Below are 72,089 nucleotides of genomic sequence, written 5' to 3' on the forward strand. Positions count from 1 at the left end.
ATCAGTCGGTGATGAGGGTTTGGTTTTAGCCGGTTGTAGCCACTCGCAGAGACGAGAAACGAGAGAGAGAGAGAAAAAGAAAGACGATGGGTTTCAGCCGGTGGCAATCGCTCGTAGAGACGAGAGAAACGATGGATTTCAACCGGTGGCAGTCACTCCCAGAGACAATAGAGACGATGGGTTTCAGCCGGCGGCAGTCGCTCGTAAAGACGAGAAAGACGATGGGTTTCAGTCGGTGGCAGTCGCTCGTAGAGACGAGAGAGACGATGGGTAAAGCCGGCGACAGCCACAGGCAACTGGTCGCAAAGACCCAGACAAGAAAGAGTAGAGGGAAAGGGAACATCTGAAGAGGAGAAATCGAAAAATCGAGGGTTACGTTTATAAAAAACTTAAAAATCTATTATATATTTTATATTTTATTTTAAATAAATATTTATTCGGTTTCGGGTTGATTCGGGTTTTTATATTGTTTGAACCGAGAACCGAACCGAATTCATCGGTTCTTCATTTTTTAGACCCGAAACCGAACCAAAATAAATCTAAATCGAACCAAACCAATCCAAATTCTGCTGTTTGGTTCGGTTCTCGGTTTGAACCGAATTAAGTTGCACCCCTAATTCTATCTAGGTCATGAACACAAAATAACTCTACCGATAATATTAAGGTTCACCAAATCAATTCAATCAATGGTCAGTTAATTAAATCGCATTAAACATAGGATAAAATAAACCATCACATGTGGAAGTAATCAAAGAAGAAAGATAAAAAATTAATCAAGTATTATGAATGGGTTCCATTATAACCCTAGAATATAAATTAGTTCATCATTGAAAAGAAAACAAAATCACAAAAGTATTCAGCCATTCTTAGATAATACAAAGATCAAGAGAAGAGATAAAGTTCAGGAAAATAAAACTCAAAAGTCGAATCTCCAGCTCTCGTCCTCCTTTTCGATCTTGTGCCTCCAAGAAAAATCCAGAACTTCTGTTTTTCTAAAATAAGGCTTAATCATTCTTATTTATAGGTATGGAGTCATTAGGGTTTAAGAGTCCCAAAATCCGTATTTAATTCGGCCCAAAAAATTAACGTGTAATGTTGGAAACGTAAGCAGGCCATAGCCTAAAAACATGTTATGCCGCAGCTTGTATTTTTATATTTCTATTATTCAATTCTTGAATTCCCACTACAGTCTCGTTTTCTATCAAGGTACAGTTTGAAGACTTTTTAGCTTGTATGCTTAGCTTCCATCTTCCGAGAGTGAACCAATTTGAAGTCAGAATTTCTCCTAAATGTTGGCAAATATCCCAATGTTCCATACTGTTTCTAAATTGTAAAATAAGCATAAAACCCAAATAAAAACATAGAATCACATAAAAAGTATAAAACAAACTAAATTTAAATAAAAACAACTAAAAGACTTTAAAATTAATAAAATATTATATTTAAAAGTGGTTAATTCGCAGGTATAAAACCTACTCATCAGGACTCCTTATAATAGCATCAAAATTTGGGATGGTGTGATAGAGAGACTGGAGAAAATGTTAAGTACGTGGAAGGCCAATTATCTGTCGAAAGGAGAAAAAATAACTTTGATCAAAAACATCCTAACGAGCATCTCAATTTATTTTTTTTCATTGTTTACGCTTCTAAGATCTGTTGAAATGAGATTAGAGAGGCTCATCAGGAACTTCTTGTGGAATGATAAAAGTAGAAAGATGAAGTATTATTTGGTTAGATGGAAGGTGATTTGCATACCTAAGAAGGAAGGGGTTTGGACATTAGGGGGCTGATATTAGCTAATAGGGCGCTTATAAGAAAATGGCTTTGGAGGTTGGGCGAGGAAAGGGAAAATTTGTGAAGGATGATTATTATGGCTAAGTATGGGGAGAGAAGGCTATGTTGCTATAGCGGAGAGTCTACTTATTCGAATGGGTGTAGTGTTTGGAAATGGATTCTTAAAGTGAGCGAGGATTTTGAGAGTGAGATTAGGTTCAAAACAGGTATGAGAAACAGAATCAGATTTTTGGAAAGATAGATGGTGCCGCACTTGCCTCTGACTACTCAATTTTCGTCTTTATACGCATGTTCCGTAAAGAAGAACTGCTCAATCTAGCAGTATTTGATTCGCAGCAAGGCCAGTACTACCTGGAGTTTGGGGTTCAGGAGAAACTTTAATGATTGAGAGCTAATTGAGGTGACATCTTTCCTTGATCTCTTATATACATTCTATCTCAAAGATAGTGAACGGGATAAATGAGAATGGATAAGGGCTAAGGATAAGAGATTCTCTGTCAGGTCTTTTCATAAGTAGCTCACTCTTTTCACTGAATGATCACCATTGAGTTTCATAATTTGGTTCAAGTTTGTTCCCTCTAAAATCTCATTTTTTTTGTTTGGTTGGCTTCTGGAAAGATTCTTACGTTGGACAATTTGATTGTTCGGGGTTAGATCACTCACAATTGTTGTTCCCTATGTTTGAGGGAAGGGGAATCAGTTGATCATATTTTAATTCATTATTCCTTTTCTTATAATATTTGGTCTAATTTCCTTGATCTTTTCCGTATTAATTGGGTCTTTCCTCGTTGTTAGTAGAGTAGAACAATAATGCTTTTAACACCAGAAAACGGTTCCTGTGAATTATGTTTCCATTAACAATTGCTTGGGGGGTGTGGAATGAGAGAAATAACAGAGTGTTCAATAATAAAACTGATAGCTCTTATGCAGGTTTCTTGGAGATCTTAGGCCTTTTATACCTTTGGTCCAATCAGAACATGGATTTTGTGGGGATTACTTTTGACGATTTTGTTTATAGATGCAACACTTTATGTAATCATTGATGTTGTAACTTTCATTTTCATTGTTACTCTTTGTGAGGCTTTCTCAACCTCCTTGTATATTGTTTTCCACTGTTTTCAATATATTATATTTATCAACAAAAAAAAAAAATTTATGAAGATGTGGGTAAATTTGTTTTACCAAAAAGATTGAAGATGACTAGTTTTTAAGAGGACAATCGATGACTAATTTTTTATAGAAAATTTTAGGATTTTTTTTATACTAGAAGTTGAAAATTATAGCATTTGAATAATTTTACATTAGTATATTAAATAAAATTAAGCTAAATAAGGCATGTCATCACTTCGAAAACATAGAATTATCTCAAATATTTATAATAAAAAAATGGAAGTATTATCTTTAATATTTTGAATTAATGTGGAATTTTCCTTTGATTTGAAAAGCGAAATTATTGAGAAGGTGGAGCATAACTATATAACTCATTGTATTTTTCATTCAACTCAATTCATTTCACTCCAATAGAGTTTTGGTTCAAATCTCATCTCATGGGGTACTCACAAACAACCTATTGTCTTTCGCTCAAATGCCGAAGCATGAACTATCATAGAAGAAAGAGTTTGGTTAGCGTGACTCAATTAGTCACGCTCTCAACCAATGTTACTTAGTTCATTGGTTTGCTTAGTTTGAATTTGGATAGTGAATTGGATTTACAGTTCACCACACTATAACAAATCCAATGCATAGAGATAGTTTTGTAGTTGACATTTAGTTCATTTATGTCAAGGGGCATGTCATCAATTTGAAAACACAAAGTTATCTCTAATATTGGCCAAACTTAAAAATAGGGGTAATTATAATATTAACCGAAACATTACATGAAGTATCTCTAATATTGATAAATTTGGACTCAAAACCAATTGGTAATGAGTGGAGAGGCCCAGTTGCTTATAAGGAGAGAGACAAGGCTATGAGTGTCCAATGTGGGATTAAACTCAACACGCCCTCGCACATGTGGGCCGGATTGAGTCAAAGCACGTGAAGATATAAATTGGGTGACTTGGAGATGAGAAAGGCCTCGCTTTAATACCATGATAAATTTAGGGGTCCCAAACCAATTGGCAATGAGTGGAGAGGCCCAAGAACTTATAAGAAGAGAGACAAGGCATTGTGTCAAATGTGAGACTAAACTCAACAAATATTAACAAAGGTAGCTTTTCCATCGTGATTTTTTAGAGACCTGCTATTGGCACTCCAAATTTTATTTGTCACACGCCTATTTCTTAAATTATTTATCACACCCCAATTAAAGATTAAAACATACTTTTCAAAGTTCAAACAATACAAAGGTTTGGCTGAAATTATAATCTCAACATTACAATACATTATAACACTTATTCAAATAATTTCAATAGTTATTTACAATTTGATTAGGCTCTTATAGAATCCTAAACCCAAAAAAAAAAAACTTAGAAAGGAAAAAAAAAAGAAAAAAACTTCTATTGGCACCCCAACCTCAATCATTAACTTATTTTCTTTAATTTTAATGATAAATTCTCAAATAATTACTAAAGTTTTCAAAAATGTTGAAAGTGTTACATGTATTGATACAATTATCAGATAATGTTGAAAAAATATTATCAAATTATCAACATTACGTGATAATTATAATAACATTAGTAACACTTTGGAAATACCAAAATTTTTTGTAATTATTTGAAAATTTGCCTAAATTTTAATTGGATTGTAATAAGTAAAAGTTAGGATGCCATTAGCAGCTCTTTTTATTTTTTTTAACATAATTGGTTGAATCACTTCAAATTTCAATGGTCAAAATTCAAAACTTACGACTTTCGTGGCTAATTGACTAACTCAGGAAATAGTTTTTACGAGAATAAATTAGATTGATCAATTTAAATGTAAAAAAGTCAATATAAGTGTTGATAGAGGTATCTCCATTAACACAATCCTCCAATGGCCATGAAGAGAAACCATACCCTTGGTGCTTCACTTCTACTTCTCTTCATTTTCCTTTACTTACCATCCCATGCAACAGCAGCAAACTCATCCTTTACACGAGGTGGCGGACTAACGGATTCGCAGACCTTAGTTTCTCCAAATTCCATCTTCACACTAGGCTTCCTCACCCTCGGAGAATTCAATAACCGTTACTTAGGGATATGGTTCGATGTGGGAATTGATCTTCCGTACACATATGTATGGATCGCCAATCGTGACACCCCAATAGGTGATTCCACTGGTTTTCTTACCATTGATGATGCTGATGGAAAATTAAAAATCACGCACAGTGGAGTCAATGGTGTTGGAATTATTATTATTATTATTATTATTATTATTATTTTCGTAATTAAAATTATTTTGTGGCCTTTTCACATATACAAATTTTATATAAATACTGGATTGTAATTTGTTCAAAACATTAAGGATAAAATTGGAAACCATGTTAGTAGTCTGGCATTGGTTACCAGTATCAAATATGATGGGTTAGTGAACATCTTATCAAAACTTAAGTGGTATTCACCTAATACTAGAATTCTACGATGGGTAGAAAATCTAGTATCCTCTATTATAAATAGGTGGCCGTCCCCCCCTCTCTACACACAGATTATTCTATCATTGAGATAGAAGGTTCCCATCACCAAAGTGTAGGCAGAGTTGGGATAGTGCACCTATTCTTCGCAGATCAAGATCAAAGTGTTCTTTGCGGATTATCGGAAAAGCGAATCCAGGTATTTTACAATTATTGCTTTTCGATTTCGATTATTCTATTGTTTGTTCAAGATCAAATCCTAGATCCATGAATATCATGTTTATTGTATTTTTCAACAATTGGTATCAGAGCCTGTTTGGATTTGTTCTTGTGCAAAAACTTTGATTAAATCTCAGTTAAAATAGATTTATCTCGATTAAATCTGATGTGAATCCGGATTTATTTTGGAATAAATGTTTATTTATTTATTTATTTAAAGTCGATTTATCCGAAAATAAAATTTGCGTTTTTTGTTTTCCAAATCAAGAACACAATCGACTTCTGTTAATCCATTAAAATTGAAAACAACATTGTAATCTCGTTCGATCAAATCCAGTTCGATTGAATCAAAATCGAAATCGTTTTCTTGTGATGTTAGTAATCATTAGAAATCGAAGCCATCACAAACCGAAGTCGAAGAGATTATGAAATAGAATAAATAAACTAAACAAAGAGATTGAAAGAATCTGAAATTGAAGAGATTTCAGATCTGTTACCCCAAATTATTTATTTATTTATTTATTTATTTTTTCTCATAAACTCTGAAATCTAGATCTGTTAAGATCGAATAAGAATAAAAATAAAATAAAGGTTTTCGTTTTTCGAATTTCAGTCGATCAGATCTGCCGATCTGAGTCGCGAGGTTTTAATCGGACGCTACCGGACAGTTTTCGGTGGCCGTTTGTATCGTCTGACACCGTCGATCAGACCTGCCGGTCGACGAATGGACGGCTGCGATCGGGTGGCGGCGCGGCTAGGGTTTTACAGGGTTCGGTCTTCTTGACGAAGAAGACGAACTGTTTTAGTTTTTTGGGCCTCGAGTTTTTTTTTTATTGGGCCAAGCTCGATTGTTATTTGGGCTTTGTAATTTAATTGGGCTTTAATACTCGGCTTTGGGTCAAGCCCAATATTTCTTATGTTGGGCTATTATTTTCGTTTGGGCTAAAGACCGATTGATTCTCAGTTGGGCCAAGCCCATATTAATAGCTCGTTTGGGCTTATCTATTGAGATTGGGCTAAGCCCGTTTCATAGTATAACTTATGATTTAATTAAGTCTGTTGGGTTAAACCCGTTTCAGACTCGAACCGACTCACTTAACCGAACCGTTTGGGTCAACATTTGACTCGATTCGAGCCGAACCGGTCCAGCCGAACCGGTTCAGTGGTTCAAACATGAATCAGACCATAGAAAATCGGGTTTTTCTTTTAAAAACTTTGAAAAATCATAATTAAATCGTTTTAACTCCGATTTAGACAAAACAAGAGTCCATTTTGAATATTTTTTCGAGATCTATTCAATAAAAATGTTAAAATAATTCTTTGACAGCAACATATATCAGTAAAGTTCAGATTAAGTTGTACCATTTTGGAGAATATATCTATAATTGCTTTCTTTTATATTGAATAATTTATTTTGTTATTTTAATGTACCCACATGCAAAAATTACAATAATTAGAAAGCAAATTTAGATATATTAGGGTATAGGTCTTGTCTATAGGGGTTTAGGAAGACACTTTGAGTGATCGTTCAAGGAACGTGATGGAAATAGGATAGTAGTCTGCCTAAAGGTGACCGTTCTATGGAAGTTACGGGTTTTTGAATTCTGAGACTTAATGTCTCACTAAGATCACTTTGTGGCACTCTTTTGCATGAAATCACTAACTTCTGCCTAAAGGTGATTTAGGGATGTTTGTGTAGATTGAGTGAATAGAATAGTCACAAGTGTGAAGGGGAGAGAAGGATAACCCTCTTGCCTAAAGGTGTGGATAGTGTCTGGATTGAACTGAAACATGAGTGGCTAAGTCTATGTGCAAACTCCAACGCAATTTTAGGGAACATATAGCATATTGAGATCTCAGCCCAAAGGCGAGTCTTGATGATGCGACTTGTTTGTACCTGCAGAGTGAAAAGTTTTACCCTTAATAAAACACTCTGATACGATTCGACCAAAACCCCTGGTACGAATTGAAAGAATTGAATCCCACAGTGTATATATATATATATATATATTAATGATTGACCACATCTTATTGCAGCTATAGATGGGTCATTGATTCAAAAGAGTCTGGCAGGGATTGAACCTCTTAATGGCTCTAATTATTCATCTTGGAGGATGAATATTGATATTTTGTTGGGATGCATGGATTTTGATTTTATTCTTTTTGAGGACATCCCACCAGCTCCACTTCCAGATTCTACGGAGTTGGTAAGAACCCATTTTGCTAAATGGGAAAAGGCTAATAGATTGTCCATGATGATCATTCGAACATCTATTAGTGAGACTTTTCGAGGTGGTATTCAGACCATAGATACAGCTAAGGAACTGTTGCAAGTTATCAAGAAACAGTTTGTGGGAACAAAGAGATCAGTTCAGTATGAGTATTTGGGTCAGCTAATGAATCTGAAGTATGATGGTAACGAAAATGTGCGAGAACATATTCTGAAGATGTCAAAGCTCGTCATTGGTCTCCGTGAACAAGGGATTATTTTTGAAGATGATCTTTTGGTTCATATGGCAGTTTTATCTCTGCTTAAATCTTTTGATACTTTTAAAGTCAATTACAGTGCACAAGAAACTAAATGGGACTTGAATCAGTTGATTTCTCTTTGTGTTACTGAGGAAGAAAGATTGAAGGGATCGAAGGTTGAGTCAGCTCACTTGGCAGTTCACCCAAATAGCAAGAAAGATTTCAAGAAAGGCGGCAACAAGAATTTCAAACAAGGAAAAGAGTTTAAGGATTTCAAGAATCAGAAAATAATCAAGGAAAAGACAGAGATTGGGAAAATAGATAATGAAGATTGCTGGTTCTGAAAGAAAAAGGGACACATGAAGAAAGATTGTTTTGCGTATAAGAACTGGTTGCAAAAGAATCTAGGAGGCGTTCGACAACAAGAGAAACCTCAAACCAGAGGATAGACTTCTCTTAGGAATGCAGAGGCATTGTAGGTTGAGGTTGTTGGAGCTTATCGTCCCATTCTCGATATAGGACATTCTTTGATTTTAGAGGAGATTTTCTACATCTCGTCTTTTAGAAGAAACATTCTTTCCATTTATAGATTGGACATTGTTGGACATGTTTTATTTATTTATTTATTAGATGATATTTATCAGTTATCTTTGGATAATTTGTTTGTTTCTTCTCTGTTATGTTTATCTATTGATTAGTATGTTCAGGGGTCTAAGCGTTCTAGTTCGTTAGAAAACTCTTCTGCATTATGATTTTTTGAAATTAGATCACATTTCTAATAAAGACTAGAATCCTTAATTTTAGGAAAGAATTCTAGGTCCTCTAGATTTTCAGATTTTTGATGTTTGTATGAATTGTCTTAAAGATAAGATGATTAAGCAACGGAAGTTTGAAGTTATTAGGGTTACCGATTTGCTAGGTTTCTTGAATATGATCAAAATAGTGGGAGTGAAAAGTGAAGGAAAGTTATATTTGAAGAGAAACATAGTGATCTACCAATATATATTATTCTGCAACCTTTACCTCATTTGGTGGCATCACCTATCCGTACTGTTATTATAAAAGATGCAGCAATCCAACCAGAACCCAATCCTCAAGTAGTGGTGGTTCTAGTTCCACAACCAATCATTCCCATTAGGAGATCTACTCGAGAACGCAGACCCGCTATTACAGATGATTATGAGGTATACTTTCAGGAAGGAGATGCTATAAAAGGTGATGTAGATGATCCTTCAACATTCAAAGAGGCAATGGACTCAAATGAATATCAATTCTGGCAGGAAGCAATGAAAGAAGAATTGAGATTTATGGAAAAGAATGAAGTATAGGAACTAACGATGTTTCCAGAAAGTTGTAAGATAATAGAATGTAAAATAAGGTTTGTAGCAAAGGGTTTCATGAAAAAGTCAAGTATTGATTTCTATAAGACTTATTCTCAAGTTATCTGCAAGCTGAAAATATTAATAGGTTGAAACAATCATCAAGACAGTGGTACTTGAAATTTGATCAAGTGGTGACTAGATACGGATTTAAAGAAAATGTCGTCATATATCGCAAGATGAGTGGGAGTCGATTCATCATTCTTGTGATTTATATTGATGATATATTGCTAGTAAGCAATGATGCTCATCCCTTATGTGATAATTAGGTTGTTACTGATTTTGCAAAGAATGAAAGAGTAACCAGAGGAAACAAGCACATCGAAATAAAATACCTTTTAGTATGTGAAAAGGTTCGTAAATGATTGATCGAGATTGCCAAGATAGATTCTAGCAATATGATAGCTGACCCTCTCACAAAAGGATTCCCGCTAAAGATTTTCAAGGAACATGTAACTCGTATGGGAGTTATCATGTCATTTGTTCATGTTATTTAAGTATTAAGTTTATTTTATGCTTGTTTTGATTTATTTATACTCTTGATAGACTATTTATTACTGCTTAAAGAAATTAATTATGACTAATCATTATTTATGCATTATTGTGTACACATGTTAAGTTTGCCTGTGAGTAGATGTACTCGTAAAGTATTAAAGAAATGCTTGGACTAGACGTGACTTGGCATCACGTTGATGAAGTCTTCATTCTGGATAGAAAGGTGATGGAATATCACATAGCTGGTTGCTAGTAAGATATCAGAATGACATACGATGAGTATGAAGCTGGACACCTAGGGAATGTACATACAGACTACATTGAAGGCTGTACATTGCCCTAATACCACAAAGAAAGTTCACGTAAAGGTAAACTCCTGAATTTATTGATGGTACTAGTTTTGAGACCATGGAACTGTCTTAGGGCCGACAAATGAGCACTTTGTTACATCCATGATCCATTATTAGTGGTATCTTTGAATAAAGGTGACAGTTAAAGATTATCTGAATTGTTTTGAACAATTATTTTTCAAAAGAGTGCACTCGATTATTCAAAAGGTAACAGTCCAGAGAGTCGTTTTAAACAAAAGGTATATGTGAAGGCCAAGTGGGAGATTGTTGGAATTATTATTATTATTTTCGTAATTAAAATTATTTTGTGGCCTTTTCACATATACAAATTTTATATAAATACTGGATTGTAATTTGTTCAAAACATTAAGGATAAAATTGGAAACCATGTTAGTAGTCTGGCATTGGTTACCAGCATCAAATATGATGGGTTAGTGAACATCTTATCAAAACTTAAGTTGTATTCACCTAATACTAGAATTCTACGATGGGTAGAAAATCTAGTATCCTCTATTATAAATAGGTGGCCGTCCCCCCCTCTCTACACACAGATTATTCTATCATTGAGATAGAAGGTTCCCATCACCAAAGTGTAGGCAGAGTTGGGGTAGTGCACCTATTCTTCGCAGATTAAGATCAAAGTGTTCTTTGCGGATTATCGGAAAAGCGAATCCAGGTATTTTACAATTATTGCTTTTCGATTTCGATTATTCTATTATTTGTTCAAGATCAAATCCTAGATCCATGAATATCATGTTTATTGTATTTTTCAACAAATGGACCTGGGCCTTTCCCGTTAAGTTCCGAACGAGCAGCAAATGGAAGTGTCGTGACAGCTAGTCTGCTAAATTCGGGTAATTTTGTGTTGAATGAAACATATTCTAATGGAATCGGGTATCGGATACTATGGCAGAGCTTCGATTATCCTACCGACATACTTCTACCTGGGATGAAGCTAGGCGTGAATTCAAAGACGGGGAAGAATTGGTCACTTATTTCATGGATAAGCAACCAAGTCCCTTATGCAGGGGCGTTTACTCTTGAGGTTGACCGCAATGGTACAAACCAATTGGTCATCTCACGACGAGAAGAGGTTTATTGGAGGAGTGGTGTTTGGAACGGAACTAATTTTGAAAACTTACCTGAATTAATACCAATTGAGGAATACTCAAACATTACTAACCAATACAATTACAGCTTCGTTTCGAGTAAGGATGAGAGGTACTTCACTTACTCTGCTAAGCCGGGTTCTTATTATTCTTCTGCCATCTTAGTTTGGAGGATGAGATTGATGGGGCAACTCGAGAAGATTGAGGTTGTTGCCCCCCCTGTGGGTATTCTGGGATGGGGAACATTGATTGATTGTAGAAACAAAACGAAAGGTTGTGAGGGTAACAAGCCATCAGCTTGCAGGAGCGGTGAAGAGGTGTTCAAGCAAAGAAATGGTGGTATGTCAGGTAGACCTTATACAGATGGGCCTAATATGAGTCTCAGCGATTGTGAAATCAAGTGCAGGAGCTATTGCTCTTGTATTGCTTATGCTTCCTTAGACAAAGATGAGACAAGATGTAACATTTGGGTTAAGGGATCAAAGTTTAGTGGGAGCGGCGATGCCCAAATTTATCTTCTAACCTCAAAACAAGGTAAGTCACAAAAGAATTGATATATATATATATATATATATATATACAGTACATCACATGGATTTATTCACAAAATTCTCTAATAAAGTAAAATTTTTATCCCAATCCTCTTCAACATTTAAATCTAACTAACAAGATTAGGATTTTAGGAACAGCAAATCTGCAGAAGAAATTTATGTACTTCCTTCCTAAAAACAAGGTAATTCACATAATGATGTGCATACAACATGGATTAGGTCTGAGCACTGTCACACAATTCTCCAAAAACTTCTCCGAATAGGATCCTCAATGTTTTATCTGCTTCAACTTGAAATCCCAAGAACACGATAGAGATTTTAGAGAGATTGAAAATGATGGGTGTTTTAGGGAATTTTCCAAACAATCTGAAAAAATTCATTGAATAAGGGACCAACCAATTAATTTTTCACAAACAACAAAAATTTTATCCTTCAACCTCAACATTTTATCTTATTCAAGCCCAAAATAACATGATAAGATTTTAGGGAGGTTGAAGATAATGGGTTATTTGGGAAGAAACCCAAAAACATCATTAGTGTAAACCCAATTTTCTATCGAAACCTTATTGGATTTATCAAAATTAACCTAGCTGAGTGGCGCGAATGAATTGTCAAATCCAAACTTGTTACCATAGGTCGGAATAAACTTAGATGGGGCACAATCACCTGGTAGTGCAGCCACGCTGGTGGTGAGGTGTTTTTTCCTCCCTATCGGTCTTGCCTAAGCAGAGTTATCTTTTCTTTGGAACATCCTGTAGTGTTCTAATTGTATTTAATTTCATTATTTTTGCACAGAATATGAAAATGAAATGTTACTATCAAATTTCAATTCCTAGGAAATTTTATTTATTTTTTATTACGAGTTGTATACATCATAAATAAATGAATTGTTAGTAAATAAGACATTTATTAGTGAACCTATGTTGATATACATGAAATGATTTAGAGAGAGAATTCAACAAGCAAATAGTTTTGTTCTTCAATGCAGGAAAAAAATGGTGGATATGGCTCAGTATTGCAATGGCAATTGCTTTGATAATGTCTCTTTTGGCCTCTCTAAGCTACTTGTAGTGGAAAAAGATCAAAGGTAAACTCCCATAATAAAGTAAATGACTTTATAGAGTGACATTTGGACTATAATATTTGTTCCCCTAATTGTTGAACCCAAACAGAAGCAGAGACAAATGATGAGAAGGTATTACTTGAATTAGGATCTCTTCCTTCTAACAAATTTGGTGATGCCAACATGCTTGAAAGACATGGAAAGAAGGGTCATGAGTTTATACTATTCAAGTTTGATAGCATAGCGGCTGCCACAGATAACTTCTCATCAACAAATAAGCTCGGAGAGGGTGGATTCGGACCTGTTTATAAGGTAACATTTTTAGATAGTTAAGTTGGTTGCATCCCCGAACTAACTACTAGTAAGGGGCTGCGCCTGCTGTTTTGTTTTTCTTTGGAAAATTGTCTGACATAGGTGAAAAATGGAGAGTTGAAAACATGCTTTCTTTCCATCATTCAAAAATTAAAAAAATTTGGTAGAAGAAGCACACGAAATCACTGTGATCCATGATTTCCAGTCATTGATTTGAGCATCTAGAAAAAAATGTCTAAATCCAATTGCTAGAAATACTTATGGAAAGTGCTCAAATTTATTGGCTAAAAAATCCCTAACCATGATGGTTTTTGGTATCCTGAGCCATTGAAATGGTGGGTTAAACTTTCATCTGGTCAGTAACCTGACCAAGTATTCCTCATGAAGTACTTTGTAATGTTGATGCTAAAATACTGTTATAGACTCATCATCGAAGTCAGACTTAGATGCTGATCTACTGCTAGTATCTACAATTTCTTTAATCAAACTCGGTTAACATGATTATGATTTATTACTTCAAGCATCTTTCTTTCTTATGCGTAACAAGTAACTTTTTCCTTGATATTATTATTTCAGGGAACATTACTTGAGGGACAGGAAATAGCAGTGAAAAGACTTTCCAGAAGTTCGGGACAAGGGTTAAAGGAGTTCAAAAATGAGATGTACTAATTGCCAAACTTCAACATAGGAATCTTGTAAGACTTTTGAGTTGCTGCATTAAAGGAGAAGAAAAGATGCTAATCTATGAATACATGCCCAACAAAAGCTTGGACTTCTTCCTCTTTGGTTTGTGATCCTTTCAAATATTATTTATTTGATTTTTAAGTTTCTAATTCATGTTTTAAACATGCTCATTTCCTTTTATATTGCCAGGTAAGATGTTCCATGTCTTGATTAAAGATGTGATCATGGTGAAGTTAAATGGAAAATAGGGTGATCAGCCCTATTGACTAGGATAATTTGTATATTGTGATGAAAATGAGATTAAATGCATTGCATGGAAATGTTGTGATTTCAATAGTTGAGTTGTCTTGAATGATTAATTCTTAATATACTAGATAATATAAAAAACATCGTGGCAAAGACACTTCTCCTCACGCATTTGTTTGGTTTTATTTATCTTTGACATTCATAAAGCATACACAAAAGATAACGTATGATCTATACAAATTTTTATTTGTAGCAGATCCCATGGGAAGAGAGCTACTAGATTGGAAGAAACGTATCAATGTCATCGAAGGGATTGCACAAGGGCTTCTTTATCTACATACATATTCTAGACTAAGGGTGATTCATAGAGATTTAAAAGCTAGTAACATTTTACTGGATGATGAGATGAACCCAAAGATATCGGATTTCGGCCTGGCAAGAATTTTTGGATTGAGAGAATCTGAAGCAAATACAAATAGGATCGTTGGGACATAGTAAGTTAATCACAAATACACATCTACGTGAAAACATCTAATACTTTTCAATGCATAATTATCTCTACCAGCACATTTTTGTATCTGGACAACTTTTTCACATAGCTTGCACCGGCATGTATATGCACATCGCTTTCCAATATTACTAATGACTTTATTTAATGGTTGAATACAGTGGTTATATGTCTCCTGAGTATGCCATGGAGGGCATTTTCTCTGAGAAGTCAGATGTCTTCAGTTTTGGGGTGTTATTGCTAGAGATTTTCAGTGGCAAGAAAAAAAGCTTCAATGATTTTGATCGCCATCTCAATCTCATAGGATATGTAAGTTGCTAACACAAAATCAATTTAGTTGTTGACACTTCGAATTCATAAGTTTGAGTTGGATTTATATAAAAAGTAAATCTGAACTTGCATGATTTCTTCAGGCATGGGAGTTGTGGGGAAAAGGTGCAGGTGTTAAGCTAATAGATCAAATGTTGGATACTTCATGTTGCAAAGATAAAATGTTGAGATGCATTCATGTGGGTCTCTTTTGCGTGCAAGAAAGTGCAACAGATAGACCCACCATGGTAGATGTTGTTTCTATGTTTGCTAATGAAGCTATGCTTTTGCCTGCTCCGAAACAACCGGGATTCTCTACCAGGAGAAGTGTGGCGGAGAAAGATTTACTTATAGGCAAACCAGAATGTAGTTCCCTAAATGCTCTAACTATGTCTGTGATGGAGGCACGGTAACAGTGATTGGTTAGTATCATAAGACTAATCTATGAAAACAGAGTGGAAATATAAGGAACTGTCATTTTTTACAGAGTAGTGTCTAAAAATAGTTAGATTATTTGTCATATAACTTATAATATGTTAAAAATAGATGTAAATAATTAGATTATTTCATATAATTTACCTTCCATGATATATTAAAAATTACAATATAGACCGATCAAAAAAAAAAAGTACAATATATGAAACTTCAAATCCATGTGGTAGAAATGTATATGTTAGGGTTTATTAAAAAATTTCTGGATGGGTACTAATATGAAGTCTGAACCCTTCAATTTCACCTATTTTGTTCATCCTTTTATTTAAGGGAAAATTACCTTACAAAAAAAGGGTTAATTTTTTGAAAATTACAAAAACCAATAAAATGCACTAGATTGTTCCTCGTATTCACAAAACATTGGATTGTCGAGTGTTTTAGATTTTGAAAGCTACGATGTAAAACAGTTCCCTTAGTCTTTTAGTATGATTTCAAATCTTACTAAGGGTCCTTGAAATCAAATTGGCAATCCAACAACATAGCCTTCTAGATTTCATGAAAAAAAATCTTAAATTGAAAAGAAATTAAAAAATTATTATTATTTTTGTGTTTAATCCAAGGTTTTGAAAATAGGCCGCCACTAAACTCCAATTGAACTCCCAAATTGAAAGTTTTTAAAATTTAACGAAAAAATTAATCTGTTTTAATATTTTTATTTTAAGTTCCTCTAAATCATGTGGTATCGGATGATGTTTTTGAAAGCAACAAGGTGAACTCAATGACACTCTTAATAAGATTTCAAATCTTATTACGGTAGTCTGGCTAGTCTTACTCAAATGTTACTCGATATGTAAAAGAGTTTAACACGCTGGAGTCTGGACGCTGGACAGTCCCACGAGTTGGAAAAACGCTGGACAGAGCAGCGTGTTAAATCTTTTTCAGGAATTAAAAAAAAAAAATGTTAATAATTAATTTAAAAACAACACTTGTTTTGTAATTTTCCCTTTATTTAATAATATATTGTTTGTCATACCATTTCAGCCATGTTAGGTGAAGTTTACGGCCTTCCATGTGATTTCAAATTGATGACAGGCCCCACTACCTTGGTCAACTCTTGAATGATAATTAAAAATACCTTAGTTGCCATCATTTTTCCACCTCTTGCGTATTGTCAAAGCCCCTTTATTTTCTCAGTAATGAGATTTGAGTATTATTTTTACCCTGATTTTTTATTTTGGGATTCGATCTCCTTTGACCTTCAAACTTCACTAATAAGTTAGAATTTTTGAGAAATAAAATATTATTACCTCAAATTTTCTCCTCCTAACCCATGATAAGTATATTTATTTTGTCACCCTTGCTTTCAATTTAAGATTCTCTTTTCTTTCATCTTCAAATTTCAAGAGCAAGATAGGATTTGTGAGAAATAAAAAATGATGAATTTTTGGGTGGAAAAATTAAGGATTTTCTAAAAAGGATTAAAGACAGTGAAAACAAGGTTGATCATGATGAATTGAAGAAGAATTTGGATGGATTAAAAAAATTTAAATTTAACAGGTTGAAGAGCTTGATGACTGATTTTTGGGAGAAGATTATTAAGTGTCTTTCGTTAGGGGTTGAAGGAGAGCATCTAAATAATTATATAAACATATTAGGGACTTGTCATAATTGAGTGATTTGACGGAAAATTAACTACGCGAATCGTCATCTAACTTAAATATTTTTGCACCAAATAAGTAGAAATTATCGAAAGAATGTGTTAGGCTTATTTGGTTATATCGCACATGGTGAAAATAAACAAACCCTTGCTTGACTTATGAGAAGGATTAATAATTCCTAACTTTTGGGCAGTAGCTTGATGGTCCATTCGCTAAAAAGATAATTTAAATATTGTCGAATTACCCGTTAAGGTTAGGAACTATTTAAAAAGAATCCCTCACACAGGTTTATTACTTTTTAATGCCATATGAAGGTTTGAGAGAACTTCCTAAGGAATTTTCCTAGTTTAACTTAGTTAAGAAATATAAAAGATAATATTGGTACGTTATCTAGATCGTCTACGTGTCCGAACCAATTATGTGGTACCTTGAATGAGCCAATAAATCCCATCCTGCCCATTAACAGGGTAGATCAAAGTAGTGGTGTCTAACTTGGTTGGTAAGGCAGGACAACATAGATAGAATCTGGTCTGCTTGAGAGGGCAAGTTTGATCCAAAGATTTGCATAATTTTGAAATGTACCATATTGAAGTCTAAGATCTCGGAAGAGATCTCCCAACAATCTTGAACTCAATATCAGATATTCATATTCCGTTTAAGATCTTTAGAATCAAGGAATTTTCTATAATCAAATTCTGATTAAAAGGACAACCTTATTCGAAGGAATGATCTATAAATAAAAGAATCAATGAAGGAAAAAAGGGTTTGAACTTTCTATTTCTAGACTATTATTTTCTCTCTAATTCTAATTTGAGCGTCGAAGGATTATTGATAGATATTACACCAGAAAGCTACTTCAATTCAATTCAGTAGAGAAGAGTCAATCGAAGCATCATCAGATTTTACCTCAATAAGAAACTTTGAATTGGGTGGATCAATTCGAACGTGAAAATATTGGGACTTTACTGCCTTGACTTCGTCAAAGAAAGTTTGATGAATTGGGAGTTTGAAAATATTCTCTGGATGTGTTCAACTTAAATGTCTACATAAGAACCATTGGTCACATAGGTTTACACGGTTAGGCATGGCAATGGCAATGGCAATGGCAATGAAGAGAAGTCACAATCATGGTGCTTCAGTTCTTCTCCTTCAACTTCTTTTCATTTTCCTTTACTTAACTTCCCACGATGCAGAAGCAGCAAACTCCTCCTTTACACGAGGTGGCGGACTAAGGGACTGGGAGACCTTAGTTTCTCCAAACTCCGTCTTCACACTAGGCTTCCTTACCCTCGGAGAATCTAATAGCCGTTACTTAGGTATATGGTACGATTTAGGAATTGATCGTCCGTACACATATGTATGGATCGCCAATCGTGACACCCCAATAGGTGATTCCACTGGTTTTCTTACCATTGATGATGCTGATGGAAATTTGAAAATCATGCACAGTGGAGATGATGGGCCTATCCCGTTAAGTTCCGAACGAGCAGCAAATGGAAGTGTCGTGACAGCTAGTCTGCTAAATTCGGGTAATTTTGTGTTGAATGAAACATATTCTAATGGAACAGGGAATCGGATACTATGGCAGAGCTTCGATTATCCTACCGACATACTTCTACCTGGTATGAAGCTTGGCATGAATTCAAAGACGGGGAAGAATTGGTCACTTACTTCATGGATCAGCAACCAAGTCCCTTATTCAGGGGCGTTTACTCTTGAGGTTGACCCCAATGGTACAAACCAATTGGTCATCTCACGACGAGGGGAGGTTTATTGGAGGAGTGGTGTCTGGAACGGAACTAATTTCGAAAACTTACCTGAATTGACACCAATTGAGGAATACTCACCCTTTACTAACCAATACAATTACAGCTTCGTTTCAAATAAGGATGAGAGGTTCTTCACTTACTCATCTATGCCGGGTTCTTCTTTTTCTTCTGCCATCTTAGTTTGGATGATGAGATCGATGGGGCAACTCTGGAAGATTGAGGTTGTTGGCCCTGGTACTATATGGAACTTACCTTATCCATTGATTGATTGTGGAAACAAAATGAAAGGTTGTGAGGGTAACAAGCCATCAGCTTGCAGGAGTGGTGAAGAGCTTTTCAAGCCAAGAAACGGTGATATGTCAGGTCTTCCTTCAAATTGGAATGAAGTGGTTGTCGGTAATACAAGTCTCAGCGACTGTGAAATCAAGTGCAGAAGCAATTGTTCTTGTGTTGCTTATGCTTCCTCAAACAGTGATGGGACAGCATGTGAAATTTGGGATAAGGGATCAAAGTTTATCGTGAGCAGTGATTCTAAACGAGAAATTTATCTCCTGTCCTCAAAACAAGGTAAGCCTCATAGTACATAGATTTAGTCACGAAATTCTCCAATAGGATAAATATTTTAACCTCAACATTTAATATTGTTCAACTTGTAAATATAACTAACAAGATTGGGATTTTGGGGAGGTTGAAGATGATAGGTTATTGAGAAGAAATCCAAAACATCATTTGAATAATCCCCAGATTTTATTTATTTATTTATTTGGGCCTATAAATTTACTTTCCTGATTATATCTAAATTAACTAGGTTCGTTGGTTGAGATTGACAATTCTCTTTGCATTCATGGCTGAATTGTTAAAGCGCCCAATTCAACATGGACAAATTCGTAGTTTCAACTCTGGCTGAGCCTGGATGCACTTGGAACTTTCAGTTCAATTCTTGGGTGAAGTCACCTATATATATATATATATATATATATTTTCCCATTCTATCATCTTTGAGAACTTAAAAAGAGTGTTTGGTAATGACCATGAAGAGATGCCATATCCATGCTGCTTGAGTTCTTCTTCATCTTCAAATTAGGCTTCTATAGCCTCGATGAATCCAATAGGCATTACTTGGGATATCTTACTATGGCAGAGCAAATCGTGGGTTGACATTGTGTGTATTTCAATTGTCAAAACCCAATCAGTGATTCCATTGGTGTTCTTCCCATTGATGCTGATGGAAAATTAAATCCATCCCATTAAGTTCAGAACAAGCAACAAGTGGAAGTAACGTGACTGGTACTCTGCTAAATTCCGGCAATTTTGTGTTTGGTGATACATATTCTAATGGAAGAGAAGATCAAGTACATTGACAGAGCTTTGATTATCGTACCTACACTCTTCCACCAGGGATGAAGCTTGGTGTGAATTTGAGAACTTGGATGATCATGACATTTGCTTCATGGTTGATTGACCAAATCCCTGCTTCATGGGCTTTCACTCTCGTGGTTGACCAAAATGGTAGAAATGAAGAAGTGAGGTTTATTGTAGGAGTGGTGTCTGGAACGAAAGTAATTTCAACAACTTACCTAAATTGGCACCCATTCATAAATATTCTCCCTTGACTTAGCAATTCAATTACAGCTTCATTTCGAGTAAGGTTGAGAGGTGCTTCAGTTACTCTTCTATGTCGGATTCCTCTTCCATATTAATTTGGGTGATGTGTTTGATGGGGCAACTCCAGGTGACTGAGCCTCAGTGTATCTGTCATGGCTCCAAGATTGATTGACTTGTGGAAAAACAAAGGATGTGAGGGTAACAAAGCATTAGCTTTCAGGAGTGGTGATGAGCAGTTCAAGCTTCGAATTGGTCATATGTAAGGCATACCTTCAACTGCCCTTGGAATATGAGTCGTGGTAATTGTGACACCCAGTGTAAGTAGGAGCAATTGCTGTTGTGTTGCTTATGCTTCCATGAACAAGGAAGGGATATGACGTTTACTTTTGGTCCAAGGGATCCAATTTTTTATTTATTTATAGGGATCAACAAGTCTACAGATGAGATTGGTAATGGGCATAGAACCTATATTAGTTCAGAGCACTGCCACAAAATTCTCTGAAAACTTTGCCGAATAGGTTAGAGTTTTTAACTCTTGAACCTTAACCAGTTATCCTCTTCAACCTTTGAATCTCAAGAACAAAATAAGGATATTAGGGAGGTTGAGGATGAAGGGTGTTTTTTTGGGGGAATTTTCCAAAAATTCTGAAAAGAAAATGTCTAATAAGGGACCAACCAATTAATTCGTCAAAAAAGGTATATAAAAAAAAATTATCCTTCAACTTCAACATTTTATCTTCTTCAAACCTTTCATTCTTAAGAACATGATAGGGATTTAGGGAGGTTGAAGATAGTGGGTTATTTGGGAAGAAACCCCAAAACTTCATTTATATAATAACGAAAAATTTTAGAGTCTTTCTTGGATTTATCTGAACTAACTTAACTGACCGCCACCGAAAAATTGTCGAATTCAAACTTATTACTAGGGGTCAGAGTAAACTTCGGCGTTGCAGTCACTTCTGTGGTGCAGGTAACAAGGGGTATCCCTTCCTATTAGTCTTGCTTCTGCGTGATTATGAAATTAATTATCTTTTCTTTGGAGGAGCCTGTAATGTACTAATAGTATTAAATTTTTATATATCATGATTTATGAAATTGAATTGTACCCAAATAGGAGAAGCAGAGACAAGTGATGAGAAGGTATTGCTTGAATTAGGATCTCTTCAATAGTATTAAATTTCGTTATATTTTTATAAAATATGAAAATGAAATGTTACTAGCAAATTTCGATTCCTATGAATTTTTATTTGTTTTTTTTTACTATGAGATGTACACTTCATAAATATATGAAATGATTTAGAGAGAGAGCTAAACATATAAATGATTTTGTTCTTCAATGTAGAGAAAAATAAAAAGTGGTGGATATGGCTCATCATTGCAGTGGCAATTACTTTGATATTGTCTCTTTTGGCCATTCTAAGCTACTTGAGGTGGAAAAAGATCAAAGGTAAACTTGCATGATAAATCAATGAGTACATGACTCTATAGAGCTACATTTGGACTGTAACTCATTTTTTCCCTTTATGATTGTACCCAAACAGGAGAAGCAGAGACAAGTGATGACAAGGTATTGCTTGAATTAGGATCTTTTCCTTCAAACAAATTTGGTGATGCAAATCTGCTCGAAAGACATGGAAAGAAGGGTCATGAGTTTATACTATTCAAGTTTGATAGCATAGCGGCTGCCACAGATAACTTCTCATCTAAAAATAAACTTGGAGAGGGTGGATTCGGACCTGTTTACAAGGTAGCTATTATTTATTTACTTATTTTTTTTAAATATCTAAGTTGGTTGCTTCACTTAACTAGCTAAGGGGTAGACCAACAACAGTACCCCCGTGCCTGATCTTGCTTGCCTGTTGGTATTTGTTTGTTTCAACTCCAACAAGAAAACTTTTTACCTACTTGACCATAAAAATACACACCTATCAAGCTCAGTTTACAAGGTAAGCTTGAAGAATGTTAAGACGATTTTTTTTTTCTTGGGCAAATTATCTGTGATTGGTGGAAAAGATGCTGTCAAATTTCTTCCCATTATTAGAAAATTTTAAAAATATATATTGTTGCGCAATTGTGTGATATTTTCGTAATGGTTTTCTATTTTTGAGGGTTTCTTTTTTGGAGAGTCTTACGTGTTTTGGTAACTCTTGGTTATATAAACAGAGATCTCTAGGGTTGTAAAACTTATGAGAAAATAGTGATTGTTCTTGTTCTGTTCCGTGGACACAGGCACACTGTTGAACCACATAAATCCTTGTGTTTTGTGTTCCGTGAATCACATATATATATATATATAGGGTCCCGTTCGCCACCCTTAGTTTTACCACACACTTTAACAAACGCGTTTTGTCTTACATGGGTTAGAAGTTTCAGAATGAGCTGATTTTTGGTGAGGATGATCTCTATGGTGAGGAGATCATCCTCACCAAAAATCAGCTCATTCCAAAACTTCTAACCCCATCAAAATTGATTTACAAAAAATGGACGGTCCACGATTTTTCAACGTGTAAACATGGGGCTAAACATTTCGGAATGGGCTGATTTTTGGGGAGGATGATCTTCTAATCATAGAGATCATCCTCACCAAAAATCAGCTCATTCCAAAACTTCTAACCCATGTAGGACGAAAAACATTTGTTAAAGTGTGTGGTAAAACTTAGGGTGCTGAACATTTCCCATATATATATATATATATAGAACAGCGTTCCTAAGACTCATTTTGGGACTCACATTGCGACACACCGTTTTGTCTTATATGGGCAAAAATATTTGGAATGGGCTGATTTTTTTGTGAGGATGATCTCTATGGTGAGGAGATCATCCTTGCCAAAAATCAGCTCATTATGAAACTTCTAGACCGTCCAATTTTTGTAAATCAATTTTGATGGGGTTAGAAGTTTTGGAATAGGATGATTTTTTGCCAGGATGATCCCCTCATCACAGAGATCATCCTCACAAAATATCAGCTCATTCCAAACATTTTTGCCCATATAAGACAAAACGGTGTGTCGCAATGTGAGTCTCAATATGAGTCTTAGGAACGTGACCCATATATATATATATATATATATATATATATATATATATATATATATATATAAAATTGTGTAAGTTTGTTCTTAATAGAAATACAAGACGAAATCACTCTGATCCATGACTTTTAGTCATTGATTCGAGTATATAGAATTTTTTTTTTGCTTAAACCCAATTGCTAGAAATACCTATGGAAAATGCTCAAACTCAATGGCTAAAAAATCTCTAATCATGATGATTTTTGGTGTCCTGGGCCATTGAAATGATGGGTTACACCTTCATGTATTACTTTGTAATGTTGATATTAAAATACAGATATTGATTCATCATCAGTCAGACTTGGGCGCTGCCCCTGCATCATGGAGGTCACCCTCAGAAAACCCACTTTTATGGACAATCACTATTGTTAAGCTGTAATCTACTGCTAGTCTGCTAATATCTACACTTAACATGATTGTGATTTATGACTTCAAGGATCTTTCTTTCTCATGCCTAACAAGTAATTTTTTATCCTTGAAAATGAGAAATTACATAGATATTCTTATTTCAGGGAACATTACTCGAGGGACAGGAAATAGCAGTGAAAAGGCTTTCAAGAAGTTCGGGACAAGGGTTAAAGGAGTTCAAAAATGAGATTGTACTTATTGCCAAACTCCAACATAGGAATCTTGTAAGGCTTTTGGGTTGTTGCATTAAAGGAGAAGAAAAGATGCTAATCTATGAATACATGCCCAACAAAAGCTTAGACTTCTTCCTCTTTGGTTTGTGATGCTTTCAAATATTATTTGTTTGATTTTCTTTACTTCCTAATTTATCAATCTAACATGCTCATTCTTTTATATTTCCCAGTACATTAATGCATGTCTCGATTGAAGATTGATAGAGTTAAATGGAAAAAAAAAAAAAAAAAAGGCCGACGGACCCTAGCAGCTAGAATAATTTGTAGATCATGATGAGGAATATGACATTAATTGCATTACATGAAAAAGTAGCGATTTGATTGGCTGAGATGACTTGAATGATTTCAATTCTTAATGTACTTGATAATATAAAACAACAGTGGCAATGACACTTCTCTCCACCCTTTTGTTTGGTTTTCTTTATCTTGGACATTCATAAAGCATACACCTAAGACAAATTATTATTTATACAAAATTTTATTTGTGGCAGATCCAATGGGAAGAGAGCTACTAGATGGGAAGAAACGTATCAATATCATTGAAGGGATTGCACAAGGGCTTCTCTATCTACATACATATTCTAGATTAAGGGTGATTCACAGAGATTTAAAAGCTAGTAACATTTTACTAGACGACGAGATGAACCCAAAGATATCAGATTTCGGCATGGCAAGAATTTTTGGATTGAGAGAATCTGAAGCAAATACAAACAGGATTGTTGGGACATAGTAAGCTAATCACAAACATGCATATACATGAATACATCTAATACTTTTCAATGCATACATATCCCCACCAGCACATTTTTGCATTTGGACAACTTTTTAACATAGTTTTCACCAGCATATATATATATATGCACATTGCTTTCTATTACTAATGATTTCATTTAATGGTTGGTATAGTGGTTATATGTCTCCTGAGTATGCAATGGAGGGCATTTTCTCTGAGAAGTCAGATGTCTTTAGCTTTGGAGTATTATTGCTAGAGATCATCTGTGGAAAGAAGAATACTGGCTTTAGTTATTTCGATCGCCATCTCAATCTCATAGGATATGTAAGTTGCTAACACAAAATCAATTTAGTTATTGACACTTTTGTATTCATAAGTTTGAGTTGGATTTATATAAAAAGCAAATCTGAACTTGCATGATTTCTTCAGGTATGGGAGTTGTGGGAAAAAGGTGCAGGTGTTGAGCTAATAGATCCAATGTTGGATACTTTGTGTCCCAAAGATAAAATGTTGAGATGCATTCACGTCGGTCTCTTGTGCGTACAAGAAAGTGCAACAGATAGACCCACTATGGTAGATGTTGTATCTATGTTTGCTAATGAAGCTATGTCTTTTCCTAATCCGAAACAACCAGCATTTTCTACTGGGAGAAGTGTGACGGAGAAAGATTTACTTAAAGAAAAACCAGAAAATTATTCCCTAAATGCTTTAACCATGTCTGTGATGGAGGCGCGGTAACTTTGATTGGTTAGTATATAATGGAAATATATAGTAGTTACTAGAAATGTTCGTATACAGTTATCATTGGAGCAATGTTAGACCAATTCTTCCACATTTGCTCCATCATTCAAGCTCCAACATTTTATTTACTCTATGAGAAACAATATAATGGAAAAAAATTTCAGTCTAAGTGACCAGCAGCTACTACATTGCAGGTGACCAGCAGCTACTACATTGGAGGATGCCACAGCTGTTTGGTTGTGATAGTGCTCCAAGCATTTGAACTGTACATGACACCAAGAGAGGATCATCACTAAATTTGCATCCACAAGCAAATATATTATCCGTACATTGGAAGTGTCAAGGTTAACTCACAAGTGCCACATTCAATGCCAAAATACCGTGCAAGTGTTCTACATGAATGATGTATGTTCTTTAATTTAAAAAAGTGTCTCTAAGTACATGTTTTAAAGCCAAAGCAAAGAAAAGATTACAAAATTTATGGATTTCATTTAGATTTGCTTCAAAAGTTTTATGGAGCATATATAACAGAATCAATTGTCAGGACATAATTGCAGCTCAATCCAAAGATTGAATACAACAACAATAATATAGCAGCTCCCACACATTAATGGTAAACCGAAGAAGATATATATGTGACAAGAAATGGAAGAGATACTGAAAAGTTACACTAGCAACAAGAGTAGGGAAGCATGCCCAGGTTAAATTATCAAGAAGAACACTTGACTATGATGACCAGGCAATGTGCATGGTCGGTGCAATAGTCGCTTACACTTCCTAAAAACATCCAATGATCATTAAAAGAAGATGTCTCTGACCAAAAGAAAAGAAAAGAAAAAAATTGTCAAACATGGTTTAAGGTATAAATTTAGGCTATATTTTTAAAATATATCTACCTAGCAACTCACCCAATGAGACGGAAAATTGAATTGAAAGGTCGGCATCATATCATCCCCCCAATATATCAAGATCTATGGAGTTAAGGAATTCATCCATATCCAGACTCGGGTCAGCTTCAGGATGCAAAGAAACCATGGCCGACAGCATATAACTGGTCTCCTCTACACTATGCCTCCCTCCTTCAGATCCTCGATAAGAGGATCCCTTGAAGTTATGTGCGGAATTAGACTGATTCAAATGAGTATCCACTGTTATTATTGACACCTACCACGAGAGAACACATGAGATATAGTATATTGCATTAACACGATACAAATTAGTACATCACATATAACACAAATCTGGATGCTCAAATAAACGTTGACTCCTATGAGCATCTCAAATTCCTTAATTCAAGTTACAGCAACTACTAAGGTACCTGGGATCTAGGAAAGATGAACAACACTATATATGAAATTTAAATTCCCAGTTTAACACCAACTTCTCTATTTATTAAGACATAAAACAAGGGGCATACCGATGGGGTATAGCTTGTGTTAGGAAACAGAAACAGAAATTAGGGCTTTATTATCCCAAAGTTTATTACCATGGGATAAGGCTTTCTGTCGTAAGTCAGACTCTTATTTATCTCGGTCTTCTATGGGAAGCTGTTCATCCAAAGTCGTTGCACATTTGTCCTTTCTATAAATGGAAATTTATTATTGAATAATGCTAGGGTGACACAGGCACTGTGATTCTCACAGTTCTGACGTGGATGCTAAGCCACGTCACCTACTTAATAGTCAGTTGGCACATCATTAAGTGAAACTTCAGGAAAAAAAAAAAAAAAACAGCTTCTCCCAGTTATGTCTTCTTCTCTTCACTCTCTCTCTCTCTCTCTCTCTCTCTCTGTATTTCTTCTTCATTTTCTCGATGTCGCGATTTCGGGCAGGGGCAAGGACAAGTGGGTTCGGGTGAACCTACACAAATTCGAGTGGGAATCGTTCGAGTTTGAGTGGATAGTATGGTTCTTCTTCTTCTTACAGACCTCCTCCTCACTATTAGATGATGCTCATATGAAGAAGAAGGATCAGAGGAATAGATGTTGTTGTTGATTGCTTCTATTCTTATTTTTGATTTTTCAATTTATATGCTAAAATCTTTTAATTTCTGTAAGTGGCACCCTGAGGTGATCCAAAGAAAAAAAAATTACAAAATTGGAAACTTAATGGGATGAATTAGGGACTACCCACAGTTGATTGATCCGCGTCCGAAACAGAGAGCTCCACAGCAAACAAAGAAGAGACACCTGAAAATGACCCAACCCACCGACAGTAGATAATTCGTGCAAAAAAATAAACGGGTAAATCATTCAGACCAACCAACATCATGAAAAATGAAGCTTTCCCAATAAATTTTCATGGATTAACTCTTAACCACCAGTTCTCTTCTCCATCCAATTAAGAAAAAGCTCTGAAGGTCCTGCAGAATATTCATTTATGTATTTTCCAATGACCTTCAAACTATCCCCAATAATTCCTTTTTGGGCAGGCAGCCACAAACTTCGCTTGTAAGCAAATAAAATAATCATATATGTAAGCTGGATATCTTTGATCCAAATAAATAAACCCCCGGTCACCTGTTGAAAATCCATTGATTTACTCTACAACACAACTATTTCTTTCTATCGTAATCGAGAAAATGAAGAAGAAATACAGAGAGAGAGAGAGAGAGAGAGAGATTTTTGAGGAGAGAGTCGTTGCATATGTGAAACAGGGAGAGAAGAGGAGAAGACGTTGTTATTTATTTTTATTTTTTTTTAATTTCACTTAATGACGTGGCAGAAGTTTTTTTTTTTAATTTCACTTAATGACGTGACAGATGATTCATTAAGTTGTGATTGATGATATACATCCGATACTAATAACATAAATTAATTAATGGAAAATGTGGGTTGAGACTCTCCATCAACATGATTGTTATCCCTAAGAAAAAATGTATGAATCCCTGGATAACCGGAATTGATCTTTAGGAAATATGCATTTTTCCTCTCATCTTAGTGGTCAAGTTGATAGAGAGCCTCAACTGTGAGTTGAGGCTGAAAATATGTAACAATAAAATTAACAAAAATCTAATCAAAATTCTTAAAACGTAAACAAACCATTTGAATTTAATCAAGCCTCAACCTGTGGGTTGAGACACTCCATCAACACAACTGTTGGGATGTCAGAGATTCCCATGAAAAATGTATCTTTAGAAGATGTGTTTGAATCCCTAAAAGCTTGAAACTGATCAATAGGAAATCTGCTTTTTTCCTCTAATCAGCAATCATGTTGATGGAGAGCTCAACCCATCAACAAGAGTCCTTTAATCGAAGTACTACCTGACTAATCAAAATTGGTGTGGAAGAACCCTCATTGCTGATGAAAGAACACAAGGCTTGCTCTCTTTAAGTACATCATGGAAAGTGTAATAGAGAAGAAAGACACAAATAGACACTAACAGTTCTTTTGGAGCTATAGTTCTGTTATATCTTCTTCAAGTACCATTTTCATCTTATGCCTCCATTGATTTGTTCTTAATGTTATTGAAATCTTCTTTGAATCATTTTCTTGTGGATAAGGCATCCAGATAGAAGGACAAGATCGATCTTCAGACTCAAATCATCCCAACAAAATGATACTTTCATTGAGATCTAGTGGTTTTGATCCAATAAAAGTTCACATTTTGATTCTATTCATGCAATCAAATCACATAAAACTTAAATACTTAGAACTTTTTTTCATGTTACCTCCTTTAGAATTATTTTGAAAACTTTGATGACAAGATATGTTCGTATTTCTGTCAAACTTGTCAAAATACTCCAATACAACTACATTTTTTTCTCTGAAGTTGTTCCTGTTCTCTCTTTCAAATAAATATGTCGATGATCATTTATTTCACAGAAATTAACCTCTTCAAAATTAACAAATATGACGTACCAACCTCCACTAACCATCAGCTCATAGAAGACACTGAAAAGAGTGGAATAATAAAAGAGAATGAGATGCTAGTCTCAAATAGATCTGATCAGAGAAATGGTCGAATGTGTGAGAAGAGATTGTCAATCTTTGGAAGAACGCTAAAAACAAGAATAGGTGGTCAGGTCAAACCACACAACTCTAATTCTGTAGAAGATCATTTTTTTAAATATAAAAATAAAATCAAAATCGTTGAGACCTGTTGATTACTTGTGCCTCAAAACTCCAACCCTTCAAAAATGCTCAAAATGTCAAAGCAGTCATAATCAACGACGCGATAGAAGATACACATGGCTCATTCAAGTGCTATAAATATGTTTGAAAACAAACGACCTACCATGCCCTTTGACAATTAGGTCCCCATACACCACATGATCTCCTAGATGTCACCCAGCCAGGACAAGTGGTACCCTACATTATTAAAAGCTTCATTATCGAATCAATATTCTTGGAACAAACTCTAATATTATACCCAAAAAAAATCTTTCTTTACACAATTTATAATTCGTTTACAAAGAAAGCCAAAATGCTAGCGCACCTCCATCATAGAAATAGGCAGGCCATTCAGGGTACAATTTGCTGGCTCATCTATAACTAAATTTGCCTCTACCACACATCTCCCGAAAGAAAATGCTGGTTGTTTTGGAGTAGACAAGCATAATTTCATTAGCAAACATAGAAACTATATCTAACATGGTGGGTCTATCCATTGCACTCTCTTGTATGTACAAGATACCAAAATGAATATACCTCAAAATTCTCTTTGGGACATGAATTGTCCAACATCGGATCCATCAGCTCAACACTTGCACCTTTTTGCCACAACTCTCGTGCCTGGAACAAGTGCAATTTAAATTATTAAATTAATTAAACAAACATAAACATCAAAATCAAAAATCAAAAAATTTAACAACAAAATAGGTCATATATCAACAACTTACACATCCTATGAGATTGATACGGTATCATGAATGATTGAAATCAGTATTCCTCTTGCAACTTACAATCTCAAGCAATAGTAGTCCAAAACTAAACACATCTAACTTCACAGAGAAAATACCCTCCATTGCGAACTCAGGAGACATATAAGCACTGGATCCAACCAATAAATGAAAAAAAAAAAAAATAGTATAAAAAAGACTTGCATACACGTCTGTGCCAATATTTGTGTAAAAAATATAGAAATATAAAAATATTCTTGTGGTACCCACATGTGCATTGAAAGTATGTGATGTTTTCATTTAAATGTATAATTGCAGTTTGCTTACCATGTCCCAGCAATTCTGTTGGTATTTGCTTCAGATTCTCAATACAAAAATACTTGCCATGCCGAAATCTGATATTTTTGGATTTATCTCATCATCTAATAAATCTTTTAAATCTCTATGGATCAACCACAGTCTAGAATATTTAAGAAGATAAAGAAGCCGCCCTCGTGCAATCCCTTTAATGATGTTAATGCGTTTTCTGCCATCTAGTAGTTGTCTTCTCGTGGATTCTACAACAAAGCAAAATTTGAACATGTAGATATTAAGTTGGTTTTCGCTATACTTGATGCAGGTCCAATAGAGAAAAATTAGAGAAATTGATCAAGCGCTATGCTATTGCCATGGTTGTTTTCTGTATGCAAAGTATATCCAAGGTCATTTGCGAGATCTCAACAAATCAAAATCATTGCATTTCTTCTAATGCAGTTAGCATCGTCATCATTCATTTTATGCACCTCAACCTAGTAATTGGATCAACAAAATTAATCTTCTTTCATTGTCATAAAGTAGATATTCAATCCAAATATAAATATAATAAACTTGGCAATTTAAAAAATAATCATATTTTATAGATAAATTATGAAGTACAAGAAAAAGAATTAATAGATATGATTGAAAAACGAACCAAAGAGGAAGGAGTCCAAGCTTTTGTTAGGCATGTATTCGTATATTAACATCTTTTCTTCTTCAATGCAGCAGCCCAAAAGCCTAACAAGATTCATGTCTTGGAGTTTCACAATTAGAACAATCTAATTTTTAAACTCTTTTAACCCTTGTCCTGAATCTCTCGAAAGTCTTTTCACTGCTATTTCTTGTCCCTCCTGTAAATTACCCTAAAATAATAATAATGATCTCTTTGTCATTTCTCAGGTCAAGGAAACAACTACATATCAACTACAAGAAAGAAAAAGTCCATAGAAAAAATAAATTGTAATCTTATTAACCACATTTTAGTCTAGGAAGTCCAGATTTTAGCAATGGAATTCAAGTTAACTAACAACAATGAATCGTACATTTTCAGCGTTATCTCAAATGCCACATTTTATATGTTAGGAGTAGAAAAAAGGGTGTGATAGTGACCTCCGTGATGGAGAAACTACAACTTCCTTCAAGTTACCATCATCGTGGTGGGTTGATTGCTTTGTCACATCCAAGTTTAACTTTGATGCCAAGCCAGCATTCAGATTTACTGATTAATTTTGAGAGCTCACCTTTTACTTTGGGTTTTTTCCACCACAAGTAGCTTAAGGAGACCAAAGGGACATTATCAAAGCAATTGCAACTAAAATGATGAACCATATGCACCATTTCTTCCCTGTGTAGAAGAAAAATCACAAACTTGTCTACAAACTCACATTAAATAATTTTATATTATTGTACAATGCTTTTAAAAGAACCAAGGATACCTGAGCTTCATGCTGGCGAACGTAAACACCGTCAAACTCTTGAATCCCCTCAACCACCTCAACTGGAGGAAACAGACACCCGATTGATCTTTTCTTGGAACCACTCATCATAGTTCCCGGGAAGAATCAATTGCTCCCCAAGAATACTCTCAAAAGTGGGAAACAGGCCACCCTCAATGGCTCCAAAGTTCAGGATAGGTGGAGGATTGTGAGGAATGCGAGCCTCGCCATGGTATTGAAACGATAAGCGTTCTCCCAAATAGAACACATAAGAAAGCTCACCAATATAATAAGGAAGAACCATTCTCTGAAAGTCGAGCTGGCGAAGCAAAATTCGGATGTGCAGAAACAGAGTGTGGTAACTCTAGCACTTGAGGATTAATGATCTAAAATGAATAGCAAGGGCAAGCGAGTTGAAAATAAAGAAGGAAAAGGAAGACACAGAGAAACGAAATAATACTTACGTCTCGACGGAAGCAATTATCTAAGTGGGCCCGAGCAAACAAACCCCAACTCTTTTGAATTTTCTTGGCACAAACGACCAATTTCTGACCTATAGGAAAGTCAACTCCTCTTGCAAATACAGGACAATAAAATGGAAGATAACGATGCGAGCATAATTGCAAAAGAGGTAAAGAGTGTTGCACAGAAAAGAGAGTATAGAATCTAAAAGTAAAATAGTGAAGTATCTTAATAAAGGCTAAAAGAAACGAAGAGATATCTCATCACTAGGTTGTCCCATCACATTGGAAACCACACGATCCATTTCTCCAATAATGGATCCAAGTATCATGCTCCCCCCCAATCGTATTCATGAATACAATCTATGTCTCGAAGAGCCGAAAAAAAAATAGTATCAACAGAAATCTGATCCTCAAATAAGTAAGCACTCATCATAATAAGTAATAGTCGTCTGAACATGACGGTAAAGCGAGGGTGATCAACTCGAATCCATGAGTAGAGGCTGTTCTTCAAAAACATATCCTTCAACACATGATACTCAACCTTCCGTTCTTCAGCCAATCACAAGCAGGAATCACCCGAAGACCCAAAAGTCTCAACGTTTTCTCCTCATCAATCCTTACGAGAAGCACATGCAATCTTTCCATTCCAATCCCAGTAATACCCACAAAATTAAAGGGCTGAATGCCAAATTCCACATTAGGGAGGTGGAACGTATGATTCTGAGGAAACCACCTCTCCATGGAGGTAATAATCAGAGGTCGGTCAACCAGGAAAAGAGGGATCTTAAAGAAAGTGTCAAAACCCGCCAATCCCATTTGTGCTTTAAGTGCATCAGAAGAAAAAGCATGAATACTATAGAAAATATACAAGCTACCCCTAAACTACCCAGGTGGTAGAGGTACTGTGATGCCAACACGTATACAGGCAGAAATATGACTGCAGAGTTAGCAGAGGAATGTCATGTATTTGAGCCGCAATCTCAAGGGGAATGATCACCACAAACCTCACAGTGTTGTCGATATCAACTGCCCTCACCTCAGGCTCCACTACTGCCGGAGGAGGATCGAATATTGCTTCGTACTCTTCTACACCATTCAATGGTACTTGAGGCCTCGCCTCATCGAAGCTTTTTCAATCATTTTTTGAGTTTTTTCAAATCCTACGATATATATTTTGATAATTTTATTGAAGGAATAGACAAAAAAAAAAAAAAAAAAACACTAGAAGGGTCATTTTTATCTCGAGCTTGGGGTAGGTATGTGCAAAATAAGGTCTTAAACATTTTTTCATAACAAAATGAAAAATAGTTTGAGTGTACACAAAAAACGACACTACTACCATATATAATATATATATTATATACAGGTTAAAAAGAATCTCTCTGTGTTTGCAATTATGTGATAAAGTCAACTTCTCAATCTCTCCTTTCGAATTTACAGGTTAAGGTTTGATGTGAGCGACAACCATGTTCTTCAGTGATACAACGAAGGTCCAAATTCCAGGCAAGTCTCTCAAACTGAAAACCCTTCAAATTTTTTCAAATTCTATCCTATAGATCCTCAAATCGAAACGAAAAAACCTTTGCTTTTTATCACAAAATCAATCAACTTTATTCTTGTCTTCAACCATTAGCAATAAAACCCTTTATTTTTTTGCTTGACCTATTCTTCAATGTATTATTTTCAACCTTGCTCCTTGGTGGAAAGCAACCAATTTTATACCCAAAATCCCATCATTTTCAAATTCCCCCAAATCCGTAACATAGGAACAAAGTTGTAGATAACTAGCTTTGAAAGAGAAAAACTAGAATGTCTAGCTGCGCGTTGAAGTTGAGGGCATTCAAGTCATTTTTATTAGTCTAAGACAGAAGACGGAGTTCAAGGGGCATGCCATGAGTTTGAATTTCAGATAGAGTTAGAATCTGATTTATTTATCAAACGAATTGGATAAGTTAATCAAATTTGAATTCGAATGTTAATTTGTAGCATCCATCAAATTTCGGATGCCAAATATATTTTTGAATGTCTTTACATTCAGTTCGATTAATATCCATTTACAACTCTATTTTTATTTAAAATTTATAACTCTTGGTATAATAAAGAAACATAGAACAGAAGTAAACAATATAATAAGAATAAAGATAAGTAGATTATATAAAAATATAAAAAAGTAAGACAAATACAAGGGGGAAAGTGCATTTACCTCTATTTTGCACCGAAAACATATTGAGGGAGTAGGTCATTATAGTAACATGTTCCTATAGATAAAAACCCATTGTCACATAAGAGAAAAATAAAAAGTACACTAAATCACGTTAATTAATAACATTTGACAATTGATCAAATAAAAAACTAAATAATGTTGTGTCCTTGATAGCATGTCCATTTGTGAAACTACACTTAAGTTTCTCGTGAAAAATAATATCACCCCAATTCTGGTTTAGTATAAATAAATTCTTTATTTATCTATTAATTAAAGAAGTTAATGGCTACCTAAAAAATGTAGAAGCATGTGTTTTATATTGATGCAGAGAGTAGTAATACTTAGGCAATGAGATTAAGTATGAACTAACATAAAAAAAATGTCTTAAAACATAATAAATGGATGAACATGCCATGCCGTGCCAACCTTGATTTATGGGATAATGCTTTGAAGATGATGAAATTAATAATACTCATCCAACTTTTAAGGGGGTTCAATTGCAAACATATCCAAATGCACCATCATCTCACAAAAGCTTATTTGTCGTTTGGCTTACAACAATTTTTATGTGAAATACTTTTCCATCTCCAAAAGTATTTTCCTATAATTTTTTAAGGGTGTACACACACAATTCAAATAAAGGCATCGTATTCTATTCAGAATACGTGTATCTACAAACATCCCTTCTCTATTCACTAAAACAAATCATGGTAGTCATAGATGCAATAGATCATCTCTAATCTTGTTTTACAGAATCGGTTTTTGGGGTTTTTGGGGTTGGTTGTTCAAACAAATTCAACAAAAAAATTGACATAGCTAATTTGGATTTCCTGATAAAAACTACGTTCATAGATGTTATAAACATAAATATTGCTTAATAACAAATAATTTCTAAAAATCAATTAAATATACAAAAAAACGCACCAAAATAGATCAAACTAGCTGACCCAACCATGTTTTGCAACAAAAAAAAAAGGGTCCACTTTTGGAAGGAAAAAAAAGGTAGCCTAATTTTGTACTTGGAATTTAGTAGGAACACAAGTCTTGAGACTACTTTTTAAATTCCCAATATCAAAACCACAAACCCTAGTTGACACGGCCAAGTTTTCACTCTCTCTCAATATTTTCAACAATATTAGACAAGCCAACTAGATAGTGTGTTTTGGAAGAAGCTATAATATAGGTATAAAAATCTGATTTTCAGAAAGATGAGAGAATATTTCAAACCTGAAGAACCAAAAATAGGGAAAGAAACATAAATCCATCTCCTATCAACATAAAAGTTCCAAATAGAAGAATAAAGGTCAGGCTAATCTTAGGCCTCCCAACTCAGTAGCAAGAACTTTCCCATCGCATAGTCATCACCACTCTCCAACTCCCAAAACTAATTATTCTCCAGGATTAGTGATGAGGACATCAAGAGCATACCCTTCAGAGTGTACCAGAGGAGGAAAAGACATTCAGAATCATTGTGGATGGACGAAGTGTGAACATGAAATTTATGGACGAGCATCATTTGATGGATCCTTCTCCTTGGGTCATCATATTTAATGTTTTATTAGCCTATTATGTTAGTATAGGTGTTTAGGGGCAATTTGATAACTTTATAATAATTTTTTAATGAGTTTTCATAGGCTAAAAATTCAAGGAAAATAAAGTTACGGAATTGAGATATAAATTGTATTTATGACTTTGTTTTATTTAAGTTGTATATGTTTTATTTACTATTGAATCTCATTATATTATTTGAATGGTTGAGATTAGATTTAAGGTTTAGAGAACATTATAAATACTTGTTTACTGCAGTAATTTTCTTCAATAATGAATAAAATTGAGATTGCAGCTTTTGATATTCCCATTAATGGTGTGGTGTGAGACCATTTTGGAATAAGTCCAAGGTAACATTCATTTTCTCTATCGAGAAAGGTATTTATTGCTTTCTTAACATCTTCTTTCTCACTTTTACTCTTAAATTTTTGTTTTAAACCTCAAAAACATCCATAAACCCTAACCAACCCATTTTATAACCCAAAACCTTATCGAAATTTCTTCATCCGTTGAAACCTAACCCTAATACCCATAAAAACCCAACCTAGCCCTTTGCTACTCGAACCACGTCGTTCCAAACAACCCAAGAACCTCATCTCCTTCTGTTTTTTTAGACTAGAACTTCTCCAAACCTTGATAATTTGCTTTGAAATTGAGCCTAGAAATCTATTTTAAACATCTAACTGAACCCAAGATTAGAGGAAGACTTTTCTTCCATTGGAACCTATTGTTAGTACTTGAATTACAATTATATGAAAGCTTTTTTGATGCATTTTCACACTACACAACCATACGAAGACTTCACTTCCCCACTTTCACAACCAAACATCCTCTCCCCGAATTTAATCTTAATGACTTTCCTTTATAAATTATCTCTCCTCCGAATCTCCACAACCATTTTCCATGCAACGCTTTAATTGATAACTAAAACCTTTGATTCCTAAATCTCCATTCTTTTTAGGCGCACATATCACTTTCCAACTAACCAAATGATATTTCCTTTTCCCCTCATTGTCATTCCACAAAAAATTCCTGACAAGCCTTTCCAAACTTACCTCCACTCTTAGCGATGGATAAAAAAGACATGACAAACCGGAATGCTCTCCAAGGTACTTCTAACTTTCCTCCTTTTGAAAGATACTTCGTTTTCCAAGAGCTCAACCTTCTCGCCATTCTGTCCAAAATCGGATCCCAAATTATCATACTCCAAAATCAAATCCCATCTCCATTTTTTTGGGGATCATGGTCACAAAAGTACAACTCAAGCCATAATCCAAAAAGCACTTCATAAAACTCATCTACCATTGCTAACAATTTTTTCTTGATCACATCCCAATAAGATTTGAAGAAAGGCATTGTGAACCCAACAAGCTAGGGAGCCTAATCATTTCCCATTCTCGCTATGACCTGCCACACGTCCTCAAAGAGTTCCTCAGAAATCCAATCAAAATGTAATTGGTCTAGAGATTGTGCTTTGCATGATACTCCTCTTCATACAGTCTATCATACTACATTGCTCCTTGTGCCACTTCTTTCTCCCCCACCTTCTACTCCCCATTAATCTCCAATATCAAGATCCGACTCTTCCTATTATGGCAACTTGTCATATGATGGAAGAACCTTGTGTTATTATCTCCTTCCTTCAACCAATTAATTCTGGACTTCTGCTTCCAACTACTCTCCTCCATAATCACCACCCATTGAAATTACTCCTTAAGATAAATCTTTTTAACATTATCCTCTTAAGACATCTTGATGCAGGACGATGAGGGGAGATAAGAAAATGGAATTTGATTTAAGGAAAAATAGAGGATTTAGGAAAATCTAGTTGAGGATTCAATTAAGGATTTGGGTTAGGATAGGATAAACTCAAAAGGTAAGATGAAAATTTTATTTCAATTATTGCAAGATAGAGAAAAGGGTTAAAGAATGGTTAAATGTTAAGAGAAAAGATAAATGATTCAAGATTCAAGAATCAAAAATTAAGAATCAAGAAAATCAAGAACAATGAACTAAAATAAAGTCAAAAAAAATAAAAGAATAAAAAAAAACAAATATTATAATGGACTCACTTCAAAATGGCCTCACACCACACCATTAATGGGCATATCAAAGCTTCAATCTCAATTTTATTCATCATTCCTCATTCTTTACTAATTAAAAAAAAACTTAATACAATCTATATAAACAAAATAAATCAAGAATCCTAATCAAACTAAAATACCAAATAAATAAACCTAATTTTCGTAATTTTTTCTCCTAATTTTTCAAACCCTAATAAACTTAAATAAAAGACAAACTAAAGTTACTAAATTGTCCTAAATATTATACTATGACCAGGGGCCAATAAAACATCAAAATAAGCCCAAAAAACATAAAATTAAAGTTTTAAAACAAAAATCTAAAAAAAAATTAATTTACTCTTCAAGATTTGATGCCCCAATCAATTCTCCTCATTTGAGAAGATCTCTCCACTAGCAAAATAAAATTATAGTAATTCTCATCATCGATTGCGTTTCACATTATTCTCTTTTGATTGGAGAAAACTCGTCCTCAAATTTTAAAGTACTTGAGAATGATTGACAATTTGTGGCTCGTCCCTTTTGACGAATATTCGCCCTCGTGTCTTGATGTTGTAATGAACCGTTAACTTCAAATTACGATCTTCTATCATGACTAAGTCTTCATTGTATCTGTTTAAGATGATTAAATCGATTTGAGGTAGTGATGGAACGACTACATCATGAAAAAAAATTGAAGATTTTGTCTCCAAAAGATCTTCCTTAGGCTCTTTCGACGTATTTTCCACTTTATGATCTTGTTCTTGCATTGATTGTAGAGTTGTAAGCACACCATCTTCTGAAGTAAATGTTTGATCTGTTTTTTCTTGGATTGATGGTACCTAAGAGTTGATTTCCATGTACATACCTCGAGTAGATAATGTCTACATGAAATAACACATAAAATATTTCATTCTGCATCAAACGTAGCTTGTACATGTGAGATCCAACCTCAACCCAACACAATATGATAATCTTTTAGAGGAACCACCATGCACTCAATACCATGAATAAAATTTCCCTGCCCAAACTAAACGACATAGCCGTAATCACGATAACCACAAGTCTTATTTTCAACATTCTGCAAAATCTTCTCAAAAAAACTTGTAGAAATCAAATTTTCCTCATATTCATCACTGTCCAATACCCTGAGTGACTTCTCAGAAGATAAAACAAATCTAATTTTGACTTATAATACCAATTCTATCTATTCTAGATTTAGCTCTGATACCAACAATGAGGGGAGATAAGAAAATGAAAATTGATTTTAAAAAATAGGGGATTTAAGAAAGTCTGGTTGGAGATTCGGTTGAGGAGTTGGGTTAGGATAGGATAAACCCAAAAGATAAGATGAAAATTGTATTTCAATTATTGAAAGATAGAGAAAAGGATTAAAAATTGGTTAAAGGTTAAGAAAAAAAGATGAAGGATTCAAGAATCAAGAATCAAGAAAATCAAGAACAATGAACTAAAAGAAAGTAAAGAAAAATAAAAAAATAAAAAAACCAAATGTTATATTGGACTCACTTCAAAATGGCATCACACCACACCATTAATGGGAATATCAAAGGTTCAATCTCAATTTTATTCATCATTTCTCATTCCTTACTAATTTAAAAAAAACCTAATACAATTTATATAAACAAAATAAATCAAGAATCCTAGTCAAATTAAAATACCAAATAAATAAACCTAATTTTCGTAACTTTCTCTCCTAATTTTCAAACTCTAATAAACTTAAATAAAAGATAAACTAAAATTACTAAACTACCCTTAAATATTATACTAAGACCATATGCCAATAAAACATCAAAATAAGTCCCAAAAACATAAAATTAAAGTTCTAAAATAGAAATCTAAAAGAAATTTAAAATCTATTCTTCAAGATTTGATGTCCCTATCACATCTCTCTCCTCTCCTTATTATCACATTCAGCAATCATTTCCTGAGTAAACTATGTTTTTTTTAACTTCAAATCTCCAAATCGTTTCCTTGTTCCATCTCTTTAGGTTCTCCTTGATAGCCTTGAGCTTTCTTATTAATACCATCCATGATCTCCCAACAAAAGCTAGCCCCTCCCCCTCCACTCCTTAATTAACTACCTAAAATTTGGGTGTAATAGCCACATTTTCAAAACAAAATGAAAGGGATCAACCTATATTTCCCCACTCCCTCCTCCAATACCCATGTATCAAAAAAATAACAACAGAGGCTACAAAAAACCCATTTTTCCCCTCCTTCATCCTCTTAATCAATACCACAAGTTTTGATTCGTCTTCCACGACCCTCACTAAAACCTCTACACAAACCAATAGATCCACCACTACAAGATGACCTCCCCCCACGTACTTGTTGGGCCAACTTCCAGACCCACTACTCCCTCCCCCAACAACCACCCCTTCTCCATCGTTTGAGCCTCCAGTTGATCGATTGCCTTGTATAGTCCCCTCTCCAAAATCTTGGACGAAACAAACTCCTGACCGTATCTTATAATGCCATGCACTCATTCCAAAAACCCTCCCAATACCCTTTAGATTTCAACCAAACCAAAAAAAATTGGATCCAAAACGATCCCTCCCCCCCCAAATTAAGGGGTGGAGCCAAGATTTTTTTTTTTTATGGGGGGGGGGGGGGGGGGGGGCAAACTGTAGTAATTGGTAAGGTTGAAGAGCTTTGAAGATGAATGGTTTGGGGGAGGTTGAATAAAAGGGCATTTAGGTTATTTCTCATTAGTTTATGAAAGAAGTCCAAGTCAAGGAGCAATGTCACCAGTTCAAAAGCATAAGCTTTCACAAATATCCACCAAAACGCCTACATGCCCCCTCAACCCTGTCTTATAGAATAGATAGTTATAAATGATTCACTACCCTCTTCAACCGAAAATCAAATTGAATAAGCCTTCATTCGAACATCAATTACTAGCTGAAAAGAGGAGTTTAGAGCCTTCCAATGAGGGAACATAGGATCGATCATCATGCAAAAATTAACTTTCTATAGATGTTGAGATGTTTGAAGATGACTAATTTTAGGAATAAAAAACTAACTTTTTTTTCTTAAAAATTGAAAATGAGAGTATTTAGGTCATCTTTATTAATCTAGATAAGAAGAAAAAGTCAAAGGAAGCATGTCATCAATTTGAAAACACAGGGATATCTCAGATATTCACCAATGTAAAGGGGTGTCTAATCACACAAAAACTTGAATGGGGGGCAAAAATTTGAGGGGTGGGGGAGGGGACCACAGGGTCAAAAGGGACGTCATCAATTGAAAACAGATCACCCAAAAAATTGAGTGGAGTAATTGCCCCCATTGGCCTCTTACTGGCTCTGCCCCTACCCCCAATTCATAGAGTTCTGTTCAACTCCCACGACCCATTCTCCTCCTTACGAGGTCCAATACCACGGCTCTCTAGCTCACCATGGGCCTATTCGCCCAAATCTACCCTTGTCTCACAATCTAGTTGGATCCCCATCCCCATCCATGTTGTTCATCAAGAAATCTCCATGGGATTCCACCTTTTCAATTACTTTTCGAGAATATTCCAGAGAATCAAGGACTCTGGAGACACTAAACCCCTACGTCGACAAAATCTAACTCCTCAAATTCGATTTGATCCAATGGCCAAAATTTGAACTTCATTTTTTTACGCTCTACAGCTTGCCCCAAGCATTTCTTTCTTAGCTCTATTAGCTAACCAAAGGTTTCCCCACAATTGACCATCTTGATGTGACTAAAAGAGATGGTTTCTCATCCTTTCGCCTCTCGGCCCCCTCCTTCCATGTGTCAATATTTTGAAATTCAAAATTTTGTCCATAACCCCAAGTTCATCTTCCCTATGCCCATCCACCACCTTCTCCTATGACTGAAGACCTAGCAACGAGCCATTACCTTTCTCCACCAATGGCAAACCTCCAACTTACCCTTCCTCATAGTAAGGATGGCAACGGGGTGGATTTAGGCAGGATTTAGCTAAACCCAGCCCCGATTATAATTTTTTACCCCAACCCCAACTCAAGTCTGATATTTTTGACCCATCTCCTCCCCTAATAGTTTTAATAAGCCCCACCACTTTTTAATGCTGGAATGGTGTGTTTAACCTTTAATTGGGGTGTGATAAATAATTTAAGAAATTGAGGTATAATAAGTTTAAATTGGGGTGCTAATAGCAATTCTACTATATATTTTTCATAAGTAAAGAAGTATGAGTGAAGGTTTGAACCAAGGATGTGGGAACAACTTTCCACACATCTTACCACTTAGCTAAATGATACTTCTTGATAACAACTTTAATATGTATAATGGGTCGAGATTCATGGGCAACATTCTAGACAACGTGTTTTGTCTTATATGGGCAAAAAGTTTTGGAATGGGCTGATTTTTTGTGGGGATGATCTCTATGATGAGGGGATCATCCTTGCACAAAATCAGCCCATTCTGAAATTGCTAGCCCCAATTTCCAAGTTAAAAAATTGTGGGCAGTTCATTTTAACTGTTAGTTGGTAACCACTTCTCATAGGGTTAAAAGTTTTAAAATCAGCTGATTTTTTGTGAGGTTGATCTACTCATCATAGAGATCATCCTCACAAAAAATCAGCTCATTCTGAAACTGTTTTGCCATATAGGACAAAACGTTGTCTACAGAATGCTGCCCATATATAATGTGTATAAATATATATAATTGAGGTGGGGCCGGTTAACAATGTGGGTTAACAAGCGGGGTATATCAAAATCGTACCCGCCCCAAAATTGAATCAGTTTTTCATTTTCAATATCAAAACCACCCTGAAACCATTTAAATTGTGAAAACCTAACCCTATAAGGGTGGGGAGGTGAAGAACACCGACCGGACAGGGTAAAATTGCCATCCCTACCTCTGACTCCGCAACTAGGTCACGTCATTCCCACAAATCAACCCTAACTATCTCCTCGTCTTCATTTTGTAGCTGATTTTTTTTCATAGGCCGCCTCATGATTAGGGATGGCAATTTGCCACTTCCCATTAGTACCCCGCTCCTATAAGGTCAGGTTTTCACAACTTTAAATGATTTCAATATTGAAAATGAAAAATCGACTCAATTTCGAGGCGGTGACGGTTTTGATATACCCCACCTTGTTAAACCCACCCTGATTATATATAGAAACATACATATATTAAAGCTACTATCAAGAAGTGTCACTTAGTTAAGTGGCAAGATGTGTGAAAAATTATTCCCACATCCTAGGCTCAAACCTCCACCCATACTTTTTTACATATTAAAAATATAAATATTAGAGCTACTATTGATACCCAACTTTAACTTATTATACCCCAATTAAAGATTAAAACACAACATTAAAACATTAAAAAGGGGCAGGATGAGGATGAGGGCGGGGTGTAGAAAAATTATTACAAACGGGGATGGGTCAAAAAAATCAGACTCAAGTCAAAGTCAGGACAGGTTCGGGGTAAACAATTATAATCAAGGACGGGTTTAGCTAAACCCGCCCCATTGCCATCCCTACTCATGATATGGGCCCACTGTCAAAGGCCACTCCAATTTGGAACTAAAAACCTCCACAAAACACCTTAAGATCCCTTGAAATCCTCTTATGGCACCATATGACTTTAATATTGGCCCCGTATAGCTCCTCCTTTCTTTTGGAGCTACCCCCTTATATGGTCCGTAGTAGCTTGGAACACTTTCTCCTCCCACAAATGAAAAGGCAACCCCACATACTTTCCCCCTTACATGCCCTAGTGATTAACTCTTGCAAACCACGGATAAATCTTTATCAACACCTTTTAATAACCATCACACCCATTTCGAACTTTTACTGTCGAGGTGCTCCTCACTACCGGTGTATCAAAGAGATTCTGAATTGACATCTTAGGGGTTCCTCCACTGCATCTCTAAATAACACCAATCCACCAAGGGAGACCTTGCCTCGCATACAACCGCCCATTGCCACACTCCAAAACGTCATTTCGATCTTGTGGCCTCGAAGTCTTTCAAGAAGTCACTAAAAGTTTCTTGGGCTTCTTCTGCTCCTATACCATTTTGGTCCAACCTTAACCCCTTTCCCAATACCTTGCACGCTTTTCTCTGGCATCTTTTCCTCTGGATCTACTAAGCTTATCAAGGTAAGAGCTAGTTCTTTCCACCCATTCCCCACTTTCCTTTTGGAATGATCAGAGGTTTCTCCCAATCTACATCCCAATACTTGTGCATTCTCGAGAATCTGTCGTGCTCATTTTTATCGCCTACTACCAACTTTTTATGGAAAGGAGCTCTCTTTGCAAGAAATTATCTTTAGCATTGTGGGGTATTTGTTCTATTGGTGTAAGTAATTTCACGAGTTCAAGGGGTTTTTATTTCAAACCAAGTTGACTTGGTCTAAAATAGTCAACTCGAGTTTGACTAGCCAAGTCGAGTTGGCTAGGTTGGGTCAGAATTATACCAATTCGGTTGCAATCTTTTAACCTATTTTTATGTTTTATTTTAGTTGTGGATACACTAAGATTTATTACTAAGGAAGAGTTTGGTTAATATTTGGACTTTCTAGTTTAGGTTTCTTCAGGGAAGAAGGTAATGGATTCAAGATGTTTTTGTTTTGTTTAGCTTCTAATTTGTTTAAGTTTTTATAAATTCGTTTTTAGAGTTTAGACTATAATTAGAAGTACCTAGAAGTGTCCAAATTGAATTTTTATAGATTTAGAAAGTTGTTATTATGTTATAGATAGGTTAGGAAATTTTTTTTCAATAAGTTAAAATTTCATTAGAAAATGGATGAAAAGTCGCAAAATTACAAAGCGGGAAAATAAAGAAAACCACTAAACCTACCAAGTTACAAACATTATCCCATCAAATAACAAAATCTTCAAAGAAGATGCCCTTAAAACTCTTGAGAAACCTTTCCGCAAAGCAACCCCAACAAGTTAAACTAAAGCTCTTCAAAAGGTGTCTCCTTTCCTTCAAAATTTCACTTAGACCCCAACAAATGGCAAAAGGCAATAGGCTCCACAATGTTCACTTTGAACATCGAAAAGAAAACCCCAAAACAGCCACAAGTTGTGCGTTGTAGACAACCTTCCATAACGAAAAGGTTAAGGTAATTGGCCCAACAACCGATTTGCTATTTTGCAATAGATGAAGATGTGGTCAACCGTTTCAAAGTCTCTCATACACAAAACACAACAATTCTGCGTTTGGAAACCTCTTTTAATGAGTTGATCTATAGTGGTTCACCTGCCAAGGATGCTTGCCACGCAAAAATTAAACTTTTGGACGGAACCTTATTGTTTTAGAAGTTTCTAAACTGTTATGCTTATCAATTTGACCAAGCTTCCTCAAACATTTTATAAACTAGTAGAGCAAATTTAGAGTTAAAACAACAAAAGGATTAACTACCTTTCGTTTCAAGTGTACGATTAAGTAGAAAACATGAAATTCAATGGTGGAAATCAGAGAGTTAAAAGAGAGATCGTTTACTTGAACATGAGCATCGAAATTCGAAGAGTTCTCCGCTAGTGCCTTTTCTAGGGTTTCCAAGCCGTGATCTTCTTCGACGTCTGATTCAGATTCAGATTCAGAATCAATAGAGCTAGGGTTTAGGGTGTCTGGCTTATTTTCCTCTCCTCCGTTGCTCATTTCGTCTAGGGTTTCTAGCTCTGTCTGACTGGTTTAGACTTTTCTTGGAGTCGATACAATTATATAGGGACCCATTTAGGGCCGTTCTATTTGCACATACTTATTGGCTAATTGCACCCACTTCCTTCTATACCTTCCACTCCAAAAATGTGCTTGAGGTGGGGGCAATTACCCACGTCTAACACCAAAAAGAAACCCAAAAAAATACTTAACATGGCTATATCCTTTTTAATGACGACTACAAATCTATCTCCACGAGTTGAATTACACATGAAGAATAAAAAGAAAATTTCTAAAAAGAGTAAAAAATTTAATTAATTATTAAAAAAATATTAATTTTCAAAAAATTACTAAAAAGAATTTAATACGTTGAGCTATTGAGAGTGTTTTCAATTTGCTGGACTGTCCAGACTCGAGTGTGTTATGATTGTTTCACATTTGAGTATGGAAAGGATGAGGAAAGCCTAACTAATTTAGTAAGATTTGAAAACTTATTAAGGGTCTTTAAAGCTCATCAAAAGCATGATTAGATATCTCAAGGATGTAGAGGACAAAATTATATGAACTTTAAAAAATCTATATTTTAAATTATTTTTTTAATGTTATATTTTAATTTTAAATATGGGAGTTCGGTGAGAATTCATTAACGGTCCATTTTCAAAATCTTGGATCAAGCTCAAAAATCATTACTTATTTTTATTGGATATGAGTTTTTTCATGAAATTGAAAATGTTAAGGTGTTAGATTGTCATTTTGGTAATCCATTTTGATTCTTACAACTTTGTAAGGAAAGTGTTTGTTTTTTCAATGTACATAACGTAAGGCAAAGGCAGTTAGATGACATTGGACAGTCCAGCTATTTCAGAAAACACTAGATAGATGTGTAATAGAATGAATGCAACTTGAAAATCTAAGAAGATGCATAAATGGACTGATTAATACATTTAGTAACTCCTTTTTTTTTTTAAGGATTTTCTATTTTGGGGGGTTTCTTATTTGAGAAGATTTACATATTTTAGTAACTCCCGATTTTATAAATAGAGATCTCTAGGATTGTAAAACATATGAGAAAATAGTGATTGTGTTTACTCTATTCCGTGGACATGAACCACATAATATCCTTGTGCAAATTTGTCTCTTTGCTATTTTAATTTTTCGCAAATTAATTTACTGGTCCATCGACATCAAAGAAAAATATAAAAAAATCAGATTATTAGAGTTTCGAGAACGGAACATTTAGTAGACCTGGGGTGACCAAGTGATTGGATAATAGAATAATTACTAGCCCAAAGGGATGATGTTTGGATGATGACCAATGTTTGCATAATGCCACTTTTTTTTTTTTGTGTCACGCAAGCAAGGTGGTTAGATGTCAATTTGAAAGTGGGTTCAATGGGATCAACACTCCACACACTTTGACCAACTTAGATAAGTCCATGATGCCACTCATTTGGATCATGTAATCAGAGGGAAATCCATATGCTGCCTTTACTTACATACAGGACATCTCAGAATTCATGCCAACATATAATCAGTTATGTTCACGGGAAAATCCACATGGTTAATTAGTGCAAAAAAAAACAAAAACAATGACAACTTTGTCATTTTGCAACATTTGGAGATCAAGGTAAGAAATCTTAGGAAGGAGTTGCTTGAAATTTCTCCAAAGCCCTTTACCATTTCCTCCAACCATTGTGAAATAAGACAGCAATCCAATGTGTATACAATTGTGAAATAATTTTATCAAAAGCCAGGCTGAAAGAAAAATTCAAATCCAAACTTGCACTTACTAGAGCAATATAATAATGGAGCTCTTCGATTCAGGGTTTTGATTTGAAGAAACCCCTCCCCCCCAATCATTGGAGATCCCGAAGTACTTAGAGAGAGAGACCCTTGACTTTTGTGTGAATTTATCCCTCAGCAAACGAATAGCGGTAACTCCACCAATGCCGCTGAAGGAATCACATAGATATTCGTCATTTGCCTGTGCAAAATGTTATTGTTAGCACTATGTGTGATTATCCCTAAAAAACTCTATTGACAAGAGAAAGTAAGGAACTTGCCCGAAGGCTAAATTTGAAATAAACACAGTACACTGTCTGTGTAGGTTTCTCTCAAGGTGGAATATTAAATCTGTTGCTCATTTGTGTTGTTTCTCTTTTACAAATAAAATTTGTCATTGATCAATGTATTTCACAGAAATTAACCTCTTCAAAGTTAACAAATGTTATTCAGCCATATAGTTCAATTAATTACCAATTCTCAATAATTCTGCCTATTTTCTCCTAGTCCTTTTTCCAATACCATTTTCATCCCTTTCCTCAAAAATTTAACCCCTCCCATTTTCACCCAGTTTAAGGGAACAACCAGCCTATTGGAACATCAACGAGATACAAGATGCAATGTTAGGAGTATGCCGAGGATCCAAATTAATGTTAAACACACTTTCTAAACTTTCTCTTGGTCCTTCCTTTACATGGTTCTCCAACAAATGCCTAGATAGCCCTGTCAGACATTTCTATTATGGCTAATATTCGTAGGGGATTGCTCATGTCAAACATCCAACTCCCACGCAGCATTGTCGATGAAGAGGTTGTGAGAGTCAAAAGCATGTAACTGAAGGAGTGAGCATGCATCAGATAGACGGTTTGATGACTAGTCCGATTCCGTCTTACTTAATGCCAAAAGGCCATGATTACAATGGCATCCCAAAAAAAGAAGATGATTGGGTCCTCAACAGCGGTCCATAATCTCCCAGATGTCACCTAGACATGACAAGCAGTACCATCTACAATATTAAAAACCTCTTTGCACTAAAGAAACACAACTTACTAGGTGCCATTATCAAATACAAATACGTGTAACAACTCTATTACACAAACAAATATTTCTTTACACAACTATTGTTTGCAATTCATTTTCAAGGAAAGCCATACCGCTACCGTGCCTCCATCACAGAAATAGTATGACCATTTAGAGTACAATTTTCTGGCCTGCCTTCAATTAAATTACCCTCTGCCACACTTCTCCCGAAAGAAAATGCTGGTTTTTTCGGAATAGGCAAAAGCATGGTTTCATTGGCAAACATAGAAACAATATCTGACATAGTGGGTCTATCCATTGCACTCTCTTGAATGCACAAGAAACCAACATGAATGTATCTCAACATTTTTTCTTTAGGACACGACATGTCCAACACCGGATCCACCAGCTCAACAGCTGCACCTTTTTGCCACAACTCCCATGCCTAGAACACGTACAATTTTAATTATTGTATCAACTAAACTCAAACATAAAAAAAAAAATTAACAACCAAATAGGTTTATACTAACAACTTACATATCCTATGAGATTGAGATGGTATTCTGAATTACTGAAGCCAGTGTTCCTTTTGCCACTCACAATCTCAAGCAATAGCACTCCAAAGCTAAACACATCCGACTTTATAGAGAAAATACCTTGCATTGCATACTCTGGAGACATATAACCACTGGACCCAACCATTAATAAAACATTTTAGTATTAGAAAGCAACATAAACATGCTTGTGCTAGCTTGTGTGTGCAAAAAACAGACATTTGTGTTAGTATTGAAAAGTACGTGACGTTTGCATGTAAATGTACAATTGCAGTCTGCTTACTATGTCCCAACAATTCTGTTGGTATTTGCTTCAGATTCTCTCAATCCAAAAATTCTTGCCATGCCAAAATCTGATATTTTTGGGTTCATCTCCTCATCTAATAAAATATTACTGGCTTTTAAATCTCTATGGATCACCCTCAATCTAGAATATTTATGAAGATAAAGAAGCCCTTGTGCGATCCCTTCAATGATGTTTGATGCGCTTTCTCCAATCTAATAATTGTCTTCCTATGGAATCTGCAACAAAGAAAAATTTGCACATGTAGATACTAAGTTGGATTTTCAGTATACTTGACATATACATGCTTGTGCTAGCTTGTGTGTGCAAAAACAGACATTTGTGTTAGTATTGAAAAGTACGTGACGTTTGCATGTAAATGTACAATTGCAGTTTGCTTACTATGTCCCAACAATTCTGTTGGTATTTGCTTCAGCTTCTCTCAATCCAAAAATTCTTGCCATGCCAAAATCTGATATTTTTGGGTTCATCTCCTCATCTAATAAAATATTACTGGCTTTTAAATCTCTATGGATCACCCTCAATCTAGAATATTTATGAAGATAAAGAAGCCCTTGTGCAATCCCTTCAATGATGTTGATGCGCTTTCTCCAATCTAATAATTGTCTTCCAGTGGAATCTGCAACAAAGAAAAATTTGCACATGTAGATACTAAGTTGGATTTTCAGTATACTTGATGCATGTCCAAAAGAGGGAAAATTAAAGAAATGGATCAAGGGATAAGCTATTGCCATTGTTGCTTTTTGTATGCAAAGTCATTAGAGAGATCTCAACAAATCAAAATCATTGCAATTCTTGTAATGCATTTAGTGCCATCATCATCATTTAATGCATCTCAACCTAGTTATTTGATCAATAAAGTTAATCCTATTTCGTTGTCATAAAGAAAATATTCAGTCAAAGCATACATTTAATAAACTTGGCACTATAAAAAATAATCATGTTTTATAGATGAATTAGGTAGTAAAAGAAAATGAATTAATAGATATGATTGGAAGTATAACGAACCAAAGAGGAAGGAGTCCAAGCTTTTGTTAGGCATGTACTCGTATATTAACATCTTTTCTTCTCCTTTAATGCAGCAACCCAAAAGCCTAACAAGATTCGTGTGTTGGAGTTTTGCAATTAGAACAATCTCATTTTTAAACTCACTTAATCCTTGTCCTGAACCTCTCGAAAGCGTTTTCACTGCTATTTCTTGTCCCCCTTGTAAATTTCCCTGAAATAATAATAATCTCCGTGTAATTTTACTTGTCAACTGTTAAGGAAACAACTACTTATTCGCTGTAAGAAATAAAATTTTCATAGTGGATATAAATTGTAATCTAATTAACCATGTTTGATACTAGTAAGTGCGGATTTTAGCAATGGATTTCGAGTTAACCACCAACAATGAATTGTACATTTTCACCTTAGCTTGAATGGTACACTTGATATGTTTAGGAGCTGCAAAAAAGGTGTGACAGTGATCTCCCAGATGGAGAGACTACAACTTCCTTCAAGTTATCATTATCGTGGTGGGTTGATTGGTTTGTCACCTCTGAGGTTAATTTTGAACCCAAGTTAGTAACCACATTTTAATATATGCAAACATACAAAACACTACATGTAGCATTTGTTTTGAGTCGTTGACCACATTAAAGTTCAGCCCACCCTTTTATGGCCCAATGCACCATAAATCAGCTTGATTGTGATTTTTGGACATTGAGTTCAAGCATTTTTCTTGGTTAATTTTAAGCCATTGTATTTGAGTACTTTACTCAGATCAATTTATTGAAATCATGGATCAAGGTGGTTTTTGGCATGTAGGTCAACAAAGAGTAAATTTTTTCTATTTTAATTTATCTGTCTTTTTAACATGGTGGGGAATTTGGAAAAATCATTTTTACTCTCCATTTTCTAGCAGTATCAGAAAATTTACCCTATTGCACGGTGGGAAACCTTTTTGGGGTCAGGGTGTGCAACTGTGAGGAGTACTCTACATCCCAAAGGGATGTTGGATACTCGGTATTATAAAAAAAAATTAAAGAAAAAAACGAACCTCGCTCACAAGGTTTACCAAAACCAGGCACAACTAGTATTACCCCAAACTAGCATAGTAGTAGTCAGTATAACAAATCATTCAACTTCCCTTACCTTGTAACTGGTCCAAATCCACCCTCTCCGCTATTTTAGATGAGAATATCCGTGGCAGCCACTATGCTATCAAAATTGAATAGAATCAACTCATGACCCTGCTTTCTGTGTCTTCCGAGCACACTGCGTCACTGAATTTGCTAGAAGGTAGAGTTCCTAATTCAAGAAATAACTTTTCTTCTTCCATCTCTCTGTCTCCTGTTTGGGTACAATAATAAGGGGAACAAAATGATTTGTAGCTCAAATGTACCTCCATAGAGTCTTTACTAATCATTTGATTATGGGAGTTTACCTTTTAGTTTGAGTTTTTTCCACCACAAGTAGCTTATGAAGACCAAAAGGGACATTATCAAAGCAATTGCAACTATAATAACGAACCATATCCACCATATCTTACCTGTGTAGAAGAACAAAATCATATACTTATTTACAATCACACATTAAATAATTTAAAATCATTTCTTATATATACCATCTTTGTATACAACCTTGTTCTAATTTCTAAATACTATGATAAAAAACATGAATTATATTTCACTATTTAACTGTCATGATCAACATCTTTAATATAATTGAGGGATGCATTGTTCCTTCAAAATTTTTGTTACTATTTCCATACATGTCATTTTTATCTTCCTCTTAAAAAGTCATGGGATTCCAAATTGCATGTGTGTTGGTCCTGATTGGACATCATGCCTTCATCATTATTTTGTGGTACACTAAAAGTTTTAAACTTCAATATCAATTAATATTTGGATCAAGTTGAAAACGTAAATATCATGTGAAGTATCACAATCAATATTGATAAATTATGAAAACATCTAGACGACTTAAATAGAGGAAATCGATAGTAGCTGACTTAAAGAGGACATAACCATGTGGACCAGCTTGGCCTCCCCCCTTTTTGTTCTCTAATTCTTATTAATATTTCTTCTTTACCTATCAATAAGACATAATTTTAGGAAAAAAACTAATTTTTTAGTTAGGGAAATTTGTTGAGCATAATACTAACCCAATGGAGTTCATATATACAAATTATTTGAGTTTAAATGTATGAGTTGATCTACGCTTACGTCCTTGCTATTTGCACTCCTATTTGCGGGTCCCATATCAATAGCGGTGACATGTTAGCCCCCTTTCTAGTTCAATTAATGAGTTTATAGGCAGTTTGGAAAAAGTTTTTGGCCATTTGACCCAAGGAATGATCAAAAAACAACGGAGCTTCTGAAGAAATGGGAACATGCAAAAAGCTAGGCAAGGATTCAAGTAGCCATCATAAATAAAAATTTCGTTGTCTCAATTTTCAGCTATGTAACCATCCCATCAAAGGTGAACTCTAAATGTTTTTCAATTTTTTTAGAGCCATGATAAGAAAATGGTTGATCATAATAAAAGAAATGCAAGTTACCTTGGAACATGGAACTAGGAAGCTGACAAAGGCCATCAAAATCACTTCAAACGGGAAAAAGTTGCAAAGGAAAGAAACAAGGAACATGAGAAAAGAAGAAGGTTGGCAAAACAAGCTTATTTATAAGAAGAGTTGGCAGGAAAATGAAGTTTGGCAAGTGTATTGAATTGAGCAAATAAAGAGAAGGCCCCATCATTACAATGGTTAAAAAAGGGTAACATCTCAAGATAACCTTGATAATGATCACTTATTAACAAAGATGTGATGTTTTAAGAAAAGAGTTAGTTGGCCCCCCAAAACCCTCAAGTTGATATGTGCGTGACCAAGAAGAATATTAGGGTACTAAATAAAAAACTCAATGCCCTGAGAATAGGTTGTTAAGGGTAAAAAGCTAAGGCCATGTTCTTTTCAGCTTCAGGAGCCAGTTTTTTTGCTTTTTTAGCTTTTAAGCTAAAAAAGTCAGATAAATGATGTTCGTTTCGGCTTTTTTAGCTCCTGTAGATTTCAATTGAAGCCCAAAAGTAGCTCTTAAAAGAAGTCGCCCAAGAGAGGCTTCTTCAAATGGCTTTTGTTGGAAGCAAAAAACATAAAACAGTTCAAGTGTAATTACCAAAATACCCTTCATTTTTAATCAAATTTCCAACTAAACTTAACCTTAAAAAATGAAATGAGATTACTAAAATACCCTTTATATTTACCAAAATACCTTTCATCTTCCAAAAATACCATTCATCTTTAATCAAATTTTCAACTAAACTTTACCTTAAAAAACAAAAAAGAATTATCAAAATACCCTTCGACTTTATCAAAATACCCTTTATTTTTAATCAAATTTTCAACCAAACTTAACCTTAAAAAATAGAAGAAAATTACCAAAATACCCTTCATCTTCCAAAATACCATTCATCTTTAATCAAAATTTCAACCAAACTTAACCTTAAAAAATAAAATGAAATTATCAAAATACCCTTCATCTTTACCAATTATCAAAATACCTTTCATTTTTAATCAAATTTCCAACTAAACTTAACCTTAAAAATAAAAAGAAATTATCAAAATACCCTTCATCTTCCAAAATACCTTTCATCTTCCAAAATACCCTTCATCTTTAATTAAATTTTCAATCAAACTTAACTTTAAAAAATAAAATGGAATTACCAAAATACCCTTCATCTTTATCAAAATACCCTTCATCTTTAATCAAATTTCCAATCAAACTTAACCGTAAAATATAAAACAGAATTATCAAAATACCCTTCATCTTTACCCAAAATACCCTTCATCTTTACTACAAAGACCAAAAACAATTCATCATCACTACTTTATTACCAAAAACCCTTTCATCTTTATGTGGATGTTAGATTGTATATTATGCAGGTATTTTCTTTATCATATGTTCATTTTTAAAAGGAGATGCTATCGAAATTTCAATAGAATTATAAAATTTATAAATTTATTAAAATAATTATTTTTATAATTTTTTAATATTAATTTATTATATATATCTAGTGTAATTATATATTTGTTAAGGTATTCTGCTAATTTTTTGTGCATTATGGGTGCATTATCAACATTAAGGGTATTTTGGTCATTTTATAATAATCCATCAATAAAAAGCTGTCAAACGAACATCAATTTCTGGCTTATGTGCTTTTTTAACGAACAAGCTTCTGTTAGATGTGGCTTTTTAGACTCTAGGCTTCTACTTCTTCCAGAAGCCAGCTTCTGGAGTTGAAGCCAGCTTCTGGAGTTGAAGCTAGCTTCTGTAAAGAACATACCCTAAATCATCTCAAATATACACGTGCTTTTTTGAGATACAAATCAACGAAAGAAATCGATGCATGCTTTGGTAAATTTGCCTAGAATCTATATATAAAAAAAGGGAAAGATTTACTTATTTGGTTGGATGAAATTCAGATCTTGAACAACATTGAGAATTTGAATTAAGCATCAGAAAGTCTTTGACAAATACCATGCATGTGCAAACGACAAAGAAAAAGATTGAAATTGAACCGCTCATATGTAGAACTTGAGGTGTAGACTAATTATATAAAAAGGGTTTACCTAAAATAATGATCTAGATGAACAATCTAGACCTTTCATTTCTACTCAAGTTTCCATGAAGTTAAGCATGTTGAATGGATCATATCTTTTTGAAGATGATCTCCAACATATGAACAATTCATGGTGAGGTTGGATCATCCAAGATGATATTCGTATGGGCTCTATAAGCATGTTGAATGGATCATATATACTAACTCTACATGTACTAGGTTCTTCAATACAGATATATTTACTTCTAATTTATTTTTATCTATAAATTATATATTTGTTATAAAAAAAAAATTAAATAAATATTTAGACGAATGAAAATGTTAATAATGTTTTCCCTTCAACCGATGTGAAAATCAAATATGATAGAAGTATACTTTTTTCAATTTTCTAATACCATAGGTACCATGGAGGAAGGATGCACCTCTGTGCTATGTGCTATGTGCTACTTCAATCCTATGTAAATTTAATGGCCCCAACCTTACCCTTTATCATTAACATTTATGCAAATAAATAAATTATAAGATTTTTATAGACATACCTTGTCGCGAAGGAAGAATATAAATAATGGATCCATCACTATTTCCATAAAACTCATCTCCAGTACTCGAAAAAGTGCATCCGGTCCCGTCATTGTTAGTATTAGTATAAGCGATACAGGAACAATCGCTCCTGCACTGGGTATCACAATCAATGAGACCCAGACTTGAGTTACGATAACCTGAACTACCAGTCATAGCACCTCTTCTTCGCTGGAAGTGCTCGTGACCACTCCTGCACTCCGATGGGTCATGATCCACACATCCAGGTGTCCGATCCCTATCAGTTTCACATTGTATTAATGGAGGATATCCAGCAGACTCATCAGAGGACTCCTCAAACACCTGGAGTTCCCCCAACGAACTCATCACCAATATTAAAATTGGAGGGTCACTAACCACCTTAGAAGAATAATTGAAGTACTTGTCATCTTTATTAGAAACAAAGCTGAAATCGTATCCGTGGGGAAAGGAATAACTTTTCGAGCTGGATGCTAATCCAAGTAAGTTTTCGAATGTTTGCCCAGTCCAGACGCCACTCCTCCAGTAAATTGCTTGTGGACGAGAGATCCCACTCATAAAATAAGCCGGCCATCGCCTGGAGATGACCAATTGGGTCGTACCATTGTTGTCAACCACGTTAAGTGTAAAAGCCCCGGAAGAAGGAACTTGGTCGCTTAACCACGAAGTAAGCGACCAATTATGCCCAGTCTTTAGATTCATGCCTAATTTCATCCCAGAGAGAAGTGTATCTGTAGGATAATCGAAGCTCTGCCACAAAACCCGCACTCCTGTTCCATTAAAATTGGGTTCTGTTAAAACAAAATTGCCAGAATCTAATAGAGTAGCAGTTGTGTTACTATTAGTTGATGATAATTCCTCAGAAATGAAGAAGATGGACCTAACCCCACTTCCACCATAAATGATTTTCAATCTTCCATCATCTTCAATATTAAGAACACCAGTTGAATCAGGGATTGGAGTGTTACGATTGGCGACCCACACTGGCAAAGGATGATATTCTTGTCGTTTGAACCATATCCCTAAGTAATGGCTCTTGGAAGATCCGGGACTAAAGAATCCTAGTTCGAAGATACCTTTAGTAGAAACTAATTTCTCAAAGTCCCTTAGTTGTTGGCCTTTTGAGATGGAGTTTGCTGCTGAGGCTTGAAATGGTGATGGTTGGAGAGAAAAGCAATGGAAACTAATAATGAGTAAGAGAATTGCACCATTGATGCTGAGGTGGCTTCTGATGATGATGATGATGATGAAGATAGTCATTATTTAGTACGGAGATCTATCAGTGACTTGGTCAGGAGATACCTTTGCAGAAGAATAGGAAGAGATGAGATGACAAGACGCAGAAAAAATATATACGCCCCTGTACGTGGCTGAGATGTTAAGGGCATATAATTATAATTTTTCTTTTGTTATTTTTTTCGTGGCCTTAGCACATCAGCCGCTTATGTTTTGCCGCATAAATTTATCATTAGTCTTTTCAAATTGACGACATGCTATACTTACCTCGATGGATTTGGTCAACCAGCGCCGGCTGAAGTATATGGCCCCAAAGAGCGATTATTCCGCAAAGATAATTAATCAATGAGTCTTGCCGGACTGACATTAGTGGGAGACATTTGTTCATGGATGTGGTCATAATTATGACTATAACATACATGTATAATGATAATAAAAAAATGGAAAATGCTGAAATGAAAAAAAAAAAAAATTATTACGATTCTCTCAACTCTGACGTGGGATGTGCACATAGCCATAGATGTGTTTCCTCACGATACGAGTGAAAACCATCTAAGGTTATGTATGCATGTCCACGTCAGAATTGTGAGAATTATAATAAATCCTGTGTCACCCCTCCACAACTCTAAAAAAATTGGACGCCAAAATTTGGATCCCTACCTTCACATTTAACCTTGGATCCCACTACTTTTTTAATTTAATATGATTTGAAATCTTATTAATCGACTCCATCGGGTCTTTATTTTTTTGACATATTCTCACATTTTAGAGATGATTTTTTTCCTCTAAACCTAAAAGAACTCAAACAGTCCCTCTAAATTACAATTCACATCTCTAATTTACTATTCATATAATAAACAATAAAAAAAACTTATTATTGACAACTCAACTTTACTTGTTACATCCCAAGTTAAATATTTAAAAAAAAAAAAATTACTATTGACAAACCAAGTTAACTTGTTACACCCCAAGTTAAATATTAAAAAAAATTAAATTGCTATTGGCAATCCAACTTTACTTGTTACACCCCAAGTTAAATATTAAAAAGGAAAAAAAAAAATACTATTGACAAACGAACTTTACTTATTACACCCCAATTTAAATAAAAATAAATAAGAATCCACCAATTGAATGAGAGAGTGAAGAGACTCTTAATGTTTGGTTGCCAATTCATCACTGGGACAGATTCAAAAAGGGAGTTCACCTCCCGAATGGATTTTTCAGTATCGAATTCAATATCGAATTGGTCAAAATACTCTTCTAACAGATCCTTATTTTTCGCTTCCCCAAAAGTGCTACTGATCAAGGTGTCGATCATGTTGACTTCTTCCAAATCATCCATGTCAGTAGATTATAATTTATTGTGGAAGACATTCATTTTGACCTTCATGTCCCAAAATGTTAAGGTCATGATACCATTGTGACACTTGATAATTGCATCAAAAGTGGTTAAAAAGGGTATTCCTAAGATGATTTGAACATGAGTATTTGGGTTAATGACAGGTTCAATGTCAAGAACCAAGAAGTTAGCAGGAAAGTAGAAATCTTTAACTTTGATGATCACATCCTCCACTATTCCCTTTGGAATCTTAATTGATTTATCTGCAAGACTTAAAGTGATATCAGTAGGTTTCAGTTCTCCCAAACCTAATTGATGGTAGACAGAGAAAGGAAGAAGATTCACACTAATCTCGAGATTTAATAGACATTTCTCAATCATTGTGTCTCCAATGTGCACAGAAATTGTACAATAACCAGGGTCCTTGAATTTATGAACATTTGTCTATTGAATTAGACAGGAAGTGTAACACCCCAAAATTTTAATTCGTATCTCGAGGAAAAAAATAAATTGTGGAATTTTAAGAAAATCTTGAAAGTGGGATTTAGAGGTAAAACTTTAGGATGTTTTTGATCATTTTTAATGGAATCTGACCTCACCATTAGATTCAAAATGATCGAAAAATATAGTTTAGCCTGTAAGCACGCTCAAATGCGAGTCCGAATATAAAAGTTGCAAAATCCTCGATTACCGGGTCGGACCAGGCTAAAACAGTGACTTTTTGTTAGAGGAATAATTTTAAAATTCGATCATACCATTGGGTTCATAACGAAAAATTATTCAACATGGACTATTTATTTGTCATTTTTGGAGATCAGGAAGTTGAATTATCGCCAAAAACGAAAACGACATCAAGTTTAGGGGTCAAACCGTCTTTCATCGTAGAAGGGAGAAGAGACGAGCACATCGAGATCTTCAAAACCACCGGGCCGGTTTCGAAAATCAGCCGCTTCGAAGTTCGATCTGTCTCGATTTCCGCGTCGTTCGCCTCGATTTCCGCGCACGTGCTTCAATTCCGTCGCCTAGTGATAGTAAGGAACTCTGAATTTCTATTAATAATCATAGATTGTGAAAATTGCATTTAGGATTTTATTGGAAAAATTTGGATGTATTTTCGAAATATAGAATTCTTTGTTTATTTCAAAATTCACGCCAGAAATTGCATGTTTGATATGTTTAATTGTATTTTTAACAAATTATACGTGGGTAGAGTATTTTAACGGGTTATTACCATAAATTGGGTCTTGTGCACTGCTCGGACCCCGTTGTGATATGAAATTTGTATTTTTTTTTCAATATTATTGATAGAAATAAATTGTATAGTTGAAAAATGTGATTTAATATTCAATGAACTTATATTGAGTTGATGAATATCTGAAAATGGATATTTTATGAAGAGATTGAAAATTGTAAAAGTCGAAAAAAAGGGAAAAAGGGTATGAAATGGTAAAATGTCAGAGTCACACCCGAGGGGTGATGTCTGCATTTTACGTTGTTGTGTTGTATGCAGGTTGGTGAACGGATATCCAGGGATAATGTTACTGGTTGCATGTTTATTTACTTTCTGTTAGCGCGAGGCGCTCTGTTATGTTATTTATTTTAGGCGGGTGGCCACACTTGCATGGTAGGAAACTGGATATCTATTCTCAACCTTGTATTGTTAATTTCTCTTTTGTTTTCAAATGAAAATAATATATATAAGTAACTATTTTGTGAGCTGTTAAAGAGTTTGTGAATGCCTGAAGGGATAGTGCATCATATCATCCGGAGTGGTGTACTATCCTGGGATGTACGGTAGGGACCACCAAACTCATACGTGGTATGGGACGCGTATGAGAGTAGAGTCACAACTGGAATCCGGGTTTATTCCTCTCTATCTTTACCAGTGAACTTGTAATGTAAAGGTGGTCGTATACGAATGGTTTGTATCTTGAGAATCACATGTACGCCTGATAGGCATAGACGAAGATGATTAGTCAGTGATCACTAACAATCTATAGTAGTCGAACGTTCTGACACATCGAAAAGAGACCCATTGCTTATGGTCATGTCAAACGGTCAGCCTGAGCCGGATAAATGGTCAACCAAGCGTGGTAAACAGTGACCAGCCACAAAATCAGGAACTAAAAGCCCGAGAAGAATTGTAACATCATGTCCCGACTGGGAGCGATCCAGTCGTGAATCCCAACTCTCTAATTCTAATACTCCACCATTGTGTATTATGTATCTGTTGCTTATTTTGATCTATAAGATGAAATGCATGTTTATTGTTTCCATTTGATCAATTAGATTTGTAATAAAAGAGAATGTTATAGTGAGTACTGCTGATCGATGTAATGTGAGTTTTAAAATGTTTAGTTGCTCATCCCTGACTATATGTACCAGTTAATCGTAGTTTTCTTATGTAAAATTTTGTTTATTTTAAAATGATTCAGTATGTTTATTCGTTCATGTTAGGAAAGGTTATTGGCAGAAATTGTTGCTTCTTTACTGGGTAACCATTGTTACTCACCCTTTCCTTCTCTATTTTTTTAGTTTCAGATCTAAAGCTTGGCGAGACAAGTATAGAGCACGAGTGAGAATCATCTGGTGGGTCAAATAGATAGCCAGACTTTGTCACTTGGTGAGTATTGGGGCTACACCCCTCTAATGGTGTTAGTTTGTCTAGGTAGTATTATAGATGTTGTTCTGAGCGTTAGGACTTTTGTTAGAGTGAGAAAATCTCTGTATAATCCTGTATATAAATTTTCTTCTTCCGCACTCTGATTTATCGTACGATATTAGATGTATATAGACTTCCGCTCGTTATTACATTATGTATGTAAATGCAGGATTGTATGTCGTTTATCAGGTGCAGGTTGAACGCCTTGGAATGCTAACATAAACAGAGGAAACCATGCCGAAATTTCGAGGTGCTACATAATACCTCGAGATCTGACATGGGGATTTGTGTTAGCGTTCGGCGGGGCGCCACAGGAAGACTGGGCTGTCATTACAGCCTCTCTTGGCACATGAGGTATTTGTTTCATAGTGGTAAAATCTTTTAGAAATTTGACGTATGAGGGAATCTGACGGATTGCGTCAAGGAAGGAAATATTGATCTAAACGCTTTTTAAAACTTCTAAAATTCCTTCCAATTGTTTCTCTTTTTTATTATCTATAAGTCTATGCGGGAATAGGACTTTGGGAATAGTTATTTGATTTTCAAGTGGTGGAGGTGTTTCCTTAGATTGGTTTTTTTTTCTTTTGAAGGTACATTGGAGGTTGTTCCTTTGGGTAGAACTTCCTCAAGCATGTCTACTTTATTGTCCACTAATTTATCGGATCGTAAGGTGTGGATGGCTTGAACAGAATTAGAGAAACCTATTTGACTTGTTATTCATACTGCCCCTTAGGGACAGTTTCTCCTGGATTGGGCATTGTTTGGCTTGAGAATTGTCCTTTGTTTCTCTCCTCTATAAAAGAAGCTAGTTGACCCAACTAAACCTCTAGTTTGTTAATTGCTTGTGCATTAACTTGATTGATCTGAGACTGGTTCTGGTTGGTCTGGATTTGTTGTTGTATGAGTTGAGCTTGTTGCTTTCATATCTCTGCTACCATTAATTCTAATAACGAGTTCGTTTGAGCAACAGAGGGGAGTAATTGGTCATGGGGTTAACAACGATCGCCCGTTGAATAGAATTTTGAGGTGAAGAGTAGGATAATTGTGGAATCAAAGATAGGTTCGCATTAGAATGAGTTTGGCGGTTGTAATTTTTCTAGAACCCGGAGGACCTCCCTGTTGAATAGGTTCATTTTGTCGATAAGAAAAATTGAGGTGAAACCTATTGTCGGGATGGTACATCTAATTGTAAGAGTTAGGAATGGGTTTCCTATATGTATTGTAAGTTTCGATAGCATTGGCTTGCTAGGCCTGTGTAACTAGTAAGGTGGGACAATTCTCTGTAGAATGATTGAAGCTATTACATAGCTGACATGATGAAAATGTCTCTGTTGTGACTTGCAGAATTGGAGTAGCTTCTTGGAGATTGGTTTTGACATTGAAAACATCAAACTTCTCATTGAAACTTTGTAGGCTACTCACAAGGTTGGTCATGACATTCTTGAGATTGGGATCAAATTTGATCTCATACATACCCGGTTTCTTGGCTCCTAAATCTCCTTTTTCGAAATCTTTTAAGTTTGTGTTCCAATTTTGAGTATTCTCAGCCAATTCGATTAGGAACTCGTATGCCTGATTAGGAGTTTGATTCATAAACTTCCCTTGATACATGAATTCTAGAAGGATACGTTGGGCTATTGGGAGACCACGATAAAAAAAGTTGACTAATTGGGCTTTATCTATCCCATGATGCAGACATTTGACAAGAAGGTCGTTAAACCTTTCCGAATTTTAAGAGAATTCATCATCAGGTCTTCATTTAAAGTTCCTAATGACATTTTTGAATTGTTCTATCTTTGCCATCGGAAAGAATTTGGCCATAAATTTTCTCGATAACTCATCCCACGTGATGATAGAGTTAAAGGCCAAGGAATTTAACCATGCCGCAGCATGATCTTCGAGAGAGAGGGGGGAAACAACCTAAGTTTGACATTATTTTCGTTAAGGTTACCATTTTTGAATGTATGACACAGGGTCAATAATTTATTGCGATGATTGTACGGTTGGTCACTATCAAAATTGTAAAATTTTGAAAGCATGTTGATGGTACTTGCCCTTATTTCAAAATGTACCACATTCGTGGCGGGTAAAGCTATACAAGAAGGAGGATTGGCTGTAATAGGGGTGAACAACTCATTGAGAGTCCACTGATCCTCATGAAATGATGAGGTGGAATTGGATGTTAATCCATTTCTAAGATTGGCGGGGTGGGTACGACGTTGATTTCTCTTTTAATCCTATGTAGTGGATGAGATCTTGTGATTTTTGGATCAAATGATTCAATCAAATTTTTCTGGAATCTCCTACCCAACATATATTATAGAATTACACATAAGAGAGGGAGGAATTCACACGTGATCATTGGGTTCCTACAACTAGATATCTCTTAACTAGTTCAAAGGAATAATCTAAGTCTTCAATCCAAATCTTTGAAATCGAAAACAACCAGTTTAATCCCCAGTTGAGAGGTGGCGCACGATGCTGAGCAAGGGCACTCTTAAATCACTTCTCGTCTAGAATAGACATTTTCTATCCCCTTAGTACACGTGATACAATGGGGCAAGATTGCGCTTAGGCATTATTTTCAATCAAAAAATACAGTTGGTGCAACTCGGATGAACTTTGTTTAATGAGCTCGATGGGACCTAGAGTCAAGTTTAACTAATTTTAATTAATTTTGTGGCTGTGAATCCAATTTCCTAAAAGGGCAAGATATCAGTGATGAAATCCGATTATTATCTTATGGTGTCATCTTCATAAGGGTGCCCTTATTACTATGTGCGAATCGAAGTATATAGTTTAATCATTCAAAGTCAACACAAAAATTCACGAACAAGATGTGCGTGAATGGTGCGAAAATTATCTTCCGTTCTAGATCGAGGATGAACAATTTGAGTCGACTCGGCCTACCGACACCAGTTTCGATATACGAACCCGAGGGACTGAGACAGTTTTGTCCCACTGTCATCCTTCCCTATGTCTATTACAATCTGAGCCCTCTCAGATGAAATTAAAATTTATTACAAATTCAAGTTCCTGATACAAATTATTTTCAACTAAAAATAAAATGAAAAACAAGTTGGAAATTTACCGTCTTTTTGATAAAGAAGTCGAGTTGGTGGATAAAAATTCCACGTGTCGCCTTTCGTTGACTTCCGTCGAGTCTTTTACCTGAAAATAACAAAATTATCCAAGTCAGAATGCTAAGAAAAAAAATATTCCCATGACAATGTCCATAATATTAGAAACTTACTCGACAAAAATCAACAACACATGTTGCCACGTCACCGCGGAGCACTAAGGGGCTATTGTCGAGTGGTGAAATTTTGATGAAAATTGATTTTTTCAATTGGGACCAATTTCTAATATTCCAAGGATTGTAATGAAATTTTTTTTTCGTTTGTTTAGCTTTTGTTTCAAGCAAACAAGTTTCAGTTCTGTTTTGAAACTCTCTCGAGTTCTTTCGAATTGAAAATGAATCTAACTGCTGTCCCCGGCAGCGGCGTCAATTTGATCGATATTTTGTAGATGGCAGAAATGTAAGATTGAACAAATATTAAAATAAAACTTTGGTGAGTAAGATTCGTTCCATAGGTACAAAGGTGATTTAACTTTTTTTTCGAATTAGAATCAAAACAGAATTTTGAAAATAAAATTTTAAAACAGATTAGAAAATTGCTTGAAAATAATGTAAAAAAGACTTGGAAAGCTTAAATCAACCCTTGCAAGTCATCTTATTGCTTAATAATTCTAATTTTAACAGAATTCACGTAACAAATCATTGCTCATAGATCAAAAGATAAATCAATTAGAAACTGATTGTAACCAAAGAATATCCATGTGAATCCTGAACTTAGAAGAGATTACTCAATTTTTATCTCAAATTCATTATAAAGCATGATTAAACTTGAACTTATCTAAGTATAAATCATCAAATTTTGAATTAGAGGTACAAATTGGATGATCTCATCTTAAGAGACTTTACAAAAATACAATTTAAAGTAGTGATAATAGAATTAGAACAATAATATTAAGATAAACTTGCTCCGGCATCCTTGATCTCTCTAATGAGAGTCTAGTCGATCATCGCAATGACCAAGTTGCAGCAATAGTAAAATAAGTAAAATGTGGTAGAGAAGAAGATGAAGAAATCTATGTTGCACTTTGATTCATCTTTGATGATCTCACAATAGAACTACAAATAGAACTAAAGAAGAAAGATGAACAAAACACTCTTGATGCTCTCACTACAATCAAGAACTCTCTCTCTAAAAGAAAAATCAAAAGAATTACAAAGAATTAACAAGAAAAAGAAAGGACAAAGGGACCCCTTCTTTTGGGATAACCCCTCAATTTATAGCTTTCTTAATCGGGTTATTTAGTCGGACTTTTACTTAATTTGTTTCGAGAAGAGCCTTCAATTACAATAATCGAAGAGTCTGGAATTTGCAACTCTAATCTCGAAGCATAATTCCTCGAGATTACCGCGACATACTAGGGGGATACCACGGTGCGGTGACGTGGCAACTTTTGTTGCTCAGTTTTTGTTAGTTGCTCCGTTTTTGCTTGCATGTTGTAACGAAAAATTGTTATGTAAATTGTTGACTTCCAAATGTGTCATTTTCACTTGCAAATAGCAAAGAATTCCTATTAGCTTCGTTAATTCGGTAATTTAATATAATTCACTATTATTTAAAGGGAACTAACACTTATACTTTGATAATCTTTATGGAATTATGGTCGCAAAATTGACTTATTGGGACCTTATCATGATTCTTTATTGTTTTAAAGCTTACATTTAGTCCAAGCCTAAGCCAAAACACCTTGCCTTCATTTTCATTTTCTTGAAAGTTGGGTCTCTAGATAGGTCTTATATAAATTTGATCAAATATAAGTAAAATGCGAAAATTTCTGATGCAAGAGTGGAACGAATTTAGGATTCTTTGCATAAGTGTTATGGAGTTCTAACTTCCAAATAACTTGCAATTGTAATTTATTGATGTTGAAACTATGTTTTTGTTTTGTTTTTTTTTTGGGTGAGTTAATTGCCCATCTCTACTCATTTTATTATAAATCTATGTAAGTAAAAAAGTTAATAACCTATGACTGGTCACTTAAATGAGCCTAATTGCTTGTCAGATGAATAGAAAAATTCATAAGTAAAAGCTAATATATGTTTTGAACTGAATTGATAAATCTACATCCTTGTAACTTAATTTTAATACACTATGGATATTGTAGTGAACAAAAAAGATTTTTTTAAATAATATTCTTAGGGCACTGAAACTGTTGGTATTAGGTCTTCTGCTTCAAGGTGTTGAATTTTTATTTTTTTTTTGTTACAATGGAATATGCCTAAAATGTGATTCCTCTCTTTTCTTTTCAAATTAGGGTTGCACATGCAACAATATGATACTCAAGTTGATGAAGTGCCCTTTAAAATGCTAAAATTATCTTTTCTACCATATTAGTCACATAATTAAAATTATTTGGGCACTATATGAATTTTAAATATTAATCTCATAGTTAAGATAATAAATAATTAACCAAGATTAAATTAGAAGGTTTATAATTGTTTGGAGAATGTCTGATGCAATGCAAGCAATTTCCATTATAAGTAGCAGATAGTAAATTATAAATTTTACTACTCTTAAAAGATTGTATGCTACTGTAAATAGAATATCTTATGCTGTCTTCGTTTTGTTTACTTGTCTTTTAAACAGGAGGCTATTTTCATGGCATCAAGGACCTAACTTATGGAGTTGATATAGACCAAATTAGATGGATGGGTATACTGCAAGTATGCATTTTCCTGAGTGTATAACACACGTATGAAAGTTTATTTGGTCTTTTGTTGAAGTATGGTAATGGAGAGCAGTGCTGCTGACATGGCACATGTTATCCCACGAAGAAGTGCCATGTCATCCATTTCAGAGATGGCTGTAAGTCCTGCATCAATGGCATCCAATGGTTACTCAACTTAGCATTCACAACCGATGTGGGACTGGGAATGGAAGGGATTCCCTTAGATCATTGGCCAAAATCCCCTGTAATTTCAGTCTATCAGATCTAACAACTGATTTATATAACTTGGGAGGTAATTTTGCTAATCTTTTTCTGTGTAGAATCAACATTTGGACGTTCAGTTTTGTGTTGCAGATGTATCTGTTGTCTGTAGTTAGTATAACTTAACATAGAAACATGGGCTGTTTTCGGGCTTACCCAACAACAAATACTGTTGTCAGAAGAAGAGTTTGATTATGAGATTGAATATGAAGTTTTTGTCTTTAAGATTATTGTTTCTGTTGTCACTAGTTTCAGTATTTTCTATTTACTTAATCTTATATTCATTCAAACTTGCCGACTTTAATCTACTTGTTCTTGGGAATAATAAAGCTCATATGTTTGCAACTTGGAAGGTCTGTTGAGTCATCCCATTCAAGTATCATTCATTTACTGCATGGTCATAATACTTGTTATTAGGATCTTTTAGGAGGAAAACATCTTGGGAAATGTTTCAATCACTTTTTTCTTGAGGTTTTATTTGGAAATATCTAAATCATTAAATCTTTTTCAAGATGAATACTTTCTTGCTTGGATTTTAAGGTCCTTTTATTTTCTCAGATTTTAGAACTACCACAGATTATTTCAAATATGTGAGTACAGAGCTTGACTACTAGAGCTTCATTATTCTGAATCTGCCTGCTTATACGTTTATTTGTGTTCTTTGTTTGTCAGAACAGACATTCTAGGTCAGAGCCGAGATTCAGACTCATGATCTCTGGAAGCAGAGAGGGATAGTTACTGTGCTACAGTTATGTCAGGAATTATTCAGGCATTGTTAAATGTTGTCCCAACTGAATTGGAAAAAGCAACAAATGAAAGAAAGGTGGAGCTCCAAAAAGGAACTTATCGAGTTAGTTGATTTGCATGAATCATTAGAAAAGGATGCATGTAGAACTAAATCTGGTAATGGTATCAAAAGAGGGACTTTGAGAGCTACCACTCATGATACATCAGATAGAACTGATCATGGCAGTAAAGAGTATGGTCTAGCAGTGCCCAACCAATAAATTTTACCTTAAATCTAGAAATAAGTTGGCTGAACCATTCCCACCTGAGCAACGTTTCATCCCCACCTGACCATGAAAATGGCTACAATGTTTGGGGACGGTAGTGGTGACAAAGAAGGATTTGAGTCTTTAAGTCATGAGTTTTTTGGTAACTGAAGTTACGCGAGACCATCTGTCTTTACTGCTTTGATAAATGGTTAAGGAGTTGGAGAGGTTAAGAAAGGAGAGGCTCTAGTGAGTTGAGAAACAAAGAATAAAACTAAATGATACTATATGTTTAGATGTTAAATGGAAATAAAAATATTGATTTGTTACAATGTTTTTCTCATGGAATTTGATTAGAAGGGTGATTTTGGCAGGTTTGTCCGTTGACGGGGATTCACAAGGAATAGAGTGACTCTATGGAGCTCTTTCTGCTCATATGTGGCCTGGGTTGGTGGTTAAATCTGGAAATAAGTTGGTTGAACCATCCCCACCTGAGCACGGTTTCACCCCCACTCCCTTGATTTATTTCTAAAACCTTTCGCTAATTACTCGGATTTTTTTTTCTAACATGGTTTTATCATCCCCTATTACAGAGTTGTCAGCAGAAGAATCTGATTATGAGATTGAATATGAAGATTTATCGGTGGCTTCTGCTGATCCATGGGAAAGCACAAAGTGTGGGTTTCTGCAAATGATGCAACAACATCCACTGATCCAAGGGGATCAGTTACTAGAAATGAACAGCAACATAGACAATATGCAGACATCAACCTCTAAAGCTGCAGTACAAGAAAGTCTGAAATGGAAATTGTTTCCAAAGACAATGAAGTAGAGCAAAACACAGCACATAACAGAACAGGGATACCCATTTGGGTTTTGAGGATTTGGAGCAGCTGATGAATGAGATTGGGAACGTGCGTGACAACCTGAGGTTGATTCCCGAATTCCAGAGGAAGGAAATGGCTGCGAAACTGGCCATGAAAATGGCTACAATGTTTGGAGACAGCAGCAGTGACGAAGAGGGATTTGATTATTAATCCATGGAAAGCCGGAAGCAAAATCAGATCCTCTACCGGGTCAGATATGCCCATTGACGACCTAACCCAAAAACACCATCATCTACCCAACATCAGATCTAAAGGGTCCCACCACCATCACCAACAGTAGGCCAGCCAAGAAAAGATGAAACTTGGCACCTCAAGTAGTCGAAATGCTCCACGTGTCAAGAACCCAAGCCTTCCAACAACAACATCCTCCCAATACGAAAGTAAACCACTTTTGATGGACTTTGCAAGTTTCATATACGGTTGACTTTTGGTGAGAAGAATTTTCTCACCATAACAATCATCCTCACAAAAAATTGTTCAACCTAAAACTTTCAAGTCACATAGGATAAAAAAAAAATTATCAGTGTTTTGTCATCTTAAGATTGTCAGCGGAACGCTCATCTACAATAAAAATGAAAAAGAAACATTAACTATAAAGACAGATTAACTGAATGACTCACATGCAGATTTCCCTTCTAGGCACATGGTTTCAAAATATCATGTGAGGATTTTTTTTTATTTTGATTAAGAAAAATTAGTTGGATTAAGGAAAAAATCGAGATTTTTTTCTCTCTCCACAGGTTATTTGAATTCAAATTGAATATTTCATATATCTGATAAGAAATTCATATTTGAATTCGAAAAGTGTTTTACAGATATTTGTCGGATTTGAATTCAATATTGGGTATCAGATAAATTTTTTGAATTCGAATTTGGATGGAGCTGAATCCGAATTGATAAATATCTGTTAACAACCCTAATTTAGTTGGAACTTCACCACAGGGAAGATAGAGGTGGTGAAACACTTGGAGCCTAGTACTTCAGTTGCCAAAAGGAAACCTGCAAATCTAGAGGTCCATGCCGTGGATCCTAATATTTGAAGGCTTCACAAGTCTGCTGACAAATAAATATAAGGTTGTTATGCTTTTGAGACTTCTTATGCTTGACGTGGATGTGCGCCACAAGGCACATTTGGTCAATAATCTGGAAATTTCACATTCAAGACAATCCCCTACGATGACCACAGTCGAAAATAAAAGGCACTGCCACTCAGTACAAATATTTAGGAGTTTCCTTTGGACAATCAGATTATTCATTTATTGGTTCATCGACGTCAAGAGAAAAATACAAAAATCAGGTTGTTACAGTTTTGAGAAGGGAACATTTACTAGCCCTAGGGTGACCAAGTGAGTGGAAATGGAATAAGGGTGAATTACTATTTCGTGACATGAAAATGACTTATTTACGTGACTATTTTCATTGATTGAAAATTTGGAGGGTTTTAAAGTGACAATTTCACTTTGAACCTGTGAAAGTGTCACTTTAAACCTGTAAAATAGTCACTTCATTATGAATATTTTTTTAACTGAATTAAAATGAAAATCGTAATTCACCCTTATTCCATTATCAACTAAATAAAAAAATACTTTGGAATCATTGATTTGTCTTCCAAAACCAAGTCATATTCAATCTCTTGGATATGATGAAGATATGGCAATGAGAAGACAATGAAAGTGGTGATGATAATAATGAAAAGAGTGATGAGATGATGTTAACAACGATGACGGTTTTGATGATGGTTGTGATAGTGATGAGTGATGGTGATAAGGGCATTGGGATCATTTTCAATTAGGGCATTGTGGTAATTTCTAATTAGTCTATAGGAAAACACCAAAGTCAAGAGGCATGGCATTGGTTTGACGAAAATAAGGATGCTTGGTAAAAATGTTAAAAACTATATCATTAGAGTAAGACTAGCCTTACCTACCCAAGGGTCTTTGAGCTTAGCTTATGGCATCCAAAAACAAGATCTAATGCTACATGATTATAGAAGAAAAAATTCTAAGAATTTTGAAAAAAAAGAAAAAAAAAAGTTATTTTTCTTCATGAATTTTAATGTTAAGTTTGATCTCTTAGTGGAAGCTTGGTAACCCTCCATTCAAAACCTTGGATCAAGCCCCCTCAAAAAAATTATTTTTTATTTTTTTTTATCTGAGTTTTTTGTTTGAAATCTAGAGGGTTGTGATGTTGGATTGCGTCTCATGGTGACAATATGATAAGTTGGTGACCATGATCATATGACAAGTTGGTGACCAAGATGGTTGATTGCTAGTCATGGTCACGACCATGCATCTCACTTTATGAATAATTCAAGGGGATTTTATAGTCCCAACTGACACAATAATGAATTAATAGCATCTCAAGGTCCAGTTCATTGGATGATAATTAAGATTTGATATGTTCCATTGCTTCAACTTAGCCCTAATTAGGTTTGATGTGGGCTGGGTTTCTGTTTCTAAGAATCACAAAAGCAATGGACGTGTAATTACAAAATTATCGATAAATGGTGTTTTTTGATAAATAGTTTCTTTGAATCTATGGGTGATTATATTACAAATTTTAGTGCTTTTGGTTATTAATTGAACATCGCGTAATATTATGTAGTCATGAAATGAAAAAAATTAAAATGCATTAACATCTAAAAATCACATAACATAGCATTTTCATTAGATTCTTACAATTATGGAAATGAGAAGCGGTCTAAAAACACAAAAAGTTCTTTTTAAGTACAATGTAAGTAGTTTGTTTTGGTGGGAATCATATGTATAGACTATGATCGACTAACAATAATATGAAGCATGGTTGTAGCTACGTGGTTTTCGTTATTACGACAGCCACAACTACTAAATATTGGACTCGCTCGATGTACATTTTCCAAAAAATGAGACTTTTGACATTTAGTGACTCACGATGGATAAAGGGGTAGT

At 35.0% G+C, this 72,089-nt stretch overlaps 3 protein-coding genes and 1 pseudogene across 37 annotated transcripts; 2 read left to right on the forward strand and 2 right to left on the reverse strand.

Annotated features, from left to right (window-relative positions):
* Nucleotides 1–4,729: 4,729 nt before the first annotated feature.
* LOC147401850 (G-type lectin S-receptor-like serine/threonine-protein kinase CES101) lies at nt 4,730–15,522 on the forward strand (annotated as a pseudogene). Its single transcript, XR_015178948.1, has 8 exons — nt 4,730–5,109; nt 11,032–11,903; nt 12,863–12,939; nt 13,089–13,291; nt 13,868–14,077; nt 14,478–14,715; nt 14,891–15,038; nt 15,143–15,522. The product of XR_015178948.1 is annotated as a G-type lectin S-receptor-like serine/threonine-protein kinase CES101 (transcript).
* Nucleotides 15,523–18,023: 2,501 nt separating this feature from the next.
* Nucleotides 18,024–25,857, forward strand: LOC147401851 (G-type lectin S-receptor-like serine/threonine-protein kinase CES101). The gene is made up of 7 exons (XM_086443264.1): nt 18,024–19,464; nt 21,845–21,949; nt 22,044–22,249; nt 24,086–24,296; nt 24,706–24,943; nt 25,121–25,271; nt 25,377–25,857. Exons 1-7 carry the CDS (start codon nt 18,213–18,215, stop codon nt 25,683–25,685), a joined length of 2,472 nt encoding a protein of 823 aa, XP_086299390.1. The 5' UTR covers nt 18,024–18,212; the 3' UTR covers nt 25,686–25,857.
* On the reverse strand, nt 25,382–46,223 carry LOC147401852 (G-type lectin S-receptor-like serine/threonine-protein kinase SD1-13). 34 transcript variants are annotated; one of them, XM_086443282.1, is made up of 10 exons: nt 46,006–46,218; nt 34,929–34,983; nt 31,481–31,688; nt 30,799–31,085; nt 30,592–30,679; nt 30,338–30,421; nt 29,925–29,998; nt 27,821–27,876; nt 26,597–26,836; nt 25,382–25,951 (listed from the first exon to the last, which is right to left on the reverse strand). In XM_086443282.1, the coding sequence occupies exons 4-9, from the start codon at nt 30,804–30,806 to the stop codon at nt 26,637–26,639; spliced, it is 510 nt and encodes a 169-aa protein (XP_086299408.1). In that variant the 5' UTR covers nt 30,807–31,085; nt 31,481–31,688; nt 34,929–34,983; nt 46,006–46,218; the 3' UTR covers nt 25,382–25,951; nt 26,597–26,636. The 34 variants fall into 34 exon arrangements, 19 of the variants coding, with proteins under 19 accessions (XP_086299408.1, XP_086299413.1, XP_086299415.1 ...); XM_086443287.1 differs by lacking the exons at nt 34,929–34,983; nt 46,006–46,218 and adding exons at nt 32,067–32,170; nt 32,262–34,919; XM_086443289.1 differs by lacking the exon at nt 31,481–31,688 and having other exon boundaries at nt 46,006–46,223.
* A 2,782-nt stretch (nt 46,224–49,005) lies between these two features.
* LOC147401853 (G-type lectin S-receptor-like serine/threonine-protein kinase CES101) lies at nt 49,006–57,486 on the reverse strand. Its single transcript, XM_086444449.1, has 8 exons — nt 55,962–57,486; nt 52,253–52,357; nt 52,051–52,158; nt 51,236–51,270; nt 50,833–51,082; nt 50,206–50,443; nt 49,504–49,654; nt 49,006–49,411 (listed from the first exon to the last, which is right to left on the reverse strand). Exons 1-8 carry the CDS (start codon nt 57,238–57,240, stop codon nt 49,103–49,105), a joined length of 2,475 nt encoding a protein of 824 aa, XP_086300575.1. The 5' UTR covers nt 57,241–57,486; the 3' UTR covers nt 49,006–49,102.
* Nucleotides 57,487–72,089: the final 14,603 nt, after the last annotated feature.

This window comes from Akebia trifoliata, chromosome 5 (assembly GCF_017979445.1).
Source record: "Akebia trifoliata isolate Shusen 1 chromosome 5, ASM1797944v1, whole genome shotgun sequence".
Lineage (NCBI taxonomy): Eukaryota > Viridiplantae > Streptophyta > Magnoliopsida > Ranunculales > Lardizabalaceae > Akebia > Akebia trifoliata.

What these genes read in the sequence shown, in the direction of transcription:
- LOC147401851 (XM_086443264.1), top strand. Translation starts at nt 18,213, where the DNA reads ATGGCAATGGCAATGGCAATGGCAATGAAGAGAAGTCACAATCATGGT. An exon ending in TCTCCTGTCCTCAAAACAAG is followed by an intron (nt 19,465 to 21,844) that starts GTAAGCCTCATA and finishes TCTTCAATGTAG; the next exon opens with AGAAAAATAAAAAGTGGTGG. An exon ending in AACAGGATTGTTGGGACATA is followed by an intron (nt 24,944 to 25,120) that starts GTAAGCTAATCA and finishes TGGTTGGTATAG; the next exon opens with TGGTTATATGTCTCCTGAGT.
- LOC147401852 (XM_086443289.1), bottom strand. An exon ending in CCTAATTGTCAAAGGGCATG is followed by an intron (nt 27,877 to 29,924) that starts GTAGGTCGTTTG and finishes GGTCATTTTCAG; the next exon opens with GTGTCTCTTCTTTGTTTGCT. An exon ending in CGGACGCGGATCAATCAACT is followed by an intron (nt 26,837 to 27,820) that starts GTGGGTAGTCCC and finishes CAATAATAACAG; the next exon opens with TGGATACTCATTTGAATCAG.
- LOC147401853 (XM_086444449.1), bottom strand. Translation starts at nt 57,240, where the DNA reads ATGACTATCTTCATCATCATCATCATCATCAGAAGCCACCTCAGCATC. An exon ending in CACAGAAAGCAGGGTCATGA is followed by an intron (nt 51,271 to 52,050) that starts GTTGATTCTATT and finishes CCTTTTTTGCAG; the next exon opens with CTCCTAAACATATCAAGTGT. An exon ending in AACAGAATTGTTGGGACATA is followed by an intron (nt 49,655 to 50,205) that starts GTAAGCAAACTG and finishes GGTTGGGTCCAG; the next exon opens with TGGTTATATGTCTCCAGAGT.